The following is a 51,607-nucleotide window of genomic DNA, read 5'->3' on the forward strand; positions in this document are numbered from 1 at the left end:
GAAATACAGGCTGCTAGGAAAAGCCTTAACAAACTTGTATGTTAAGGGGAACAGTGCACGGTTTGACTCTACAACCAGTATACCACAACCAACACTAGACTATGCTGGTAAAACTACCAAATCTCATTCCTGTGTTATTAGTTACTGGGCTAGGAAGCACTTCCCATACCAACATTAGACAACACAATGTTTGCTGTATCTGCTATAGTCACTCAGGTCTTCACAAAAGTAGGCAAATACTATCATTGGCAAGAATTCAAAGAAGTGACCTAGGAAACATAACGCATTAAAAATAATTAAAGAAATATGTTTGTTTTTCACAGGAGAGTGAGCTGTATACCCATTTTACAAATGTAATAAAAAACTGACAGAAAACCCAGAGGTTTTAGTGCAAGAAATAGAGAACACTGAAATGTTGAAATTTGGTGGGGGTTTAAAGCAATTTATTGCTTAAAGCAACTTATTTTAAGCAATTTCTAACATTCTTTGTGTAAAGTAAACAATAACAGATTTTTTTTCTCACAGACGCTAAAATTTATACACTACCCAAAATATGTTTGACAGAACGACAATGTGCGCTGTATCTCTTCAATAACTTTGTTAGTTTGCTTTTCCTCCTTTTTCACCTTGACAATTTGTGGTCCTTTTCAGACAACTTCTTTGCTGTTATTATCCCTGGTTCTTTTTTTAGCACCAGGGTTTGACTCGAATAGGAAGTGGATTTGCTGTGTTTTCTTTCCTTTCAATCTGTGTGTATGTCAGTCAAAGCAGGAAGCATCCTGTCCTTGTTTTCTTGTTTTCCCATTTCACTTCACCATTATATCAGAGCTTCATTTCAGAAAGGAATTGACACTACTGCTGTCATCAATGTTTAAAAAATCAAGATATGTTTTAAAAATCAACAGTAACTGAAAAGATACACGCTATAAAAAATGTACTGTCGAAGGCTCAGAATGTAGAAGACCTCTATCACTGTGACTGTTCTTTACATTTTTGTTTAGATCTCACTTACTCACCTGGGTAGCCTATTTTTGGAAAATCGAAGATGAAAACTGACCTTGTAAAAGACAATGGAAAAAAATTTACTTCGGTGAGATCAGAATTTCCCTCTACTTAGTTTATACATCAAGCTTTTCCAAGGAAACTTTTTATTTCAGTCCCCATTTGTACATGGGCAACTTTCACTAAACATTTAGGCATTACATTTTTTGTGTACACAACACATGAAATTCCCTTGCAGAAAATGAATTCTGTCTGCCAGAGGGATGTAATTTTTAATCTGCATTTTAGGCTCATCTGCATAAAATTAGTTCTACAAAACCAGCACATATAAGATCAACCTCACTTAACACAGATATGCTTCATTAACAGTATAAAGTCTCATAGAGGATAAGAAGGTTGCTGCTGAACTAAGGATTTGTCTAACCAGATTCAGGCTTTATATATACTTTCAGGCTTTATATATACTAGAATACTTTTTCTCCTCAGTTAACTTCAACAACGGGGGGGGAGGGGAGATAAAAAAGGATACTACTGGATCTTGGAATAACTTCACTTTTATATAGCAGTATTTTATACAGTTTCTGAATAGTTCAAAAAACTTTCAGAATTAACCGAGATGTCTGTAGGTAATTCAGTTCAGGACGTCATGCCTGTCCTAACTGCAAACAAGTCTTCTTATTAATTTCTGAGCAGCAACCTGTCTTAAGAGCACAGTGACAGGTTTCTTTCTACTTCTGCATGAGGTGGAGTTTCACCCTCACTAAAGTTACTTTTGAAGGGGATAACAACTTCACTTTAAGTATGGGCTATAACCTCTAAAATCTTTTAACTGGTATGTTAAGTCCAGTTTTAAGTCATGTCACTACCAATGAGAACACTGAAAACATACTGGTCATGTTGACTCTGACTAGTTTTGAGAAGAAAAAAAAAGGTTGTAAGGCTATTACCAACAGAACATTTTCATCTAAGAGCCAGCTTCCATGATATGGAAAGGCCTTCAAAAATCCTAAATCATGACCTGAAAAGCTTCTACTTAGATTTTTTTTTTTTGTGGTAACCGTTGGGCTATTATGTTAGGTTACACTCCTTTCCTCAAGAAAAGCGTAATTGACTAATGAGCAGGCAAAAAGTTGTTTCTTGGGCTGGCTGGAAAATACCTTCTTACAGCATGGCATATACTCACAAATGATATAAAAAAAGTATGTCAGTTACCGCTTTAAAGCTATCAAGCTTACAGTGTGTGAGCCAATAAGCCTAACCTTGGTGTGGATCCAGCTTTCAATAATTAACTTCTTCCTGCCTGCAAAATCCCCCTACAGAATCAGCTGGATATAATTTAAGGCTTCACATTATTAAACAATTGAATAGATTCACCCCAGACACGGCTGAATTCAATCATCTGTAAAAGGGACTTCTTACAGACAGAAATGAGGCTGAACTTTCTGTCTTCAACACACACTTTGTTTTTTTTAAGGCTGTGGACAAAGAATTACTGCTTATAAAGAACTGTGTGAACACTGAGAATAGTTTCCTCTCATCCCTCAGATACAAGGGTCAGCAACTTGTCAAGGATTATATGTCAGATTGTATTTTTCTTTTCTAGGTCAGTGGTTGAACTTGCTGGAAGGAACTCAGCAGGAGCCAGGAATTGGTGCTTCCCAAGGGGCAAGATCCCATCGCCATACAGTCAATAGCTCATCTGCATGTGAGGTACTAGTTTCTGGCTGCCACCAAGTCCTAACCCAGGCAGTGATGGCAGTAGCTTGTTAATCACATCTTCCTTTTCTTCCTTGTCTGTATCAGATCCTAGTACTTCTGTCTGTGCCAAGGGTTCCCATAGATCACCGGCTGTGATACCAGTCCACCTTACCAAATTTGCCTCCTGACACTGAAACATGCCCTGGACAACACTGAATAAAGCCAGATGCAACAGTCAGGAGAAGGAAATGTAGTGGAGCAAGGAAGGAAAAAATAATTAAAAGAAAAAAGGTCTAAAGGAAGACAAGGCAGGAAAAGGAGCCTGACACATAAAACAGTGAAGGAGAGCAGAGAGTCAGCAACTACCAGGTCATTCCTGAGAACACCGAATGTTCTAAGAAACCTTGAGCTAAAAATGACCTGCAAAGCAACTTTAGACCATAACTTACACAACGTTTGAGGAGCTTTCCTAGGGCTGTGAATGGTACACAAAGGTACTGTAGGCCAGCTTTTTTCAAAATCAGATATGGAACACATCTTTATACTACATGTGTAATTCCTCTAAAGTAGATGGGTGCTTGTTGTGAATGTATGGCTGTATTTCCAGGCATTAATGATCATTTAAGTCTCTATAAAATATGCATATTCTCAGTGATGCACAATTAAACTTGTAATAAGGCATGCATAAATGTAACATTAAAAAAAATCTGAAAAGACATGTTGAATATAGTCCAATAACCCTATAAATAGTATTATTGGACAGTGTATGGACTAACAGCCCAATCTTCAGTGATAAGCTAATGTTTACCACAGAACTGTAAACTAATTTAGGAAATAATTTAGAGAGAAATCTCTGAAGGCACTGTGGTTCAACCCTCCTCTCAAAGCTCACAGGAGAACAGTGCATTCAATACATCCAAAGATGAGATTACCCCACCTCACACTGATGTTTTTCAAACATTTAATTTAAAAGAACCTGCATATACTATTGCTGTTACATGTTGACATATATGTCATGTACAATATGAAACTGCCCAGGAACTTACCAGGAGAATGTCAATGTAATCCGAGAAAATGTCATCAAATCCAATGTATTAGAAGTAATTTGTTAATCGCTCCTTTTGATTCAAGCTCATCAGGTAATCAACGAGTGACATAAGAATTTATAAGCATTTCTGAAATACACTTATTCACATTATTAAGGACTGCATATAAAATATCAGGATAGTAAAAAAGTTAATGCCTCTTGTTCAACAAACCATCATGGTAAATTAATTATTCTTCTAGTTGATACTGATTGTCACAGTCATATAATAAAAGTCAAGTAATACTTCATGAACTGTAACTTTAGAGAAATACTAGCAAGTACTAGCAAGCAGCTTCATAAAGGAACTCTTCAGAAAAGGCACTAAAATATGAGCAGGAGCAGCCTACATGTTTCAGAATACATTGATATTGACATGACTTGAACCCGATCTTGAGTGCATACGTATCTCCAGGAAGATTCTCCCACTGCTTAATTACCTATAGACAAAATATATTTAAGTCAACCTTTACAGGCTGAATGACAAGTGGCCCCAATTACAGAAGAAAGGAAGGGCAAAAGAGGCAAGAAAGTGACAACGAACAGAGTAGACAATGATAATGTAAAGAATGAGGGAACATTAATCTACGATTACAATAACGACTCAGTTTGTATGTTACATCTCTTACCACTAATGTTTGTCAGCCATCTTACTTAATCTTTTAGAATCCCTGATTCTGGAAGAAGGTCTGCATTCTTCCACATGTTTATATACACCATCAAGACAATGAGCTCCTAGTCCAGACTGGGAAATGTGAGTGCTCCAATAAAACCAAAAAGAAATCACAAAAACGACAAAACTCTGTTTTTGGAAGTTAAAGCTTGATTACAAATATTCATAGCAGAATTTTAAGTAACAATGACAATTTCTAAACTGGGGCCTTGGCTCTAGAAAGAATGCTTCAGAGCTCAGTGTAGGAGATGCTTTCACGCTATGATTCATATCTCTCCCAATTATCACTTAAGGCAAGCTTTTACTGCTGTTGGCACTGAAACAGAGGAGTTTCAGTGCTGAGAAACAGGGCTTGATTTTGCTATGCCTTATGCATGATCACCATCATTTTTCTTTGCTAAACTCTGACTGCAAAGCACTTGTTACTGCAGGTGGTGAGACAAGAGGAAAAGGAACTCTGTTTCATTTCAGATTTTTGGCAGAATTTGATTTGTTACATAGCTGAGTGATAGTATAAATATGGCATACAAATACTCTTATCCAATTAACCTTCTCCCTCAGATGACCCTTAGAAGGAATTATATTGATCAACTGATTCTGGACAAGTTGTAACTAAAACAGCTGTATTTAAGGTAATGCTAAAAGGAGCAGAAAAAAAGAGGAAAAGATAGGAAGGTAAGGCTGGCAATGGAAGGGCTCAAGAAGGTAAAGGAAGAACTTTTAATAAATGGTAAAGAATAATGGTAAAGTAGAGAAAGGAGAAGAGGATATAGATCAGTGAGACCAGAAATGTACAGCACAAAATATATCCTCAAAGGTAGTGAAGCATATGGGGCAAAGATCTTTACCTGAATCCTTGTATCACGTATAAAGTTGCAGTATGAATTGGCTAAAATAAATCATTATTGTTTCTTTTATTTTCCAGTGAATTCGTAAGTTTCCTACATACCTAAATATATTGTTCACTCCAGTTATAAATTAAGACATGTAGCTGATGGAAGCTATACCAGTCTAATGTGTCTTAGCAATGCGAAATTATTACCCAAAGCCTATGTTCTCCTTTGTTCTATTTCATTCTATTGCTTACTTCATTCTCCATACAACCCTTTTGTGCTACAATTTCATGTACAAATTCCTATACTCCTTCTTGTATCTCTTAGTTACATATTCACACACAAATATACTTGGCATGCTGAATTTCTGTTAGTTTTCTCAATTGTTCCTATTCTGAAGTATTCATTCCTTCATCATACAAAGTTGTTACTCTTTCTCATGAATGCACTCACTTTTTGTGACATTACTTTATCAGTAAAATACTCAGAACTGAATATATTTTTCTATGCGTAGCTTTAACTGCTCTGAATAGCATCATCCAATTTAACTGTAAGACAGCAGTGAATAAGGCACTCTCTAATAGAGAACTTGGCTTCAGTTTTACTGATGAGAATGTACTTCCCCATGAGTCCCACAGCCTTTACTTGTAGAAACAGGCTCCAGCCTTTTGTGTTTTGTAACAGCTCAGGCAGAAAAGTTCAAGCACAAAGCTGTCTAGATCCCTTTTTAAAATGTGTCACTTTAAGGCGATTAACTATATATCATTGCTGATAGCTCTCTTCCTGGAAATCAAGTGGTATCTCACTCTATTGATTTCTGTCTAGCAGTAGGTATAGCGTGGAAAAATACCAAGAAGGATTTGTCAGTAGTTTGCCTGCAGCAGACTTCCTCCCTGTAAGCTCTATATACACTGCTTCTTCAATAAGTCTCTACCATCCTATACTGAGAAGTCACAAGACGTAGTATCAGAAAGCCAATGTTTCCAACCGTAACAACAGCTTAATTCAAACACAGCATGCTACAACAGAATAGGTCTCCAGAAGCTGGGTGTCACCTCCATGTGTGAACTCACAAGCAGCAAATTTATGGCTGTTACAGAAAGTCAAGCTGAACTATTTTCTACTGCAAACAGTTTCTTATACAACAACCACCCCACTGAGTACTTTTAATATTAGACAGCGTGACTAGCAGTTATGAAACACCACAACTTAAAGCACGAAGTTGTTGTTTGTTTATACAGCTTCTCTTTCTGCACAAGAATGTGCCAGCTGGTACCTCACTGTTTTAACTTACAGCAATTTTTTTAATGTTGTATTGTTCTGTGATCCTGTTTTCACTATATAAATTAAGAAGGGTACCTTACACTTACAGGAAGGATGAAGAGGTCAGCGATAGCTCATGCTCTTTAGAGTCATTCCACTGCCTAAGACCAGTCCTCACACAGGCAAGTTTTAGCCTTAGTATGGAGAGCTCCACTGTGCAATGGTGCAGTGACAGTGTGGAGCCTGGAGTCAGGAACCCCCTGTACTGTCTCTGCTATGCTCTGCAATTGAGGACCAAGAACATGAGCTGTGATTGAAATTCTGTGCCTTGTAAGGCAATTATCATACAACCTGAAGAGGCATGTCATGTGATTTTGGTCTCCAGTAACTGGAACAGCATAACAGCCTGTCCAAAACACAAAGAAGGCCAGAATAACCATGGCCAGTCTCAATTTGTCTGGCTAGGACTGTTCCCTTGCACACTGGAGAGAACAGAAAGTGCCACTTATCTGCTTGTTTTAAGAAAGGAATCCGCAGCTACATCTATATAACACAGATGGCTGTGAATATACATCCTCTAACAAAGGAGACTGAACCATGGGCCTTGCGTTTTCAGAATGCCTTCTTCTATTGCCAGTATCGCTTCTATCAGCCCATATTCAGTCTCAGCTCAGCCTTTTTTCACACATGACCTTATTTTGTCAAATACTAGATTACCTTGGCAATTAAGGTAATTTCTGGCATTTTCTGGCATACTTGTTATTGGCCATACTAGTCATGGAAGTCTTTGTGGCCAAGTAGGAAAGACAGACCCACTCATTCTGAGGACATCTGCTCCTTTTTAATCTCCTTCTGCTACTCCTAGTTGGGTCTTCTCATCCACTGCCCAAGAGTTCTGCCTTAAGCATTTGTCCAAGGACACGTCCACACTTTGGGCTCTATAAGCAGAATCACTCCAAAGGCTTTTTTGCTCTAGCAGCTGCCAAAATCATATGAAATTCATGGGCAGCTCAGGCATGTGGCATAAGTGACTGCAGAATGTCCTGACACCTTCAGCGCATCTTAGCTACCACTCTGAATCAGCACTTCCTTGCAGTGAACTGCAATTTCACTATATTACTCATTCTAACTTAAGAATTTTCTATGTTTGATTAATTTCATCCTTTACAGTATTTCTATTTTATCTTCTGACATTTCATATTTGTTTTCTTTGATTTAGAAGCCTTTTCATTTTTCTGTTTTCACTTTTGCCTTGTTCCCATAGTGAAGGTCAGAACCCTTTTTTTCTGATTGTCCTGCCCAATCTCTTTTGGGAAAAAACACGACCTAGCAATATGTTCCATCAGTCAAAGCTTCCAGCCTAGGTCTAAAATGACATTAGCTGTACAACTTCCAACCTAGAAAAACAAGCAGATTGGTAGGTTCTGTTCCACTCTCAGATGTGCCATTATTCGAGGTTCATAGTATGTAGAAAAAGGGACTGGCAACTTGGGAGGAGTATAGGAATGTTGCCTGGGTATGCAGAGATATGACGAGGAATGCCAAGGCGCACTTGGAATTAAATCTGGCAAGGGATGTCAAAGATAACAAGAAGGGTTTCTTTAAATACATCAGCAGTAAAAGGAAGTCTGGGGATACAGTGGGCCCGCTGCTGAACACGGAAGGGGCCCTGGCAATGCACGATGCAGAGAAGGCGGAGTTACTGAATGCCTTCTTCGCCTCGGTCTTTACTACTAAGGCTGGCCCTCAGGCATCTCAGCCCCCAGGAGAGAAAGAAAAAATCTGGAGAAAGGAAGACTTCCCATTGATTGAGGAGGATTGGCTCAGAGATCGCCTAGGCAAACTGGATCCACTCAAATCCATGGGCCCCGAAGGGACGCACCCGTGAGTGCTGAAGTAACTGGTGGATGTTCTGGCTGAGCCATTCCCCATCATCTTTGAAAGGTCATGGAGAACAGGGGAGGTGCCTGAGGACTGGAGGAAAGCAAATGCCACTCCAGTCTTCATCAATGACCTGGATGATGGGATAGTGTAACCTCAGCAAGTTCGCCGGTGATATCAAACTGGAAGCAGTGGCTGATACACCAGAAGGCTGTGCTGCCATCCAGCGAGACCTGGACAGGCTGGAGACCTGGGCCAAGGGGAACCTCACAAATTCAACAACAGCAAGTGAAAGGTCCTGCACCTGGGGATGAACAACCCCATCTACCAGTACAGGTTGGGAGTTGACCTGCTGGAAAGCGGCTCTGTTGAGAAGGACCTGGGAGTGCTGGTGGACAACAAGCTGACCATGAGCCAGCACTGTGTCCTTGTGGCCAAGAAGGACAACAGTATCCTGGGCTGCATAAAAAGGAAGGTGGCCAGCAGGTTGAGGGAGGTTATCCTCCCCCTCTACTCTGCTCTAATGAGACCACATTTGGAGTGCTGTGTCCAGTTTTGGGCACCCAGTTTAAGAAGGACAGGGAACTGCTGGAGTAAGACCAGCGGAGAGCTACGAAGATGATCAGGGGACTGGAGCATCTGCCTTATGAGGAAAGGCTGAGAGACTTGGGTTTGTTCAGCCTGGAGAAGAGAAGATGGACGCGGGATCTCATCAATACCTATAAATATCTAAAGGGTGGGTGTCAGGATGATGGGGCCAGACTCTTTCCAATAGTGCCCAATGACAGGACAAGGGGCAAGGGGCACAAGCTGGAACACAGGAAGTTCCAGCTAAACATCAGAAAAATCTTCTTTGCTGTGAGGGTGCCAGAGCAGTGGAACAGGCTGCCCAGGGAGGCTGTGGAGTCTCCTTCCCTGGAGACATTCATAACCCGCCTGGACATGTTCCTGTGCCCCCTGCTCTAGGTGTTCCTGCTCAGTCAGGGGGGTTGGATAAGATGATCTCCAGAGGCCCCTTCCAATCCCTACTATTCTGTGATTCTGTGATTATTTTTCACTGGGCTATAACCGATCTTTCTATTCCACATGCCCTTGTCATAATGTTGCTATTCCTCTTCCTGAGAATGACAACAAAAGATTTACCACAACTTCACGACCTACAAAACTATGGCTACATCAAAAAATTCTGCTACTCTTCTGGCCACCCAGGCCAAAGGACTAGTCCTCTCTATCCTTGGGGAAAAAAAAAAGGTTACTCGTCTTATTGTTAAAGAACGTCAGAGCATGGAGATCTATTTTGAGTGTAAGGGCACTGAACACCCATATTTGTACGTTCAAGTTCAGGACAGTGATACAGGCTGAGACAACATCATCACTTCAGCAAGAGGTTTGAATGTGTCACCGATCCTCCCAGATGAATAGTTCCATACACTGATTCAGCCACCTCACAGAAAATGCCTTTGACATGTCATGGGTTAGAACATTGCCATTAAAGGGTCTTGTTCAGCTTGCCATGACTTTGAAAATCTTTCCCAAAATCCCTGTTCTGACAGCAACCCATCTCCAACAAAACCACATGCATCCAGGACTGAGGAATTTTATCACACCTCTGATGAATCTGCAGGATGCTACATGCCCTTACACCAAGATAACAATACATTCCAGAAAGATCTTTTCTTCTCTGTGGCACATCTGTCCAGGATGTAGAATTCAGTAGATTTTGCATTGATCGCAGACTTTGTCACAACTTGTTACAAAACTTCTGAAATGATCCGTGAAGAGTGGTCCAAGCTTGTTCCAAGGCAATCTCTAACAGCATCTCTAAATATATCTCTGCTCCCACAGTAAAGAACCTACCCAGAAACCTTTGCCAATCACTGAATGTTTTTCAAGTGTTACTGCCCATCTCCATAATCCCAGGCTATGCTCTTCTTCCTGGAGCTGAAAAACCAGAGGGTGTGAAGGCATGCTCCACCTACTTATACACTAGCTGTGGATCATGGGAGCTTGGAAATGTCCTATATAGCCCTGATCTGAGTGCTGTGTTGGAAGAGAAATTGCAGTGTAAATGAGCAGATAGATAATTCACCTCAAAGACCTTCCAATTCCTGACAATTAACTTCCTTTTATTCTTGCCTCATATAGTCACTGAATTCAATACACTAACTTATTCCATATAATGCTTAATCCAATGTGCAGATTAAAATGCTGGTTTGCGGGAACATTTTAAAAATGTGGCCAGAATTTTTAATTTCTCTGGGTATTTCAAACTTTAAACTACTGGCGTTTATATTACCTATATATTAGTACTACACTGCATGTACAGTACAGTATACAGCAGTATAATGTGTATCAGTAGGGAAGAATATAATGCAGTAAATCAAACTAGAGAGTCTTTCAGGAAATCGTCCACGTGCAGAAAAGGCACTTCACAATTTGCTCAAAGGGCTTCATTGTTTTCTTTACCTGGGATCCCAAATGTCCTGATTCTATCAAATAATGGCCGTAATGCCATTAACTTGTTTTTACCTGCTTGCACCAGAAAATCTCTAATGATGTTGTACAAGCAGTCAGATTTTTGGTGTATTATTGAAAGTACAGTCTGTGTATTTTAAAAGGCCACAGTCCAGAGAATTTATTTTATACTCAAGGCTACAAGACCCCTTGCGAGAATGTTAAGCATTTACAGCTCCCACTGACCATGTTGTTAACGCCAGCAGATGTTTTGGCCCAGTGTTTGTGACCGCATCTGAGTTTCACCTTCACCAAAGATATAGTTTAGCCCCAGTCAGCAACCAAGCCCCATGCAACCACTCGCTCAATCCCATCCAGTGGTATGGGGGAGAGAATCAGAAGAGTAAAAGTGAGAAAACTCATGGGTTGAGATAAAGACAGTTTAATAGGTAAAGCAAAAGCTGTGCGCGGAAGCAAAGCAAAACAAGGAATTCACTCACTACTTCCCATGGGCAGGCAGTTTTTCAGCCATCTCCAGGAAAGCAGGGCTCAGTCACACGTAACGGTTACTTGGGAAGACAAATCCCATCACTCTGAATGTCCCCCCTTTCCTTCTTCTTCCCCCAGCTTTATATGCTAAGCATGATGTCACATGATATGGAATATCCCTCTGGTTGATTGGGGTCATCTGTCCCAGCTGTGTCCCCTCCCAGCTTCTTGTACAGCCGGCAGAGCATGGGGAGCTGAAAAAGCCCTTGACTAGTGTAAGCACTACTTACCAACAACTAAAACATCTCCACATTAACACTGGTTTTAGTACAAATCCAAAACATAGCCCCATGCTAGCTACTATGAAGAAAGACAACTCTATCCCAGCCAAACCCAGGACAACCAACAAGACTCAAAATGAAGCATTTATTACTAGAGAAGATGCTGACACAGAACTAGAAATCACTGCAACATGAACAATCCTCCATCAGATTAAAACCCTAGGTTTCGTAAGAATAAAAACAAAACTCAACCCACTCAGTGACGTAGCATTAACTGCCCAAAACATTCAGTCCTGCCTGCGAAAGGAGGAAAAGATTAATACAAACCACATTTGGGGTACATGGTGATCATTTAAGAAAAATATACCCTGCCACATTTAATTCCACTTCCATTTGCAACAGGCATGTCAAATTATTTCCTCTGAGTAGCATAAGGCAAGCCAAACAGCAACCCTGACTGAGAATTACTGGACTAACATGATCCACAAGATCAACTAGGTAATCAACAAGGGCTATTACAACTGTCTTCAGGTCACCCCACCATTCATGTCACTGTTGCAGTTAGGGCTGGTGGAAAATACAGGAATGACTTGTGCCCGCTGACTGATACCATAGAGAAATGGGACTTGGTTTACCCATAGGCTATCCCTTTGTACTTCTGAGGTATCTTTCCATGCACCTAGAGCTTACAAAAAGTTCTGAAGGGGAGATAAGGTATATAGGCAAGCAATGCTATCATCACTTTCCAAACCTACAAAAAATCTCTGGGAAAGCCAATCATCTTAGAAAAAAAAATCACCAATACTGAATACAGAAACTAAATTGTTACTATATTAATGATACTTTGTGCCAATACAAAAAAATTAAGTACAATTGCAAACAAATTGTTTCGTTATTTTGTGCAAATTCAGCTATGTTGAAATAGCTTTACATTGAGTCTATAAATAGGCTGTGAAACACAAGAGCTCTTGCTTATTTGAAGAGTTACAATACATGTCATATATAAGCAAGGCCTGAGACAGGATTGGCTTTGAAGGGAGGGGGTGTTGTTCTACAAGTCCTGGCAATAAACCAGGAATCGCTTCAGGCTATCAGCTTTCGGAATGAGAATGTCACAAGCGCTTTCTGTCGGCTGGGGGGAGGGGGCACAATTGAGCGTCTACTACTGGAATGTCTGTCTAGCAGCAGAACTCCAGTGATCTTACAGGACACAGAATATATGCTAAAACAAGAGAAAAAAACCCCAAACAACACATTATTTTTGTGGTCCCTCTAGTTGAAGCCTTCCTGCAATTAACCTTTTGTTGCCAAACACTGATTTTTTTGAGGGTACTGAAGCAGGGATATCCATACAGACTGGAAATCTACCAACCATACATGATTCTCAAACTGTAAGCCTACATCAACATAAGCACTAACACAGCATCCATAATCTGAAGAGAAAGCAAAAGCGATAAGCTGCAATAGAGAAGTACTCCTTTCAAAATGAAAAAACTGTGAAACTGAAGATGTCAGTTGTCCTGATACATTAAGAAAGATTAGAACACCAAAAACCCTGTAAGAGAAGAGGGAAAGGACTGGGTCTATTAAGTGTAGAGACCAACAATGGGAGAAACAACAACACTAAGAGCATCTAAGGCTGCCAGAAGAGCGTCAGCTGTGAGTAGGCACATGAAGTAATAAATTTAATCCGCAGGTTAGATAAATACCTATAGAAATTATTTAAGTATAGCTGATTTTGTCTTGAGGAAGCAGAGGAACTGAATGACCTCTGGAGTGACCATCCAGCTTTACTCTGTTATGTATAAAATACACAGCATTCTCAAAGTTTGCAACAACAATATTTTTGTTGGGGATATTAAGCCATCTGTGAAAGTAAACCAAACAGAGACTGGTACTAAACACGTGAGAAAGAGTTCATCTTCCACACTGTTTTTCCCCCCTCCGAAGTTCTTGATCTCTTCTCATTAGCAGATCATGTCAGCCAGTGTCTGAAAGACGATATTGGACTAGATGCCTGATTTATCTAGCCAATCTGCCTATTCTTCAAAAGATGTAACTAAAAATATAATATAGTTCATATCCCACTTGACCCCAAAGATAACCAAGAAGTAAACGGGAAAAGCCTAAAGCAGATGGCAGGAAGCAACCTGGACATGCAGCAGTGATGTCTGGTACTTTCCTGACTAGAAATATCTTACTTTGACACTAAGCGCAGTGGAAGTTTGTGGATGTGGCACTGAAACGTGTTCCTTCTCACTCACAAACTGGAAAAAATTCATCTGGAATGAAGAGGCCATCTTAGAGCACATGCCTGTGTCCCATTTACAAAAGTCATTTTTCAGGGTTACTGGATAAAGAAAAGTACAACGATAACCATAGAGAGAACCCAGAGGCTTCACTCGATCCCGATCACACGAACAATCTATATTGAGGACCATTTCCTAGCAACCCAGCCTTCCATAAACACCTTTTCCAGGGACTGCTCTCGATAACAGCGATTTGCCAACACTGCTGCTGGTGATAACAGTATTTTTACAGCCGGCCGTGCTCCCAGGGGAGCCTTGCAAAACGCTGGGAAGGCGGCTCTCTCCTCAGGCCTGCCCGGGTGGACAGCCCCGCCGCGCCGGCAGCGTAGGCCCGGCCGCCTGAGGGCCAGGAGAAGCTTCCAGGGGCCTCGTCGGCGGCGGCCCGGGCAGGAGCCGGCTCGCCTCAGCCACGGGTCCCGCGGCTGCCGCCCACCGCACAAGTAAGAGCGGCAGCGGGCGACAGAGATGACCGCGCTCCCGCCCCGGGCAGCGGGGCTCTCCGGCCCCTCGCCTGTCCTCGCACACCCTGAGACGCACCTTGACGGGAAAACCCTGCGGGGAGCATTTCTCCGAGGGGAAAGGGGGGCGCGGGGCGCCGGGCTGATAGCGGGGGCGGCCGCCCCCCCTCAGCCACCGCCGCCCCCCCTCAGCCACCGCCGGCCTTCCCGCCCCCCTCCGGCCGCGCGCGCCCCTCGCACCCAGGATCCTGGCACCGGCCGGCGCGTTACGGGAAGCTCCACCCTCCACCCCCCCGGCGACGTCACGGCCCCCGCGCGCCAATGGCGGCGCGAGTGGCGGAGGGAAGGGCGCGGCAGGGGGGGGGTGGTGGCGGTGGGAGTGTGACCGGGCGTGGGGCCGCTCGTGCGGGACGGTGGCGCGATGGCGCGGGGCGGCAGAGCCGTTATTTAGGGGGTGTCGGCGCAGCATGGGGCGCCCGGAGGCGGCAGCGCCAGGTAAGGGCCGCGGTTGTGGGCGGTCTCTTCTGCCCGGCTCCCACTCAGGACCCTCGTCGCCTCCGCGCCCCGCTCTCCCCGGGGGGCGGCCGCCGCCGGCGGGGGCCGCCTTGGCCCGTTTTTCTCTGCCGGGCTCGGCTGACGGGGCCGTGCGCCGCGGGCGGGGACGCTGCGGCGGGCGGGTGGGCGCTCGGCCAGGTCTGGCTGGGAGGCGCGGTGCGGGGGGAGGACAGCCCGGCAGCCCTGCGCCGCCCGCTTCCTGAGCCGATCCCTCCTCGCCTTCCGCCCGGCGGCGGGGGCGTCTGGCCGCCGCCTTCCCGGGCCCGGCGGGCTGCGAGGGGGTGCGGGTGCCGCCGGGCGCTCCCCGCCGCGGCCTCTCGCTTCCCCTCGGCGGCCGCTGGCGTAGCCGGCCCGGCGGCGGCGGGGCCTCCGCTGTATGGGGGCCTAGGGGCGGGCGGTCGGGGCCCTTCGCCCGCCGGTTGCCCAGTGGCAGCTGCTGGGGAGCCCTGTCCGCAGCCCTTCCCGCTCCTGATGCTGGCGCGGCGGTAAGGCCGGAGAAATCCGGGCTTTTCTCCCGTGCGGTGGTTGCTAATGCTGACAGCCGTAACTAATAAAGGTGTTGCGACCCTCACCGGTCTCGTGTCTTTCAACCTCTTTCAAATCTCTTGATAAGCTTGGCCTTATTAGTGGTAGGCGCCTTCTTATTGAAAAGCGCTGCGTTTTGTTGCTTTTACCAGAAGTGGCCTGTTCTTGTTGCTTGTAGACCAGAACGTAGGAAACCGCTGGCCTTGAAAGAAAGGCACACTTTGTTTTACACCTGGTCCAACTACCGGAGGAATTGGGGGGGAAGCGAGTACAGTGAGCAGCCTGGGCCATTTGCTAATTTCCAGTGTGCTCCCGAGCTCCAGTCACCCATGCTGTGGGTGTCTGACGCTTTTTCTAAAGAAAAATGGTGTCACTATTTTCATCTTGTAGATGATGAAACTGAGACACAAAGGAAAGCTGTCTGCCAAGTGTGCTGGCAGTGCAGAGGAGAATAAATCCCAGTCTCAGTTTTCATCCTTGTTTTAGGCTGACTAGGTGATTGCCAGCTGGTGGGTGCTTGTTAGTTCTGAGGCATTTCTGAGGGAGAAACTTGGTAATAGAATTATGTGGGGTTATAGTTTTGTCATTAGTGACCTCTCCTGTCTCTGAGAAGGGGAAAAAAAAGGGGGGGAGGTCCCCAGGCTGAGGAGGGTGGATACTTTTGGGAGCTATAGGCTTTTTTCTTTCACGTTCTTTTCCTTTATAGAACATAAAATTTCTGCTTTTCTTCTGAAATACTGTTACTTTCAGATGAATAATGATACATAGAAGGAATGTGTTGAAAGCATGTGATTTTTGAACTTAAACTTTTAAGCTGTGTGTTGCTGTATAAGAATAGGAAAGTAGGAGAGGATGATGAAAATTACTTTTGAGAAGTTAAGCATTAAAAATAAACATTTGGATCTTGTTTACATGTCTAGAATGTGATCTTTTCAAGAAAAGCCTATATACACTTTTTTTCTACAGAGGGAGGGGAGAGAAGATACATGCACATTTCTAAGTCCATGCACAAAATGGAGATACACTGTCTCCCATGCTGCTTCTCTGGAGGATTAACGCTAGCACAGTTGTATTAAAATAAATAAACCTCTCGGCCATTAGTTTTTTAGAATGATTCTTGTATTAGCAAGAACTTTCTAAATTATAGAACCAGCATTGGTGGTTGTCAGTCTTGAAGGTTTGACTTCAAGATGAGAACAAAGAATGCTAAGACATTCTTTTGTATAGTGATTAGCTTTTCAGACTAAAGTTACCCACTAGCTGCAAAGAAAAAAAAAAATCTTAAATATTTCAGAGAAAGTGATGTGCAGTTTAAGAAGGTACCAGGAAGAACAACTTAATTCTTGCAAGCACATATCTGGTGTCTCTGATGAGGTGTTTCAGTCATTTTTAATCTGTGCCCCTTTATGTGGGTTTTTTGTTCTGAGTGCTATATTAGAACTCTAGAGGTAGGGAGAAGCCTCCTTCTAGAAGCAAAAATGAGTAATGAGAGAAATGACTTAGCTATTTGATGAAGGGGGTAGATCATTTGTTTGTAGATATTTTAAATATGAAAAAATTTCAGAATATTCTGTGTGTAGAATGTTATGTAAGATTTTCCAGTGATTCTCAGAGGTGTTTGGGGTTTTTTGAGTCTCAAATATTTCCAAGAAGGAAATAAGCTTGGAGGAAGGAAGCTACCAGATTAAATACTCCTAATTAGAAAGCATTTACAGCTTGGGTAATCAAAATTCCTTGAGGATAGCTTTTAGATGGTCTTTAAGTACTACCTGGCTTGTTATGAAACCTCAGGCAGTAGCTATGGGCAGTATCTCTTACGTTCTGGTTCCTTGCTCTGTCTGCCTGAGCTATGTGGATCCTTTGTGAGAGATCAGTACTTGAAGCTGTAAGTTTAGCTCTAAATTTTTTGAGGAATTTCTGGAAATCCATTTGCCAGCAACCTTTGGGCTTTTGTGATTGGCAGGATGATGAGCTGTAGCTTAACACCTTCCTGTGATGATTGAGGTGTTATCTATACTTCCTGACTTGCAAGCGGGCTTTGCTGGCGAGATCACATTGGCTAAAGTCTCTTAAACTGAAATTGCCATTGATATGTCATTTGGGCCGTAACTGTCACCTGTCTGAAATGGAGAGGTGAAAAGTCACCATATGACATGCATTCATTTTGGGGTTGTTTTCATGATTTATGATATAATATGGATTTGTAAGGCTTCTCTCTCTCCTCAGCATAAGTAATGATATCTGTTTAGCATGAACGCCTGGCATTTCTTCAAAAACTGTTATTCACAGGTTAGTCATAAAACTCAATGCTGTTGCTGCTTTGTGCATAACAAGCTTGACTTTAGGTTTGTTGTTAGCTTTTCATAGGACACTGCCCATGTATCAGTTTAAGGTTCAGGCATAAAGACTTAGTGCTTTCCTTTCAAAATCATAGCAGGATATGAAGAATAATAGAAGTCCCATATGATTTAGAGATTAAATAAGGTGATCTCATGGCATATTAGTTTCATATGTCTGTCTTTACTGAAGTAATCACAGCATTTTAACAGGTCTTTTTTCCTTTTTAAGATAACTTATTTTCTGTGAGTTAAGGACTGTCACTAGCAGCAGTTCTAAATTGACCGTGTTGTTTTTACTGTATAGTATTTTGACGGACTTTGATCCTTTGCCACTATGGCAGACTTAACTATGAACATAACCTGACAAACTTCTAACATCAGTTTCTTTGTCTGTCTCCTGTTTGTCTTCACTTTGTGGTCTACAACAACTACACAGTATGGATAAAATGTTGGTTTGGCTTTTTTTTTAAAAAAAAAAGGTGATGATCCAATAAACTGGTTCAGTGTTAGTGCAGCATCAGGTTGAACTTTCACCTTAGATGCCTAATACACTACACTACTCTAAAACAGAAGCCTTTGGGCTGTGCTACATAATCGCTGAAACTTGAGTTTTCTGTTGTCTGGACTTGGAACTTAGCCTGACTTGAAGTACTTGATGGTGAACAATTGGTGTTTAGCAGCATTTCTTTTGAATGATGGCACTACGTTTTAAAGTTTTGATATATCTTGTATGCAGGGTTTCTGCACCTGAGCATTTTCATATGCTCATATTAGAAACCACTGGCTTCCGTAGAAGTATGTTCCTCCCTCTAATCTGAATTGTGGCTCCTTGTTTTGTTGGTTATAAGCTCCACTATGTTTTGTTTTTTACAGCTTTCATCTTGGCAAGATGGATGGAAGTGCTTAGTGTAATTCTGGTTCTTTCCCTCAGAACTAAATTTCAGTTAAGATCCGGGTTTGTAAAAGCTAGAGAGACTAATATTTTAAAAAACAACACACATTAGAAGGGATTGCAATAGCCGCTTTGTGGGTTTGGAGGTGTGTATGGTCAGTCTTCTTCAAACTGCACTGATCAGCAAGGGGAAAAGTAAAATACATCAGTACAGTCTAAAACCAAATATATGTTGAACTGTAGCATGATCTTGACACTGTAGGTGAGTGGTATTCCACTTAACTTTCTGTTGCAGGTGATGGAGCATAAGCCTTAGTTCTCTTGCTTTTTGGGAGCTTAGTCTGGTGGAATAAGTACTATAAACTGCTGAGGGTTTCTTTCTCCCTCAAAACAGATACTAAAATTTCCAGGGCACAAAGTAGTAGAGACTTCCAAGTGTAAATGAATCTGCTCAGAACAACTGAAATGTTGTATTCCAAGTCTGGAAGAGAGTAGATTATAGATACGGCCTTTATTTAAAAGGATGAACTCATTCTGTTTCTTACAAAAAAAATTATCCTTTATAGCAAAATATGTGATAATCCAGTATTTTTGTTTACTTTTGTTGAGTTGGTTATTGCTTTTTAAGTGTTGACTTTCATGTTTCTTCAGGTGCTTTACAGTAATTTTTTTTTCTTAACCTGAGCCATACTTAATATGATTTTAACACAGCACTTATAAGGTAGTTTTGTGGAAATATCATTTCACCTGGAATAAATAATTACCAAAAAGAAAACCCATAACTTTGTAATGATGTAATACTTACCTTAACTGACACTACTATTATTCCAGTGTGGTACCAATCATGATACCAAGTGGAAGAGAAATGCTGCATTGAACATTGTTTAAAAAACTTGCCTCTTTGCCTTTTTACATCTGCTTCACTTTTTCATCTTCAGTGTGGGAACTGCTGCTGTTCTGCAGCTTTTTGGCAATTAGCAGGGAAGTGGAGCTGCTGCTTCTTTCCACCTCGCTTGTAGTTGCACTCAGGGTTCTCATGAGTTTCAGATCTTCTGCAACTCAAATTGTTCAACTTAAATAGCTTTAAATGAGTCTGTCTTAAAATAACAAATCGTAAGGTCTATCCTTAATAGAACACAACAAGCTCTAGGTAGCAAGTGGTGTTTGTGTTGCAGTAAGTCAGTACACCAAAATAGATTCCTATGTGCTGGTTTTATTCAGTGTCTGAAGACCTAAATCAAAAGAGAATACTCGTCTGAGTTTGGCTGTATCCACCATGTAAATCTATTAAAATTTGTGAAACCAACTGGGATTTTAAAATGCATAAAGGCATGGGTGGGTAGAAACCTTATTTTTCAGATATTGGAAGACTTCGCATCCATAATAAGCAAAAATAAATTGGTTTTGTTCTCTTACTATGTGCCTGTAAGAAATATCTAAAGACATATTGCCCTTAAAACTGTATAATGGTTTTCATACCCAGCCCAGTGAGACTACTTGAGTGTAACATAGAAAAAATGAATCGCTTTTTGATATTCAACTCGTGCAACTACAGTCTGATTATAAGTCTTATTTAGTTAAAAAAAAAAAACAAACAACCTTTGGTGACAGATATAAATGCTTGTTAACATAACTGTCAAGTCTTCTAATCAGCAATATTTCTAGTGTAAAATTTCTATATAGGAAATCTTGGTGGGTTTTGAGTAATGAACTCACAAGTGTAGATGCAAATAAAGATACTGCTGAGTGATTCTGATGGCTATTATTTTAGTCCTAACTGAAACACACCTACGTTGGTGAGCCCTACAAAGATTGGTGTAAAGGTCTGAGGTTGGTTTCCGTTTAGTTGTTGGTTTCTAATTAGTGTGAAGAGAAATTTTCTTTACATTATGCTGTTTAGATTGACTTGTTTAAAAGAAGCGTAGATATGTTGATGCTTAAGGAGTGAGATTGTGATGTATCGATACCAAGCTACAGTGCTTAAATGCCTTGTCTGGTTTTATTTATCTATATGAAATGCCTCATGTCTTTCTGTAATTATTATAAACTACATGCTACCAAAGCAAAGGAGTATATCCTGTCATAAATTGCTGTTTCTTTTCCTTCTGATAGTAGCAAATGTAGCTTTTAAATTTTCCTTTCTAGGGAATACTGTGGAATTCCTTTAAACTTCTTAGTGAGTTGCCTTTTATAGAGGTAAAGCTCAGAATACCAGTTTCTAAAGAAGTTTTACCTGGTTAGTGAAAATAAAACTTCAGAAGTAGGGTTGCTACAGGCAATCTCATCTCAAATCTTAGTAAACCTAGAAATTCTATGCTTAGCTTCAAGCTATAAGAACAGTATGAAGTTTGCTTCTAGAAATCAGGTTGTAGAATAAATGCCCTATTTGAATAAGCCAATCTACCTATTCCTATAAAGATGCATAAATGTAACGAAAAACATAGTTCATATGCTTAGCAGAAAATGGTCACTTGCTTTTAGTAATTCAGGGCTGCTTTATAACTGCAAGTTGAGAAATCCAGAAGAGACTTTGTGGTTTCAAAACAACTGGAATGGAAGCTGCTCTCTGAATGCTTCAGTTTCCCCAGACTGTTCTGTAGAATTGTCAAAATGGAGTACGAGTGAGCTCTACTGCCATACAGAAAGAAAGAACATAAGATGTAAAAAAAACTTTCCAACTTTTGAAGAATTACAAAGTCCCTTGTAAAGTTTTGAAGAATTAGTTAATGCTTTTTCTATAGTGATGAACAGTTCTTGATATGGAAGCATTGTCCTTCATAATTCTAAAACGTATTTTAAGTCACTTGTGAATGAGACACATGGTGGTGTGGTAAGTGGTTTTGAACCTTGTGCAAAGCGTTTATATCAGTGCCTTTGAAAGCTAGGTTAGTATGGTAACGATAATCAAATTCATATGGCTCTTGTTTTAAAACCTGAGCCACAGTGTTACGCTCTCTATTCTAACTGAACCTCCCACATCCACCAGTGATGTTTGTTTCCACATATGACATGAAAACCTTAAGGTGATAAATTTCTTAAATTTGTAGCTCAAGAGGCTTTAAACTGCATCAGTTGTCTTAAGTAGACATTGGATTTTGTTATAGCAAGTGATTAAAGTGGAAGCAATATGCCATTCTTCCTCTAGAGTGAGAAGATACTAAGACTTTCAGGAAAGTAAATGTGCAGTAAATGTGTCAAATCTGAATTCGACAGTGATAAAAAGTTATAGTTTAAATTTTTGAAAATCTTTCTCTGTTACAGGAATTCCATGCAGCATGTTTTCTGGGTGGAACTGGGTGGCCCATGGCTTCTGTCTGCTCTTGAATATTTACTCTCTTGAAGGTAAGACTTCTGTGTCTCAAACACAAGAGATTTGTATGATTGGGTGCTTGAAGCGCATACTTGCTTTCTGTCTAGATAGCTGTGGGGTGGGGGCAGAAAGCAAGGTGTATTTGGTTAGAGAGACCTAGCTTATGCTTTTGATACTATGGTAAAATAATGCATGTTAAACCAATACTCACTTCTGCTTCTATTCATTGCTCATCTGTTTATGGAGATAGCGAAGAGCGACTTTGATCAGTGAAAGGTTGCTTTGGTTCCACTGACATCACTGGAGCTAGTCACTGTAGCAAACTGAAGTTTAATTTCCCATATGCCAAATGGTATCTAAATGAAAGCATGCCGTGGTCAGACTAGAAGCTGTTAAAGCAATAAACTACCAGTGGGCTAGTGTAGTAGGCTCTGTGATCAAGTTAGAGCCATGGGCCACTGCTATTGTGTAGCAAATGATCATCCTCAAGGTGTTTAATATAGTAGTTAATTTAAGGTAGTATTTCAGTCATCCATTTCATCTTTAAAACTCAACACTTTTCTCTTTGTGTGCTTCTCTAACAATAGTCACAATTTCATTGTTGTGTTGAAATTCCTTTGTAAAAAGAGTATTATCAAATGTGCAGAGTCTGCTGTAATTCCCAAATATGCTTGTAGTATACACACTGAAGTTTTTGAAATGGACAACTCAAGTATTTAACTGTTTGCATGCGATTCTTCTAAAACAAGTCTACCACAACAAAGGTGCACACTTATCCCAATTTTTTGTAAACTTTATGAACAGAAATATCTTTTTAATGCCAAGGAGAACTCAAGTGTATTACCTTCCTCCTTCAATACATACTAAACATTCAGTCCTTGACTCTCCCCTCTCTCCAAAGGCCCATGTTTATTAGTAGAGCTTTTCTTGCTTGGTAAAATGCTTTTGCAAAACCTAGGAAACACTACACTGGTTTTGCCCCTTAAATCTGCTTGGTGGTCCACTAATGCATTTGAGTTTTATGACTGTCAAGTAACTAATTTATTTCCTGCTCAGACACATGTAATATTTTTAACATTACACTAGTGTTGCATCAGCAATATTGGTTATGGAATGCTCTGTAGTTTTTAATAAAGATGTAATTCTTTTTAGTTTCAGGTGGACTCGTACAGTCATGTGGTCACATTATCCCGGAGTCTCCTGTATTGGCCCTTGGTTCTAACTTCACAGCATTATGCATTTTGAATGAGAGTTGTCTTGACTTTGGCAATATCTATGCTAATCAAATTATCTGGAAAATTAAAAATAGAGTGGTACCTAAAGAGCAGTATCATGAAATAAACAGAACAGTTTCCAGTGTCACATTTAATGACACTTCTTCACTAGCTACTCCTCTGACATGCAACATTTTAGCAGATGGACAGATTGAGCAGAACATTTATGGAATTACAGTTACAATAGGCTGTAAGTACCATTTTTCTTGCCTTTTATTCTGTTCTTAAGAAAATTGCTTCTGTGAAACAGGAAAGAGAATGCAAACAGTAGAAAGTATGCACATTTTGAGACACTTACTTCCATTCCCTCAGTTCATGGATAATTGTATAGAAACATTGTCAAATTAAATGCTGCCAAAGCTGGTAAATATGCACAGAGAAAAGATTGCTAAAAAACTGAAAATACTCTGGAGATTTCAGTGTTGAAATAGGAGGAAAACATAGCAACAGAAAACAACAGAAAAATGTTGAAGCAGGAAGATTTCAATTACAGAAAGATGATATGAATTTAACTGAAATAGATCCTAGGAAATAAACTTTTCCTTACTACTTGCTTCTGCTTCAGTGTTCAAGAAAATACAATACGGTCGTATGTCCTGCTTTCATAATAACACTGTGAAATTAATGTTTTCTTGATTAATGGACTGAGAAGTATTTAGTCCATCTGTATCGCTAAAGCTAACCTGAACTGCCTTAAGGATGGGCCATATGATTTGGATTACTCTACCTCTGTACATAAGAAAATACTTCTAATTATGAACTTTCCTTGTTCAAGCATAATAGCACTTACCTAGTTCTGAGCAAGTGCTCCTTGAGACAGCAGGGAGTTCCTGAGAAAGTAATATGAGTAACCTAATATACTGCTTCTTAATTAGTTGGTGGACCATTTATAAAAAGTCTTGAAGTGTCCTTAATAGCGGAGTATGAATAGCTGATGAATTATGTTGCCTCCTAGTGCTGGCAAAAGGTATAGCAGTTTTTGCATGGCCTGTACAAAAGGCTGGTTTGAGTTCACAGTTCGAACTAATTTGTTCTAGTATGAGTTACAAAATGCTTTCACAGAGAAACAACGTTTTATATTTCAACTTCTGAGGAGTAAATTTCTTACCAGAAAAGATGTGACAAGCAAAATATATGGAAAGATGAGGACAGATACAATATCCGAAGATGATAAACTGAATGACAGTACAGATAACATTTTACAGTTGTAATTCACACATGAATCTTGAGATGCATTTGTATTTAAAGCTACTGAATTTTCATACTGTTGATTAAAGAAAAATTCTGTAAATGAGAATAAGAATGGGTTTAAGAAGAGTACAACCATTCAGGGACAAATCTGTAAGGTTCATAAGGTAGTTTGTTGAAAGTAGCATTCTCCTTGAAAAGAGATAAGATTATTCAAGTACATTATACCCTTGTACATAGTGTTATTCTAAAAGCTAGCAACAGACTCTTTGCATGCTATGATTTCAATTTAAGAAGGAAAAAAAATAGCTCAGCTGCACTCTGAAGAAGTTTCTTACACCCTACTAAAGTGCATTGATGAAGGTACCGAATCAAATCTTTTAGATGTTCAGAGCTATAGCATCCTTCCTCCATAGCCCAGGTGGGGGAGAATAGACCTGTTACAGTTGCCTTAGAGCTCAGGTTATTGGCAAAGTCAGCATATGCCAATCCAGCCGTAGTGCTCATTATCATTTTTTTCTGTGTGAATGAAAATAGATTTAGATGAGAGATGGTTGGTATCATGTTTTCTGCCTCAAAGAATGAGGAATCTTCTGTGCTGTTCCTTACTGTCAGGTGCTTGTTCCTTATACAGTCTACTGTTTCTCAGAGTAGCTGATTAAGCTTCTTGACTTCTGTTGCTGGATGGCATCTAGCACTTTTTGCCCCCTCCTTTAGAAAAAAATCTGACTCTGAATTTCTGACGTTCACTGAAATCGTTCTAATGGGACACTTAACATGATTCTTACTGGATTGAAATGTGTATATAGATTAATTACCGATAACTTTTTCTGTACAGTGCCCCCAGAGAAACCCAAGAATTTAAGCTGCATTGTGCATCAGGTGTCAGAACTTATATATCCTATGAATTGTACCTGGAACCCTGGAAGGCATACGTTCCTGGACACTCACTTTAGGTTGAAATACAGATGGTAAGTATCGCCTATAGAATATATAAATAATTTTGAAGAATATTTGTAGGCTAAACTAAACTTCCTTGAAATTCATTGATACTTTGGAATAGTTCTTAACTTAAATCTAGTTTTCTGAAGCATTGCAGTCTATTAAGACAGAGTTAAGGAAGAGTTAAAGAAGTTCACATTTAGAGTCATTCTAAGTCCGGCTTGAAATTTTGTTGCTGCACTTGTTCTGGAGTAATAGCTATCGCTTATTTTTCCATTCTTCAAATATATGATTAGTGTGGCTTGAATATATTCACCTAATGGTGTGAGTTTGGGGTTGTCCTGTGCAGGGAACTGAGTTGGTCTTGATGATCCTGTGGGTACTTTCCAGCTCAGGACATTCTATGATTCTAATAATTAGGTGGCTGGACCCAATTATATACTTTACATTTTTCTCTAGTGACTGTGCTGTCCCATTCTAAACAGGTAGATGTCCCTGCTCATTGCAGGAGGGTCAGACTAGCTGACCTTTAAAGGTCACTTCCAACTCAACCATTCTATGTTTCTAAGTAGAGAAACCAACATAGTGACTGGATTTTGTAGAAGTATTGTCTACTCTGTACGTCCTAAGAACTCAGAATTACGTTTGTCCACAATTAATCCTAACATGAAAGCTTCAGCAAAAGTATTTCTCCTGTGAAAGCAAATTAATTGTTCTTCAAACTCTTCAAATGATCTCTTGTAGTTTAAAATGGAGCAGACAGAATTGTTGCTCTGGTCTGGAAACAGGAATGACTAACTACAGCTTTCCATCTACCCCATTCTGCTAAAGTGTTTTGATAACAAGTGTAGTAGAAAGTACAGATAGATAGAAAACTAATGCTTTGCAAATCTCCTGATGCCCCTAGAACTATTTGCTGTTAGTGTGGCAGAAGGTGGTGAACAGAAATGATGATGTGTTTCAGCTCTAGCACTGTACTCTTGAAGGGCATGCAGGTAATACTGACCACATCTTTTAATGCATTAATATGCTTCTAGCTACATTTAATCAAAAGCAATATGGCTAGTATCAGTTCTTGATCCTTTTTTAACCTGTCAGGTTTGTGCTTTTGAAGATACGTGACTTGAAGGTATTATATTCTAGTTTCTGTTCTAACACAGTCATGCATTTCTGGCTGAACAAGCCATTCTAATCTCTTCATCTTTTCTTCCCATCTGTCTGTTTACAAAGATAATGCCAGAGGCAAACTTATAAGCTAAACTGACTGATCACTCTAATGTACTTAGAACAATTCTCTAAAGGAAACCAAACTTACTGCTTTATACCTTGTTTTTCCTTTTATTTAGGCCACAAGAGAACTTTCCTGACTGTATACCAAAAGATGTAAACAATTCTTGTACGATTACTGATGTTCAGTTCTTTGTTAACCTGGAGGTCTGGGTAGAAGCGTCAAATGCTCTTGGAAAGGCTGAATCTGATCCTCTTGTTCTTGATCCTATTGAGATTGGTAACTATATGCCTCTTAATAAAGCTTTAGTAATATGTAACTGCTGCTTGTGTGCATATTGCTGAATTGGTATGTTAATGTTTCTTTACTCTAAAAAATAACACTGGCAAAATACTGTTTAGTAGAACATGAACTGTGCTGGACAAAGGGTGGGGAGGGTGAGATATTTGATCACAATTCAGACAGCAAGTTCTTGTTGAGTAGTCTGCTTTAGAAACTAGTTTGAAGTAGCAGCTATGTGAGCTTGTGAAAGGCTTTCATGGTAGTGTTACAGCATAGTGTACCAACTGCTAGAGGCATGATAAAATTCAGCTGTAGAACTGACTCTAACTTCTTCTCTTCTAGTTAAACCTCTGTCTCCACACAACTTATCAGTCAACTCAGGAATACTACCTACTGTTCTGAAGCTTTCCTGGGAGAACCGGATTTCAGCAGCTGTAATGAAGCTGAAATTCAATATTCGCTATAGGATCATTGGTGACACAAACTGGATGCAGGTAATACGATTAATGTCCCTTGTCACTGTTCTGCTGCAGCACAGGCATTTGTCAAACTGCAGAAGCTCCATCACTGCTGCAGCTCAGAGAATTTAGTTTATCCTTAGGCCTTATGTGGCCTCCCAAAGTAGTTTATCTGGCCTGTTCATGAAGGCTGTGATCTAGGGAGGTTTTTTGACACAGAGTACAGTGACCTTGTGTCTTTGTGGAATTCTCTGCTGTCATCCCCATCGTGTTGCAGTATGTTTCTTTTGAATTTTTGTTCCATACGTGCAACATCTAGAACATTAAGGGACTTTCTTCCCATGCACATGCAAAACTATTGATCTAAATGACATTTAAAGCTTGGTCAAACACTGTACGGTGCTGGGATGCTTTTTTTGAACTTGCTGTACCTGCACTTGGGTCACAACAACCCCATGCAACACTACAGACTTGGGGAGGAGTGGCCAGAGAGCTGCCTGGCAGAAAGGACCGTGGGAATCTTGATTGACAGCCCCTGAACATGAGCCGGCAGTGTGCCCAAGTGGCCAAGAAGGGCAACAGCATCCTGCCTTCTATCAGGAATAGTGTGGCCAGCAGGAGCAGCAAAGTGATTGTGCCCCTGTACCCAGCACTGGTGAGGCCGCATGTTGAATAATGTGTTCAGTTTTGGGTCCCTCACTACAAGAAGGACATTGAGTTGCTGGAGCACGTCCAGAGAAGGGCAACGAAGCTGATGAAGGGTCTGGAGAACAAGTCTGATGAGGAGCAGCTGAGGGAACTGGGGTTGTTTCATCTGGAGAAAAGGAGGGTGAGGGGAGACCTTATCGCTCTCTGCAACTACCTGAAAGGAGGTTGTAATGAGGTGGATGTTAGTCTCTTTTCCAAAGTAACAAGTGATAGAACAAGAGGAAATGGCCTAGTTGCACCAGGGAAGGTTTAGATTGGACATTAGGAAAAATTTCTTCATCAAAAGGGCTGTCAAGCATTGGACCAGGCTTTCCAGAAAAGTGGTTGAATTACCATCCCAGGAGGTATTTAAAAGACGTGTAGATGGGTGCTGGGAACATGGTTTAGTGGTGGACTTGGCAGTGTTAGGTTCACCAACCTAAATAGTTTTATGGTTCTATACAGTATGGTTGTCCTGCATACATACCTTAAGCCTCATGCAGTCAAAGAACTGGAAAAGAGTAAGGAAGATGCCTTAACTGTAATGCAGTATAATATGTTCACATCATCAAGAGTTGTTGGGTTTTTTCTTCATCAGTCTATGGACATATTTTCAATAGCTGCTCAGTTTTGTCTTTCTTTAAGCCTTCTCTCAGAGCAGCAATATTCCAGAAACACTCTTTTCATCAAGATCTTCCCATCTTTTGTTTCAGTACAGAGGCCCAAAGGTATTCTGAATACCATGACTTGTTGGAAGGAAGACTGCTTCTGGCTTGGCAAAATACAGTGCTTGAAGCAGGTTGAATAACACAGCTGCTTATGACTAATGTAGTGCTTTCCTTTGGAGGAGCTTTTGAAGTTTTAGATGCAGAGATTGCTTATTAAGGTCACTGTATTGATGTTTTGAAGACCACTGTCCAGCTCTGCTTATTCTGCAGCTCTAGATCTGTTGATACATTGTCCTATTAAGGCCTTTTAACTTGTCTTGCCCTTTTAATATGTGCACAAGACCATTGAAACAGTAACTTTTGAACCAACTGAACTTGCTTAGCCACGGTAGAAATTGAGTACCCTGACAATTCCTTGCGCTCAGGATTAATGCCTTGAGTGCCCTGCATGTGTGTTTAATCTGTAGTCATTCCTCTTGCATGGTTGCTTACTATAAGAACCTCTTAATTGCAAGTGGAATAGCATGTGATGGAGACAGTGTGTTTGTGTACCTATGTGTATCTATTATCTACATCATGCATCTGTTTCTGTATACATGCAGTAAGAATATTTTCCGGCATTCAATTGCTAATCTAAGGTAAAGGAAAGAGCATATGAAATAAACTCATTTATCAGCAAAATTATAAACTACTCTAAAACAAATTATTTCCAATGTCAGTTAAGAAACAATGTTCTGTGTCAGTGGAAGCAATGATCCTGGATTCTCTAGCTTTATAGGAGGCTTCTAGCACAGGTATTTTGCAGTCAATCAAGCAGATAACCTAGGAAGATTCTGAAATATGAGGCGAGATATTACAGATCAGCAGTAATTAGAGGAGTTCCGTGGGAAGGAAGGAGAGGTAGACGTAAACTAAAGAAAACAGAATATGAGATAATGTCCTGAAATAGTGTATGTATTTTATTATAGCTGGTAAATACACACAACTATGATCCCTCACCAAGGCATGGTTGAGAATTGAAGCTTTGTGAAATCAGAGGGCAGAAGAACTATGTTGTTGCTATTGGGTATGTACGTGGTGGGGAGCCCTCTTGGATGGGAGGTGTACTAGTACAGAACTTGGCTTTACAATTTTCAGTCAGTGCATCTAAAAATCTTTCTTCTATTTACAGGTTCCTCCTGAAGATACAGCTTCACCGAGAACTTCGTTCAGTGTTCAAGGGCTCAGACCCTACACAGAGTATGTCTTTTCAATTCGTTGCATGAAGGAAGATGGAGTGGGCTACTGGAGTGACTGGAGTGAAGAGAAAACTGGGGTCACCACTGAAGACAGTAAGTAATATATGAAAGTAGGTCACTGACTGGCAAAATGTGTGAGTGCTCAGCAATTCGGCCATAGCCAGCTGAAAGTGTATATCCTCACTGGAGCTGTTTGATTATGCATGCAACAAGGCTTTCCTGAGTTACTTTAAGTACTGACCAACTTGACCCATGCATTCCAAGGAACATGAGAATAGCTTCCCGTAAAGCTAGTCTAAACGTGCTCCCTTAAAACAGCTAAAATGGCAGGTAGGGAAGAAAGCCTTCTTCACAGAAAGTTATATATTCCAAGTCTTTTAGAAGAGATGTAGGCTTTGTGCTTGGGTTTGTGGTTTGGCTTTTTTCTGTTGTTCTGAAGGTTATCCTCTGTAACGAGCTATTCTGTGTGAAAGTTTGGGGTATGTTTGGTAGACTGGCTGCCTTAATTTATGAACAACTTGGTCTTCAGGAGACCATTAGATAAATTCATAGGTGAAAAAGCATCAGTAAATATGAAAAAAGATTTGAGACATATAGGGCATATAGACTTCTTTACAAACTTACTTACAAACTTAGTAAAGTGATGATATGAAATGCTACGCTTCCCATGTGCACATTATGCACCAAAGCATCTAAAGAAAACACTCTGGTTTACTCTTAACTTTTCCCAAGGTATTCTGCATCTACAACACTTTCTTGCTTGTCAGAGTCACTTACAGCACCCTCTGCACTGTCTTGTACCCACTTGTTTACAGTATTCTACACAGAGTAATGAAGAGCCTTGCTGCTCATCACTGATACGATTCCCACTGTGGGAGGTGCAAGAAAGAGAATGCCACCTGTAAACCACCAACTTTAAGCAAGATAGAATCTGTGTGGATAATGGTTTTATTTTGGCTATATTTAATCAGAAAAAGTGATTTTTCTGATTAAAGGGAAATTAAAATTTCCTGTCTTGATGTAATCACTGGAGTTGTCTTGTAGATCTGGACTTGCAACATCTTGTCCCTTTGCAGTAGGAGTGAACACTGAATTGCTGCTATCACGACTTAATGAGGAAAACTTACCAGCATCACTAACTCTTTGGGACAGTATTTGGATCATGTTTAGTCTTGCACAAAAGGACTTTGCAAGTAGGATATATACAACTTCAAAGTATAAACCAATTACTACCTAAAATACATAAAATATAGCAAACTACTAGGTTAAGCTTTAAGTTCACAGCCCTGGAGAAAAACTGCATAAGAGCCTCAGACAACTGTCAACCTTCACTGCTTTGTGGAACAAATCCTCAGCATTGCAAAGTTGCTGCCACGTGCCAAATCTGTTTACACTATAACCAGCTCATCAACTTGTCTGGCCTTTCAATGCCTTGTGATGCTCCAGTCAGCTGTTATGACATTGTCTCCATTGAACTGTATGTTCTGCAGGTGTGTTCTGTTGCCCTGGTTTTACTTATATTCCTTCAGGACAGTGGCACTGAGACTGTTACTGCACTCAGTGTCTTCTAAGATCTGTGTCCACTGTATTCCACAGCATGTTTTTTAACCTTATTGATTGCTTCCAGTTGCTCACGAACACATGCATTGCTTGAAATGCACTGTGGTATTAAAGTAACTACAGCTCACTGTGTTATGAATTTAATCTACTTCACAGCTCATGGAAGTCATTGCAGTATTTCCCCACCAGAGAGGCTGTCCTGCAAGTTTAAGTGCAGAGACTGCCTTCTGCTACTGGGTTGTACCAAAATCGTTAGTTGAGTGAGTTTAGTGTTTTCTGTTACTGATATTTTTTTCTTTTTGCTTGGCTGTTTTGTTTTGCAGCATGTCATGACTTAGCAACTGTAAACTTGTACAAAATAAAGTTGCACAAAAATAACTGAGCAGTAACTATTGAAACACTGACACTAACATCATGCCCATGTATCTGTTGCAGTATGAAAAATCCCAGTCTCAAACAGTCTATGCTTACATTTTTCCATTAACAGAACAAAAATACATGCAGTGTATATGCAAACGCTATCTAGATATATGCATTTGGCCTTTTAATTTACACTCCAAATAAAAGCACCAGGCTTTGATATATAACTTACCTTACTGTGGTCTACTTTCCTTTTGCTATTGATCCGAACAGTGTGCTTAGACTGAACTGGAACTATTTTAACACCTTTTAATAGATAATTAAGAGGTGCTAACTGGTATCTTCTTGAATCTGAACCTCTCTTGGTGCCAAAACACCGTACATTAGTGTCTTGCTTCTTGCTGAAGGTAAAAATGAACTGATTTCAGTGTGCAGTAAGGTTGTGGAGGAACACCTGTGCCATTAGTTGTGATATGCTGCAAATGTAAATACAGTCTGTTTTCTGCTAGTAGAACAGCATTTTAAAAAATTGTTGTAGCTACCCTTCCTAATGAAAACAGGATAGTCACACTTCTGCATTGCTTGCTGATTAGTTAGCATTTTTGCTATTATAGCAATAAGTTGAGAGTAAAATAATTTCCTATTCTGAATTTGCTTACAGACAACTTCAGAGGTATGGTCACGTCTAGCAAATGCTTAGATACACTTGCAAATTTGTAAGGTACTGGGATAACTTAAATTGGAAGGGAGCTCATGAGGTCTGTAGTTCCCTGATCCTTTTTCTACCAAGTTGGGCTCAGACAAGGGACTTCAGGTTGCAATTTTGTCAAAACCTGCACCAAAATTTTATTTGTTGGTTTGTTTTTTTTTTTTACTGTACAGTTGCCTATTGCAAAGCTTAAATGAAACAAGCAGACACCTGATACTTAAGTTACTTATACCATTATCGCCCTCAATCAAATTATAAAACTAAGTCTGAAGCATTGTGCTTTGTCTAAAACTGTTAGACCCATATCCCAGAAGATTCCATATCTGCTTGCCTTCTGTATTCAAAAGATTTGGTGTTTGTCTCAGTGGTAAGCTACAAAGACACAGGTGTGTTTAACGCTACTATATTCAGGAAGGTATACTTCCGTATTTCCATATGGTTTTATCCAAGTGTTGTGTTTCCAAGTGTTAACCACTGTAACTATCGAGTAAAGTTTCCACAGAATCCTTAAATGCAAAGGCACAAATGCATAACTGTGATGCTGAAGAGTAATGCAAGCATTCCAGCAATCTTGAACTCTTTTAGCAATTGTTTTACTACCTAGTCCGTATCAGGAATCATCTACTTTGTACCTCCAAATACTGACTGTAGCTAAGGGTCTTTATATACTGCAGACCACGTTTGCTGCATTGTTAGCTGTGTAATTACAATAATATGTACTGTGATTTCTGGGTATTCTAGAATTAGTAAGTCACCCTCAAAGGGATTTGATTTTAAAATCTTGTTTGGTTTCCTTCTGACTCATCACTACCAGCAGCATTAGGAATCACTTGCTGATTTCTGACTTTAAAGGGAATTAAACAATGTGGGGATTTTATGTCTTGTTTTTCCAGGAACTTGGTTATTATCAGTAAGAAACTCATCTCTTCCAATTCTGAGGTTGTGAGGGGTGAAACTACTCTAGTTTGGTCCTGTTTCCATTTCATTTCTACTTTTGATAGCCTGCAAGATTGCCTTTGTTTCTGGCTTATGCTGATCCTACCCCATATGGAGCTAATGAATGGACCTTCTGGTTGTGTGCTTGATACCCAATAGGGGATCTGTTCTTCCCTCCAACTACTACAAATACTTTGTGATATCTGTTTAGCTTCTAAGTCAGCCTCATTGATATTTTTTTCTTTTTCTAAATGTGCTTTAGCCTTTCCTGCTTGTACTCTTCCTGGTCTCCTTTCTATAATATCCTGTCTGTTCCTTAGTGTCTTCCAAAGCACCCTTTCCTTAGGCAGTCTATTTAGTGCAGCATTTCAGTGCATGCCTTTAAATAGAGTTAAGCCAATACAGGTTTTGTTGTCAAAACACCGTTTTCTGCTCAGAGCTCAGCTGCACTGGACCAGAAATCCTTCCTTACTTATCCTAGTTGAGTACCCAGTAATGAGTTTTGACTGAATTCATTTGTCATCTTATAGTGGAGAAGTCAGAAAAAGATTGTAGTATATACCTGACTTGTTAAAAAAGAAAAAAATAAAAAGATTAGATGTGTACATAATGGCATTGCTTCAGCTCTATGCAAAATTTACTTTCTCTGGGGGATATATTGTAAAATATTCTTTCAATACTCTAGTCACTTCTTTTCAACTTCTAACAACAGTATGGTTTTGTTTTCTGTGGTTACTCTCTCAGCCTGAGCAATGAGGATTTCAGGACTGCCTGCCTCTTTAGACTGTGTTGCTGTTCTGCTGTGGTAACTGGCTCTGCAAAAATACTGCTATTAGTCATTAAGTACCTATGTCTTATTTTAGCCTCAGAACAAAGGTGTTATAGTAGGAAATGAACGTAGGCAGGTCATGTTATATTCATGATCTATATTAGGCAAGACGTACAATTGCTTGTTTCGCATAAATCAGATCAGAGTACTCAAATGAGATTGCTACGAAAGAGCTCCCTCTGCCTCAATTCCCAGTTCTCCTTCCCTCCTGACCTAAAGCGTAAGAGACAAGATGCACACTGTAGACTTCATACTGGTTTTTTGGAGGTAAACCAGCCAAAACCTTGCATTTTTTTTATATTAATCATTACAATAAAAGAACTCCCAGAGAAATACAGCCTAGCAGTATTATAAATATAAATGCATTTTAAGATCATCTTTCTGCTAGGGCTAAGGCCCACACAAAGGACTGGCCACTTTTTAATACTTTATGCACATAGATTGATTCATAGATTTTTATTACTTTATGCACATAGATTGATTCGTTCTACCTTAAAATGACATTTTATAGTGGAAATACCACTTGAATTTTTTACAGTACTGATGCCAGAAAGTGTTGTAGTATTGTACAAAAGTACTGCAGTTCTGTTACCCTTTTTAGCATAAAAGAGATAGGAAATGTGGGTGATTCTGGTACGAGAAATTTTGTTGCCTTGTTAACTTCCCTGAACTTTCCTTTTTTAGGTGACGTGATATTGGGGGGTAGGGAGAGTGTTGCAGCTACAGACCATAGCAAGGTTTGCAGTATACTGATGTGCAGGACTGTGCCTCTGAACAAACAGTAGCTTGCTTTCTGCCTCACACAGCACTGTCATCTTCATTGTTGCCCAGTGTTGCAGATGCTTGGTATGGTGATTCTCAGTTTTTGATACTGTACACTTAGAGCAGAATTGTTCATCCCTTCAGGAAATCTTCCCATGGAGGTGTTCCGCTTAATATACCAAGCATTATTTATTTTGAGGAACTAAGGAAATACTTTTTTTATATGCTTTTATTAAAAAAAAAAAAAGAGGTAAGCATCTAATGATAATCAACTTATGAATTCAAACAGATTAAATAAAAATATTTCTACTACTAAGTATTGCTTCTTTCATCAGAACCATCTAAGGGACCACCTGTATGGAGGATTATTGATGCATCTCACACACCAGCTTCCTGGACTGTGCATCTGATGTGGAAGGTAAAGCAAAATGATAAACTGCAGAAATTTAACATTCTTTTAAAAACATGAGGTTTTTAAGTGGCAAAACTTACTTCAACAAACTTGAGTACATACCTGGAATAATATAGGTTTTATTGATACAAGAAGATATTTTTGTATTCTTACTATAATAATTAGTTATGACAAATTCAAAGTACAGATATAAAGACCATCAGTTAACTGACACACATCTGTGATCCCTAGAATACAGAATCCACTTTCAGATTCCTGAATGGCTGTCCTTGACGAGTCTGTGGAATTGGAAACTTTCACTTGAACAAAGTAAACCTTCGTGTTATGCCTTCTGCCGTATCCTAAAACTTTTGTAACACTGTCTGGACATGGATACTCCAGCTGCAAAATCCATTAAGCCTAGAGACATTCCGGGGGTCAAACTTATTAAATACAGCACTGCACACTTGCATGCCATAGGCTGTTGCGTCTAGTTGGCTGATTAGTCCAAAGCCGATAAAGTGAACGCAATTATGGTCAGTCTCCACATCCTGCTTTCCTTCTGTTTGTGAACATTGTCACATTTGATCTAGCTGTCTTTTTATTATTACATTTTTCCTTATTACTAGGTGGCATGTGTGAAGTTACATGTATATTGATATAATTTTTCTGATGTAACTCATGCTGCGTACCACTTCTGGCGATATTTAGCTTAGAATTGGAAAACTGCTGCTACTTTACAGTTTCAACCATTTTCTCTTAAGTTATCTGAAAACTAATACTGTTACACAGAAGCACAGTATTTTCCTGTCTTTTCACATAACACAGAAACAAGTATTTTTCCATGTTTAATAGAAGTAAACTACTTGGGCTGTTTTGCATTTTGATTCAACACAGCTTAAGATGTGAGATCCCTTTTATGTCGTTGTGGTGTAAAGTCACATAGAATGCAGGTTTTTCAACGCATGTTCTGCAATCTTTACAGAATACCTTTTATTAAACTACAAGGTAGCACTGTGAGCCAGGAAAAAGAGGATTTAAACTCGAAATAGTTGTGGAAGTTACTGCTTTACAGAAGTAAACACAGGTTATTCACACTTTCTTTAAATATGCAGCTATTTGATCTATGTAACTTGTCTTGCTCTCAGATTTTTAAGTTGTGTCAATGACAGTAAGGGTTAAGTCATGTTTGTTCAGTATCAGTCTAATCAAAGATGTGTTTCTAACAGGCATTGGAGCCATTTGAAGCCAATGGAGTAATCTTGCAGTATGAAGTGACCGTCAGAGCTAAATCATCTCTCTCCAGTCCACCAGAGAAATACAATGTTAACACCACCAATCTTACATTAAAGCTGCCAAATGGAACTTATGAAGTGACTGTGATTGCCCATAACAGAGTCGGGGCATCCCCTCCGTCAGTTTTACTTATCCCAGCTAGTAATTCAAAAGGTTAGTGTCCTAGTAATGTCTCTTTCAAATGCATCTGCATGGCTTTTGTTATAAAAAATCTTCAGAGTTGTAAAATGGTACATTTTACATGGACACATAATTAAAGTATTACTGAATGTATATACAGTCTTATGCCTTATAATTATGTGACCATTTGTGTATTAGGGAACATGCAGATTTATGTACTTACATATGTTTGTTTGAAGCTATGTGTGCTCTCTTGCTGATCCTTAGAGCTACTGTGCAATATATTCCCTATTGTTTCTTTTCTTAGCATAGCAGGCCTTTTTGTTTTCTTTTTAAAAAATCAAAGGGTTGGGGAAGCAAGCATCCTTTACTTCATGTATATACCATCTTGCTGCTTCCTTCTGCTTTCTGATCTCCTGCCCGGCCCCTTTCTTCTCTTCTCACTTTCCCATATTTTCAATATCTTGCCTGGCTGCTTTGTCATCTGCTTCCACCATTTCCCTGCTGTTCATGTTCCTTTTTATTACGTTCCTTTCATTGTGCAGTAGTAGCAATTACAGGCTGGTTTTTCCTTACTTCCAGCCTCCTCTGAGATAATCCAAACACTACCAGGACAGGAAGCAAAAAATAAGTATGCAGTCAGATGCTGCTTTTAGTGTAAACAACAAGGGAGAGCCACAGGTTCTGAAACTTTTAGAAGAACTAATTAAGAGGGTGTGTTTCAAACAGAGTAGCGCTGCAGCCAGAAGTACTTGGTAAGGTACATGAGTGTGAGGACTGGAACGGGAATTTGGAAGTGTCTCAAGGTTGAATTTTCTCTGAAATAGACCCTTTCTTTTTGAAGAAACATAGTATCTTGTTACTGTGCAAGAAGGCAACTAACTGTGTTTGAGAACAGAGAAGCTGAGTCTAATTTTCAGTTTTTGAATAGCCTAATAGTGCTTATTTTGGATCTCTGATATGAAGATTCAGATGTAAACTTCCAAACTGCAGAAAACAGCTTTTACATTTACTTAGGTTCTATCAAATTGTCACCATTACAATAACCCAAAAGTATCCACAGTTTACAAAATAGCTATAATTATGGATAACTAGTGGAAGAACTGTCAGTATTTATCACTTGCCTGTTTTCTTTCATCACAGCTCCTGTGAAGAACGTTAGAACGCTACCTAAAGATGGCAAGTTGTGGGTAAGGTGGACTGCTCCTAACAGTTACGTTCTTAAATATGTGATCGAATGGTGTCTGGTATCCAACAGCTCAGACTGCATCATAGAATGGCAGAACGAACCAGGAAATGTTCAAGGAACATACTTAAAAGGTATTTAGCTCATAAGGCTACAAATACTTTGCAGAACACTCTGAAAGCCTAATAAGTATTCTCAAGTGAGGAACGACGTCATGCCAACCAGAATTTGGTTGTAGGACAGGAATCTGGGATAATGCTGAGGGCTTCTCTTAGTTTGTCATGACTGTGGAAATATCTGTATATGTTTGTCATATAAAACTGTATCTAATCTTGCATTTTGAAATTTGTATTATGTAACAACAAGGGTTTTATCTGTGTTTTGTTTTTAGTCTTCCCATCCTTGGAAACCATTAAAATAGTGAACAGGCAGAGTTCCTTCAAAATTCTCTCATCCTTCTTCCAGTTTGCACAATGAAACTTGATCTGCTTTACAGTTCTTTTCAGATTATGATCAGTAGCTCAAATAATTTTGGGGTTCAGTGCTGCAGACAGATAAAGGCTTTTTATTTAAAATAAAATAGAAAAAACTAGACTTTTCTGAAATCTGTTTATTAAATTTAACATTTTATTTTTAACCATTATATTGTTCTTTTAGTTCATATTTTGGAACAGTACATCAATGAGCTCTAGGGAAAAAAAACCAGTCAGCTGCATTAGATACAAGTGCATCTAATAAAACAGCCAAAACCCAGAACCCTGTATCTGAAGTAAAGGAGAGGAATGGTGAGGAATTTGACTGTCTATGAAACAACGTTTGTTGAATTCCTTTTATTAGGTGATATAAAGCCGTTCAAGTGTTACTTGATAACTGTGTACCCTCTCTATGCTGATGGTCAGGGAAGTGGACAGTCTGTGAAGGCTTACCTTCAGCAGGATCGTAAGTACAAAATAGTAATCTTGGAGCACATAAATTTACTTTCTTGGCTAAAAATAATGAGACTTTTGCTTTAATGTGGGCTAGGTAATGAAAAATGGCCCTACACTTGAGGGTCATCTGACATAATTGATCTTGTCCCTTCTATTAACATCTGTTCTGCTCGTTTACAGTATACAGGAGTTAAACAGATGTCTGGCTGGCTCTTTCCCTTTTTCCAACCTTTATCAGATAATTTGGCATGAGTTTGGTATTTTATTGGTATGGTAATGTTTCTGTACTGATTTATTTTAAATTTCAAGTATGAAGCCAAGACTAATTAACTTCAGTTGAAGATTTTGCATGACCTGCTGATTCTGTTTTTCATATTTTTATTTCCTGGAGGCTTATCTTTTAAAACATCCTTGGTGTTGTTGCTATGTTGTCTGAAAATAACGCAGATGAGTTAGTCCAGCTATTCCATTGAAGCTTTTATGCCGTAGCAATTCACTGCTCATTAATACACTGCTTCTGCAGATGCAAGGGTGCCCAACAGAAAGTAATCTTCGTCTCCCATTACAGGTCCTTCAAAAGGACCAACTGTTCAGACAAAAAAGGTTGGAAAAGCTGAAGCTGTTTTGACATGGAACCATCTCACTGTGGATGAACAGAATGGATTTATCAGGAGTTACACCATATTTTACAAAACTATTGATGGAAATGAAACAGGTAACAGAAAGCAGGGAAGTGCTTTGTGGCATTGAAGTATTCCATCTGTCTCCTTCCTAATACATGTTCCTGAAAAAGTAGATATAGAATTGAGCATGGCTGTCAGTCTGTCTGATGACATAAAGGTGATGTCTGAGGCATAGCTCTCCTCCATACCAAAGAGAAGAGTCCCTAATAGGGAGTTCAAAACGTTAAGTCTGTGTATAACAGGGTCCTGAGTTTACTTTCTGAAAGCTGATTGCGATATTGTGCTCCCATCTTTCCATTTAAATACACGATGAGGTGGTGGTATAGCAAGATGAAGCTAGACCATTGAAGAGGTAAAGGAGTTGACTGGATTTAACTATGAAAAAGCCTTAAAAAAAAGTATTTTTCATCCTCCTGGAGCTCTAGACCAATGTGTTACTGATACAAAACAGCTTGCATTTTAGTTCAGTAGTGTGTATGACCTGCAAGCATAAGACATGGTGCTAGCACTATCAGAAGTTTTTCTTTTTTAGATTTGCTTAAATTGTAAGGGCCAGTTACTTATGCCTACCCTACTTCTTGTTATTTCCAGTTAACCATGTTTTTCTAGTTAGTAACTAGCTATTTCTAGTTAGCCATGTATTCTGCTTATTAGAGACCTTTAAGCCTCAACTTTACTACTAGTTTAGTGAGGCTACATTCTGGGAAGAAAAAAAAAAACACACAGGAAACTAACATGTAAAATATCATCAAGAAAGAGACTAAATTCAAACACTTGGACAGAAACAAACAAATCTTAGCACTTCTTGTATAAATATGTAGTCTTTCTGTCTTGTGTTCTCCATACAGCCATGTATTCTACTGAAACTATTTTGCCCATCTCAAGACATGATGTCCTAATACTACCATGTTTGTGGAGATCTAATAAATTGTACAGAAAACTAGTATAAATTTTTTCTTCTCTTCAGCTGTGACAGTGGATCCTTCAAAGACAGAGTATACCCTTTCTTCTCTAACAAGTGACACACTGTATACTGTGCGGATGATGGCATACACAGATGAAGGAGGCAGGAGTGGTCCTGATTTTACCTTTACTACACAAAAATTTGGTAAGGAAGAGTGGCGCAATTAGTAGAAGTAGGAAGTAATGTTGCAACAGCATTACAAGGGTCTGTGCAAGATCTGATAGGAGGGGAAGGTGATTTGATTTTAAAAAGTTACAGTCACAGTCATACTGACAAGGTGTGTGATATCCAGGTAGCCTACCTAGTACTCAGTCACAAAGAGTTAGTTTAGTCAGGGTTTCTTCTGATTGTACAGAGGACAAGCTATCCTCTGCAGGTCTCCTGGATTGCTCTTTTATGTTGGCAAACATGCTGGTTTTGGATGTGTTTCGTGTATACTTCAAGTTATAGTATTCTTTTGCCCCTGGTTTGTGTGAATCATGAGGGTTTACTCAGTGCCCTTGTCTTTTCTGGTGGCTGATGGCTCCTACCCTGGTCTTAAAGGGTCCAGAGCCTTTGTTGTAATCTGAAGGTACTCTGGCCTTTTTTATCCTGATACGGGTGTCCTGAGAAGCTGCAGAGGTGTGCTGGGATCTTGATCTGCTAATCTAGGTGCCAGACATCACATGACATTCTTACAAACCTTCCTCAGGTTCTTAATTCTCATTCATATCACTATTAAAGTTTGCTACAGTTCTCTACAGAGACTCATTTTGAAGAGTTAAATTTATTGTGTGTTCAGCTTTAGAGAGGGCTTCCTATTTGTAATGGTAAGAGCAACAACATTAACTGAACTTAGTTGTGAAGAGCACTTCTTTAGATTTATCAGATTTTTATATCAGGGCGGGGGGGGGTTCTGTACGGTGTTGCTCTTCCCTAAGCAGTCTGTAAGGTTTACTTAAGAATGTGTATAACATTGCAGGGAATACATAATAATGGTGCAACCTTAAGTGTTGGCAGGCAGAGGATATTTTCTTATACAGAATAAACTACTGGGCGACTAGTGACTTTGCTTACGTTATTTATTTGACCAGGATGTTGTTATGGCAGCTGAAACACCTGGTCCACAGATGAACTCACACAGATGTTACTGTCATATCTGCCCAAACTGTACAATTACTTGCTCTGTGTATTAGAGCTTTTAGAGCAGCCTGTGGTTTTTTGTTGATGCAAAGCATTAGATTGTTGGGACAGAGCTTTTCATGTTTTCACCAACAGCTCTTTTCCTTTGGTGAAAAGGTTCTTCTGAAGGTAAAGCTTAAGACTGAGCACTGCAGCTGTGTTCAGTTTCAGATTCTGCCTGTCCCATTGGGAAACGTATGCTGCTGCTGAGTTCCTTAAATGCCAAAGTGGGCTATAACTACTTCTCTTCATTTTCTTCAGGGAAAGGAGAAATCGAAGCCATAGTGGTACCTGTCTGTCTAGCGTTCCTGTTGATTGTGCTCCTTGGAGTTTTGTTTTGCTTCAACAAACGTGACTTGTAAGTATAAATGAAGTTTTTTCCCTTAAGCTTCTGGTATTTCTGGGCATAACAGAGAGACAAAATAATTCAATACAAACAACTAAATATTCTGCAGGTAGATCAAAAGAAGGTAAACCACAAATAAATTTATGATAAACATTTTTGTGTTTTCCTTGAGAAATCAGGGCCTCTTCTGATACTAATTTCTTACTGTTAACAATTAGCACACAAACTATATGTTCCATGACTCGGTCCTGTAAGGAAATGCTTGCTTTCTTGCTAGAGTTGGTCACAATTAGGTTTGTTAGGTTTTGATCAGGATATACTGTCTGTGTTGTTTTCTTAGTCATCATGTGAGAGTGGAATGATGGTCCCCAGTTTGTGAAGCACACACAGAACCTGATTCCTGGCTGTACTTGAGCTATTTAATCACAGTGTTGCCAAACTTTAAGCTTTACAGCTAATAAAATCAGGCGTCTTATTTTTCTACCTTGCATAACCTCAATCAAACTGCCTATTTACTATCTGCTGGGAAACATCCTGCCTCCTCTTGCTCTCTCTAACCCAGAGCTGTCCGTGGCTTTAGCTAAGAGCTTGTTGCTGAAGTGTTTTCCCTGGGAAGTAGCACCTCTCCCATGTCCCAGTCAACTATCTTTCCTTTTTAATTAAAGACAGCATTTTGTGCCCTTTTCTTTCTGACCTACCTACTGCTACTAAAATCAGTTCTTAATGGAAGTCACTTGAAAAGCCCATCTTCCAGTGTTCTTCAGAGTCCTCCAACAGAGGATCTGTGGTTGGAGCCTGTTCTAAAGAGTAGGATAGTTGCATCAGTTTCAAAGCTAGTTTGGTTGGGGGTGATTTATATACAGAAACATCTATTGTTACAGAACAGTTATTACATTCTTAAACTTAAGGGTTCAGAGTTACAAAAGACCAAGCAAATTTTCTTAAAATATTTTCAGTTTATTTTTAGCTGTGAAGTTGGCTTAGATTTTGACAGTGGTGATACTGACTTATCTTAAAGAAGCCACAGTGTAACTTTATACTGGCATGCATCATAGACTTTACCTAAATAACTGCTCTGTAGATTCTAGAGTGCTATAAATTTGAAAATCCCTCACTAACTGTTACCATTTGTTGGTTTGCCTTATGCTGGATGACTACATCTAACGTGTGGAGGAGTTATAGATGCAGTGCTGTGTTTTGCTAAGTAGTACAGCTTCCTACAAAGATGTAAAGAGTGCAGGAAGCACTCCTATTTGGAAATAAACTCTTGCAAAATTGCTGCGTAGGGGAGCGGTTTTCTGCATTATGCAGTGCTTGATATCAACATAGGAATCTGGGGAGTGCATCTTGTAATTTTAGTCTGTTTTTAATCCTCTACAGAATTAAAAAGCATATCTGGCCTATTGTCCCTGATCCATCCAAGAGTAACATTGCTCAGTGGTCTCCTCAAGTTCCAGCTAAGGTAATACTCATCTTTCTGTATCCTGTATCTTCCTGGTCCATGAGGTTTCAAATAAACTAAGCAGTGAGAGTTGTCTGTCTTCTAGCACGCACAGATTTCAAGGAAAAATACCTGATGTTAAGTTTCATGACATTGTGATGCAATATGGTTAGAAGATTTTATTGTACCTGTAGATTCAGCGTTAGAAATACATTGTCCTTAGCACAAGTTCACAGCATAAAGCAGGCTTTAACATTGTAAATTATATTGAGTTTACTAGTTGGAAGGGTCAAGTCCTAATTATTTTAGTCATTCATGGGAAATCAAGATTAAACAGAATTCATAATTCCCATTATTAAAACCCTGAAGTGACTTGTTTGTGCAGATAAGTCATGCATGAGAGAGGAAGCTCTAAGAGTTCCCCTTGGATGAGGAGATGGCCACAAAATTTATGCTCCATGTGGGGTCAATGACACAGCAAATTCTGTTCAATAAACTGTGGCTAACTTCTATGAAGAAGTACTGTGATGTTGAACACATTATTGGAAGTAATGTATGTATGGAACCAACATAGAGTAGAGTGTACCTGTGCTGCAGAGCAAATGGTTCTATGTTTATGGTTCTTACAAAAAAATTAAAATTAGAGCAAAGCTTTCATATCCACTATGGTTTTAGAATAGCTGCATAATTAAGACTTTATATTGGAAACAAAGCTACGTCCTTCATTTTGTAACAGATACTTTTGAGATATTTCCAGACTTAATAAGAAGAAAACTTATATAAAGAAACTCAAAACAATTACAGAATAAGAATTCAGGTATTTAATGGGTGTTATGATTTTTAACATAACCTTCCTCTTAGGCAACATCCATCTCTTTCTTTCAGCATAACTTTAGTTCCAAAGATCAGATGTACCCAGAAGGCAGCTTTACAGATGTAAGCGTCGTAGAGATAGAAGCTGATGACAAGAAGTCTTTTTCAGAACAAGATCTAAAACCCTTTGACTTGCTTAAAAAGGAAAAAAGTACTTCAGAAGGGCACAGCAGTGGTATTGGAGGATCCTCGTGCATGTCTTCTCCTAGGCAAAGTGTTTCTGACAGTGACGAAGGTGAAACTACACAAAACACTTCAAGCACTGTACAGTATTCAACTGTAGTACTTAATGGCTACAGAGACCAAACACCTGTACAAGTCTTTTCAAGGTCTGAGTCAACTCAGCCACTGCTAGATTCAGAAGAGAGATCAGAGGATCATGCTGGAGGAGGTGACAGTACAACACAGAGGCAGCAGTATTTCAAACAAAATGGTGGTCAGGATGAAACCAACACAGATGGGCCATGCTTTGAAAGAAGAAAGCAAACTACTGCTAACGAGGGGGATCTTGTTGGATTTGCACAGCTGCAGATGTCAGGTCAAAGTTCACAGCCATTGGGCCTTGGGCTGGAAAAAAATACACAAGAACCAGCTCTATCAGATGTTTTGCAGTCAAGTACTGAAGGACAAACTGTGAGACCTGAAGCAGTGGAAGGAAATCCATCATCAGCTGATGAAATGCCAAAAAGTTACCTCCCGCAGACTGTGAGACAAGGGGGCTATATGCCTCAGTGAGAGAAAAGACTGGCTCTGTTTAGGCCTTCATTAGTGCCTCTTCACACTTTCTCCTGTGTTTCTCATAAATTAAGCTAGTTATTTTTATCTGAATACAGATAGAAATACTGAAATTAAGTGAAGAGTAATTTGACAAAGTACAATAAGGACTGTGGTTTTGTGGAAAATTTGCAGTCCAGACTTACTAAAGACTTTTATGCACTACATAAAATCTTATGTCTGGATAGCTGAACAAGCCTTTGTGCTACCTTGGGTTTTTCTGTATTGTCATATCAGATTTACACATGATTGAAAATGGCAAGTTTCGATTAATCACATCAGCCAATACACCTCCTAGAAGAAATACTTCCATTTGTGACAGTGTACAAGCCTAAAAAGCCAGCTTTAGTTGCTTGGAGCATCTTTGTGCAAAAGTAAGACTGAAGCTTAGTATTCTAACTTGGAAGAATACTTGTCATATACTTTTCAGTAGCCTGTCTGACTTTCTGAATTTTGACTTGGCCCAGTGTCTCATTTTCCAGCTTACCAGACATGCAAATCATGTCGATCCCCATTTAAAAATTATAAAAATTAAATAGAACTTGCTATGGTGTGCAAATAAAAAAACACCATGGTTGCTTGACTCTGAATGCTACTATAGTAATTGATATTCTGCCTACATTTAGATATGCGTGCGCATGAATTATATAATAATTTGGCCTAAAAATGTGCCTTGCAACTTGACACAAAGCAATTCAGTCTCATGTTCAAAAGCTTAAAAATCCAGAAGAAAACATGGATTAACAGTTATTTAAAGGTTTTGTACCAAGATCACTGTCTGATTACACCATACCTCTCCAGTCATGTAAATTGCCTTTCTATAAAGTGCACCCTTGCTGTACACAGCTTGAGAGGCAGGTAATGAGCTATTTTTACCATTTTACTAACTACGCAAGGGAATATGACCTCCTTCCTGATTGACTACAGTGATCAGTGTGCTGCAACCTCACTGCTAATGCCCCAGGACCTCCTCAAAACTGAAAGCAGCAAAAAACCAAAGTATTGAAGTCATTGAAGCTCTCAGAAGAAAAAATGTCAATGTTACTGGTAGTATGTATCTATTAGCAATTAACATTTAGATGGTTGTTAAAATCCCTTACTTTTTTCCTATGTCTCACTTTTCCCCTGTTCATATGGTTTGCATTTTATTGAAGAAGATGCATTTCTTGGAGCCTGTCTCTATCAAGGTTTAAAAAAAAAAAAAAGAAATTACATTAAAATAAGCCCCTTCTCCAGAGGTAACAAGGAATTTTATGACGCTCTGGTTTTTTTCTACCTTAACTTAGTCTAGTCAGCTTTCTAATCTGACACTAACAAAACCTTAATTCAAAACACTAAATGCTGTGTTGTGAGAATAAAACAAGGGGTTTATTTCTCCTTCAGCAAAAGAAATATGTTTTTAAGACCACCTGAAACCTTTTGAGCTGTGACCTCCGGTGCTGCTGCTCCGCAAAGCGCTTGCTAAAGGCCCTGGAAAGGCAGGTGTCAGTATCATTTCAGCCTCCCCTGTCCTTGTCTCCAGCTTGCATGGAAGGACAGGTATACATATAAATGCTCACATGTCTTCTGCTTTTGTTACAAATAAATTCAATGCTAGAGTAAATTCTTAAGATTACTTCTTGAAGTCTGGACTATTTAAAACAGATAAAGAATGCAGAATCTTTAATAACATTTCAGTATTCCACAGTTCCTTTCTCCCAACAGTATTTTTTTATCTGAGCCTTTTTTTAAACTAAAAGGCTATGTTGCAGCTTACTGTAACTACACCTTTCTTCAAACTAGTCCCCTTCCTTTCTCCCCACTCAACCTCACCATCTTCAAACTCCCTCCCAGAGGGCAGGGGCATAATGAAAACTATGCTGTCACAAGACAGCAGAGATGATCTTTGGGTTTTTCAGAGGTTGAAGGAATATTCCCTTGTCATTCCTTGTGGAAAATAATAGCAGTTACTTTACTAGGGGATGGGTTGTTTTTTTCTATGCAACCTTCATAGTGACTGTAGAAACCACAAGAAAAAGAAAAGTCTCTGATCTGTGTGCATGCTTATTAGAACTGCCCTGCAGCCACGTGCTTCTAATCCACCTCCTCATTTCTGAAATCTGGCTGGGCCATGACCTGGCTACTTAATCTGAACATTGCTTCAAAGGCCTGGCTGTTTTCAAAAACATGCTGATGACCTTTTTTTTTTTAAAAAAAAAAAAAAAAAAGTGATCCAGTGATACTAACTTTTGATAGCATATGTGATATTTGAGGGACAGCTTTGGTTATTCCTGAAGTTGCTATTTCCCTTCCTGTTGTGTAAAGGGAAGACATTTTTTTCTCAGTTGTTAGTCATGGGTCATTTCCAATGTTAAACAAACAGTGTCAAGTGATTCTCATTTTTAAATGTGTGTGCTAACAAGAGTTCTGGCCTGTCACTCCTGGCATCTTTCTTTGTTGTTTACTGGCCAGTGGTAATAAACTCACAGAATTGTGCAGGAGTGTATCCTAGAGAGAATTCTGTTGTTCTGGCAGAGTTACAGTCTATCTTTCAGGCTTGTGTATTTATCTAGGGCTAAAATACTAAAGACTAAGCAGGATGTACTGCTCGGTGAGCAGCTTGTAGAAGCCACAATATATAAATAACAGGTTTACAGCTACTTCACAAACCTATGTGCCAAATATTATATCATGCAGTGTTCAGGCTTTAACTTGATTTTGTACTTCAGATTGTTAACAATCTAATTGTATCAAATGGCTGCATACAGGTTTTTAAGAGTGTCTGTAATGTAATAATAGCAATCCACTTAAATTCTCAGAACTTGGCCATAATATAGTAATTAAAGAAAAGGTTCCACCCCCAATAACTGTGGTGGACTTTACCTAATAAAGGCATTATTAAATCACTCTTCAGTATTGACACTTGCATATCCACCTTGATTTCCTGGACTGGAATGCTTCAGGCAGGGGTGGGAAAATAGTTGTAAAGACTATTACAACGGGTAGTGATAAAGACCTTGTTACCTTGGTGTCAGGGAAGGGAAGCTAGTAGGAACAGAAAGTATTTTTCTGTATTGGCATGTTTGAAACATCTCTTAAGTGCAGGCTGGCTAACTGCTCCTCTGTCTACAAGAAAAGTGAATACATTTATCACCATAGTGCTCTTGTAGTGGTCCTGTTAAAACAGGAGATTGTTGGGGTTGTTTCTGTGGTGTGTTGGCCTGCTTTCAGGGCTCTTAGTCTGGGAATATCCTCTCCCACTGTAATGAAAGTCTTGGGATTATGTTCCATACAGCCCACAGTAGTAAACTCAACTGCCTGTTAAGCCTTAACCTGGCAGTCCAAAGCACAGCAGAGCAAAAATTTTTCTAAACTTCCTTCTGGAGCGTTTGTGATAAGCATGTGCCTGTCCATGCTACAGCAGCCTAGCAAAATGCTGATTATCAGGACTGGAAAAAACTTTGGTCCTGGGAGGAGGAGGAGGGAGTTTGCACACGAGGGCCAAGTCTGGTTCCTGGGCGCTGGAAAAGCCCCATGGCCTGAGGTGGGGTTTGCAGCTTCAGCTTTGACTGTAAATCGTGAGCACCACCAGATGGTTAAAATTTACATTAGTGTGCCCAATATGTAGAAATCACCATTTAACTTCAGTAACTGAACTTGTTTAATTAGTGCCAGGTCTTGGGTATTCAAGGCCTATGTCAATATATGCTGCTATGGTATTGACTTCACAGAGGGATCTGAAACTCCAAAAACTCTCAAACTTTTATATAGTCAGCCCTGTTCCAGGACATACAGGTTTTAAATTGTAATTTATGTGCATTAAACGGGACTAAATACAGTAGTTTGTTTTCCCTGAGACAGTTGTAATTGAGATTAACTGTTATTTGGATTCATTCCTTTAACTATGTTAAAAAGTTCTCCTGACTGATGGATTGTAAAACTTCATTAATCCCCAGTAACCTTGTCTGTTTGCTAGGATGGATACATACAGCCGTTTTAAATGACAAGAGTTGCCTTTAATGTTATTTGGAAGCATTTTATAACAAAAATGTTGAGCCTTTTGTCATGAAGCAGTCATCTGGGAGTTACAGCCAACCCCACAGTCTTCAGCGTAGCTCTCAATCCAAAAATCTGCAGTAAAGTGGAGATATGAGTGCAAATGTCTGGAGAAGGGTGAAATTAAGTATCTTGCATTGGACTCTCAAATTCACATTTCTCTTCCTTAAAAGTGAAAGGATCAGTTAAAAAAAAAAAAGGTTAAGCTAAAATGTTCATGTGTTTGCTGTCACTGTGGTTTCCCTTGTAGAACTTGTGCAATCTGAGCCATTCCTCAAAATGAAAGCAGTGCTGATGTAATGCACAACGATGCATTTTTAAGGCCACAAGATTTGATACAAATTTAAAGTTAACGACTAAGGGCCAGATCTCAACCATTGTCTACTTCCCGCCCTCTTAATTTCAGTGCAGAGAGGGGGCAGGCCATTGAACCTCCAGAATGCAGCCTTAGCCAGTACTTGTGCTTATTTGCAAAGACAACTTTGAAGGGGATATACGCAATAAAGACATTGCTACTATGCAGAAGCACACTTCTGTAACAATAGATGCAAAACACGTGCGGCACAACTGTTGACAGATGGCTGGAAGGGTCCACATCCTCCTGCTTGGACTGAAGCTTCTTCTGCACCACGCACTGGCTGCTCTTCTCCGGGGATGGGAGGCGCAGTAGATGAGCATTCTCTGCAGCGTTGGAACTGGTAACACCTGTCGCTTTTCTTCATATCAAAGCACATTCATTAATGGATCCAGTCAACCTGCAGTATTTTTTTTTAACACACCAAACTTGTTTACAGTGTCACGTTCAGCCTGACACTTTGGTACAGCGATGTATGGTCTAGTAACCAACTGCTTTTTTTTGGGGATAAGAAGTCTATGGTCAAGGTTACTGGTCACCAAATGTTGCTGTGCCGATTTATGCACCTAGGTAAGCGGAGGTGTGGGACACAGGGATGGATGTACTAATAAGGAAAGTGCCTTGATGCTGGATTGGATTGCTAGTGAATGTAAACATTAAGTCAAATTTTACTATGTACTTTAAGCATGGCTGCTTAAGCTCCTGGTAATTTGAATGCCAGCTTTAAAGGGCTTGCGTACTCCGGCCAGAGGTTAAACTTGTAAATTGCTGCATAAGCTGTCTCTGTATGGAAATGTGTTTTAATACCAGTACACTATCTTCATTCTTTTGCAAGCTGCATGTTTATTGTCATATAAACTCTGCTTTCTACAATTTATTTTATGGTCAGTTTTGAATGTCTTCCTCTTTGTTACCCAACTGAGCCTGAATGTTGCATTTACCTAGTACATAATATATGAAAAGAAAACTAAACAAAATCCATACTTAATTTGTGTGCTGGAGTCAGTGTTTTGTAAGGCTGACTTAAGTAGTAACCACAGAAGGGGAAGAGTCTGGGCACTATTAATCGGCAAGAAATGGAGGGACATTCCCATAAAGCATGGTGTGCCAGGACAAAAGGCTACCCAATTGGGTACACAGGGCAGGTTCAGTAGCAGGTGAATGCTCTTTAGTCCTCCCTGTATTACTGTTCCTGTGGATAGGTGTTGGCTGTGACTGGCTGACCTTGGTGGTGAGACAGGTCACTGTCCCAGGGACCCAGCTCTGTTCTTGCCACTGGCCATGGGTGTGGGTGTTCTGCACCCCAGGGTCTTGCCCGGGAGGGGATGGCTGTGTCTGCCTGCAGCTCCGTGTCCTGAAGATGTGGAACTGGTGCTCTAGGCAGGCTTGTTTAGGTCTTTCAAAGAGGGAAGAATGTCCAAAAATCCAGTTCTCAGGAACACTACAGGAGTGAGGAGCAGGGTATAATGCTGTCTCACCTCCAGGAAAGGAGTCACAGATGTGGATATGCCTGACATTGCCCTCAGTCTCACCTGAGTGTGGTTCTTCCATTTCTAATGGGTGGAGGATCCTCACACGCCTTTAGTGAACTTGCATCTCGGTAAAAAGCACAGTTGGATCTTCAAAGGATGGTCACATCTGTGAAAGGATTCAAGGGTGGCACGTGAGGAAAGACAGCTTCCCCTTCCTGGCTAAAGTCCTGATTTGTGTAGGAAGACCCAGACCCATGTAAAACTGAGGGGCAGAGGGGTGCAGGTGAGGTGTTATATTTTGTGTCTCCTCCAGCACCAGCAATCACTTCTTCACTGCCACAGAAGAGCCATCACTGTTAACACTTTGGTGTTAAATTAGATGCAAACCTAACACTAGACTCCTTTTTCAAAATG

At 39.8% G+C, this 51,607-nt stretch overlaps 1 protein-coding gene across 3 annotated transcripts; it reads left to right on the forward strand.

Annotated features, from left to right (window-relative positions):
- Positions 1-14,766: 14,766 nt before the first annotated feature.
- IL6ST (interleukin 6 cytokine family signal transducer) lies at positions 14,767-48,217 on the forward strand. Of its 3 annotated transcripts, XM_075079600.1 has the most exons (16): positions 14,767-14,920; positions 21,998-22,078; positions 23,199-23,510; positions 25,347-25,479; positions 26,797-26,957; positions 27,303-27,454; positions 29,945-30,104; positions 35,503-35,585; positions 36,788-37,007; positions 38,118-38,294; positions 38,998-39,099; positions 39,658-39,804; positions 40,740-40,880; positions 42,159-42,255; positions 43,624-43,705; positions 44,570-48,217. In XM_075079600.1, exons 1-16 carry the CDS (start codon positions 14,893-14,895, stop codon positions 45,290-45,292), a joined length of 2,799 nt encoding a protein of 932 aa, XP_074935701.1. In that variant the 5' UTR covers positions 14,767-14,892; the 3' UTR covers positions 45,293-48,217. The 3 variants fall into 3 exon arrangements, with proteins under 3 accessions (XP_074935701.1, XP_074935704.1, XP_074935702.1); XM_075079601.1 differs by lacking the exons at positions 14,767-14,920; positions 21,998-22,078; positions 23,199-23,510; ... (1 more) ...; positions 26,797-26,957; positions 27,303-27,454 and adding an exon at positions 29,764-29,839; XM_075079603.1 differs by lacking the exons at positions 35,503-35,585; positions 36,788-37,007; positions 38,118-38,294; ... (4 more) ...; positions 43,624-43,705; positions 44,570-48,217 and adding an exon at positions 35,312-35,427 and having other exon boundaries at positions 14,791-14,920.
- The last annotated feature ends 3,390 nt before the right edge of the window (positions 48,218-51,607 follow it).

The sequence above is a fragment of the Phalacrocorax aristotelis genome, chromosome Z (assembly GCF_949628215.1).
Source record: "Phalacrocorax aristotelis chromosome Z, bGulAri2.1, whole genome shotgun sequence".
NCBI classification, from domain to species: Eukaryota; Metazoa; Chordata; class Aves; order Suliformes; family Phalacrocoracidae; genus Phalacrocorax; species Phalacrocorax aristotelis.

What these genes read in the sequence shown, in the direction of transcription:
- IL6ST (XM_075079600.1), top strand. Translation starts at nt 14,893, where the DNA reads ATGGGGCGCCCGGAGGCGGCAGCGCCAG. An exon ending in CCCGGAGGCGGCAGCGCCAG is followed by an intron (nt 14,921 to 21,997) that starts GTAAGGGCCGCG and finishes TCTCTGTTACAG; the next exon opens with GAATTCCATGCAGCATGTTT. An exon ending in TATTGATGGAAATGAAACAG is followed by an intron (nt 39,805 to 40,739) that starts GTAACAGAAAGC and finishes TCTTCTCTTCAG; the next exon opens with CTGTGACAGTGGATCCTTCA.